Source organism: Peromyscus eremicus, chromosome 16_21 (genome assembly GCF_949786415.1).
Source record: "Peromyscus eremicus chromosome 16_21, PerEre_H2_v1, whole genome shotgun sequence".
Taxonomy (NCBI): Eukaryota; Metazoa; Chordata; class Mammalia; order Rodentia; family Cricetidae; genus Peromyscus; species Peromyscus eremicus.
Window position 1 is genome coordinate 1,731,205 of NC_081432.1, and position 72,089 is coordinate 1,803,293.

The window sequence follows — 72,089 nt, forward strand, 5'->3', positions numbered from 1 at the left end:
CCCCCCAGCACAGCCAAGAGCAGATCATCCCAAACATCTGGTGACCATGCTCGTGGTCAGTCCATCCCCTTATGCAGCCCTGGTGTGTAAAGCAGGCTCAGATCTCACTAGGAAGCTTTTGTGGGCTCCCACAGTGTGTGCTTATAATCCAAGCACTTGGGAGGCTGGGGCAGGAGAACCCTTACAATTTAGAAGCAATCCTGGGGTACCTAGTGAAACCTCTTCTCAAAAAAAGAAGACAAAAATAACAGCAGCAATAAACTCATCAGGTTGCTCAATTCTTCCTATTCCAGGACAGCTGGAAATGACAGGCTGAACCTGCGACCCAGGCCTGACCTGAGAAGGACAGGGTCAGGGAGGGACAGGGAAGCTTCCCAGCTGCCTGTCCTTGTGTTCTGAGGGTAGCTGGAGAGGGGGTCAGGCTGTGCCTTGTGATGGTAGAGGTCAGATCCATCTGTTGTTAGAAATTCCTTTACTTTGTCAAGGAGCACCCCTCCAGTACCTATGTAGCATACACTAGGCTTTGTTTGCATGTGAGTTTGTATATATGTAAGTGTATATGTGCGAGTGTATGTAAGAATGTATGTATGTGTGTGTTGGCACACTTGAGTGCCTTGACACATAAACAGAGATCAGAGGACAACCTGTAGGAATCCGTCCTCTCTTTCAACCGTGTGGATTGGGGGTTTCCTGAGGACTGAACTCATCAGGCTTGGTGTGAGCTGCCCTCATCCCTTATCCACTGAGCATCTCAATGTCCCATTAACCAATTCTTTGGTCATTACAGGCAAAGCTGCTCTGAACATTGAGAGCTGAGGATTCCCTACAAATGCATCTTAATGTCCATCAAGAACATAAGTAGGGCTGGGTGGAGCACGCCTTTAATCCCAGAACTGGGAGGCAGAGGCAGGCAGATCTCTGTGAGTTCGAGGCCAACCTGGGCTACAGAGTGAGTTCCAGGAAAGGCACAAAGCTACACAGAGAAACCCTATCTCAAAAAAACAAAACAAAACAAAACAAAAAAAAAGGGAACGTAAGTAGGTGATCGGTGTGTACGGAACATGCATGCTTAGCTTCTTGTTTTTAATTTTTAAAATTTATTTTACATACCAACCACAGTTTCCCTCCCTTATCTCCTCCTGTCCCCCCACCCCACATCCACTCCTCTTCCATCTCCATTCAGAAAGGGTCAGGCCTCCCATGGGAGTCAACAAAGCATGACATATCAAGTTGAGGCAGGACCAAGCTCCTCCGCCCTGCATCAAGGCTGAGTGAGGCATCCCACCATAGGGAATAGGTTCCAAAGAGCATGCTCAGCTTCTTAAAGCACATGCTCACTGCACAAAGCATTGAGTTTCAGGGTAACATCATTGCAGACCACAGCTTTGACTCCCCTCTGCTGTTGCCCTCTCTCCCTCTCTCTCTCTCTCTCTCTCTCTCTCTCTCTCTCTCTCTCTCTCTCTCTCTCTCTCTCTCTCTCCTTTTTTTGTTTTTTGTTTTTTGTTTTTTTGAGACAGGGTTTCTCTGTGTAGCTTTGCGCCTTTCCTGGATCTCGCTCTGTAGACCAGGCTGGCCTTGAACTGTTGCCCTCTCTTATCTCTCTCCCTCCCCTTACTCCTTTCATACCCTTGATCGTCTGTCTCCTTGTGTGTTCATGGTCCCACAACTGAACAAATGAGACAGAGATTCAGTGTTCATCTAAATCCAGCTTTCATGTGCTCTCCAGCTCCGTTCTTATTGCAAGTGACATCATTTCATTTTTCTTTATGGTTGAATAACACTCCATTGTGTGTGTAAATATATGCACACATACACATATATAAATGTACCGCATTTCTTTATCTGTTCATACATTGATGGGCATCGAGGCTGTTTCCCATGACTTGGCTGTTGTGACTAGAGCCTCAGTAAACATGGGTGTGAAGTTCTCTCTATTGTTTGTCCGGATGCTACTGGAAGGATCCCAGGAGTGGTACAAACTGGGTCATGATAGGATTTGAGGCAGGGAACTGAGAACAGCAGCCAGGACTTAGTGCATTGGTCTGGCTTGAGGTCTGGGAGTTTTAGTTTTCTGAGGTGCCTCCATGTTGATTTCCATAGTAGCTGCACTAATTTATATTCCCTCCAGCAGTGTATGGTTCTTGTCCACTGTCCTCACCTGTGTTTGTTCTTTGTTTTATTTCTTTTTAAAAGATGAGCCGGGCGGTGGTGGCGCACGCCTTTAATCCCAGCACTCAGGAGGCAGAGGCAGGCGGATCTCTGTGAGTTCCAAGCCAGCCTGGTCTACAGAGAGAGTTCCAGGACAGCTAGAATGGTTACACAGAGAAACTCTGTCTCAAAAAACCAAAAAAAAAAAAAAAATGTACTGATTTAGTGTGTGTGTGTGTGTGTGTGTGTGTGTGTGTGTGTGTGTGTGTAGAGAGACAGAGACAGAGAGACAGAGAGACAGAGGGATTTCTCCTTCTACAATGTGGGGGTCCTGGGGATTGAACTTGGGTCATCAGGCTCGGCAGCCAGAGCCTTTACCTGCTGAGCCATCTGACTGTTGTGTATGATGTGCACACGTGTGTGCACCACAGCGCACATATGGAGGGCGGCTTCCAGGACTGGGTTCCTTACCTGCTGAGTCCTTTTGCCAGCTCCTTACTTGCCTTCTTCTCCTTTTTAAAGATTTATTTATTTTATTTTATGTGTATGAATGTTCCTTGTCTGCATGTATAAATGTGCACCACGTATATACCTGGTGCTCTCGGAGGTCAGAAGAGGGGGTCAGATTCCCAGGAACTAGAGTTTCAGATGGTTGTGAGCCATCATGTGGCTGAGGGAATCAAACCTGTGGCCTCTGGAAGAGCAGCCAGTGCTCTTAACCTGTGAGCCATCTCTCCAGCCCTCTTGTCTTATTATTATTATTATTATTATTATTATTATTATTATTTTAAGGTTTATTTATTATGTATACAGAGATCTCATTACAGATGGTTGTGAGCCACCATGTGGTTGCTGGGAATTGAACTCAGGACCTTTGGAAGAACAGTCAGTGCTCTTAACCTGTGAGCCATCTCTCCAGCCCTCTTGTCTTATTATTCTATGTGAGTTATTGTCTATTTAGCTCCTTTCCCATTTAATTAATTAAAAATATTTATGCGTATGTGTTTGTGTGCCTACACTGGTGAACGCCACATGTGTGAGTGTGCCTGTGGAGACCAGAAGAAGGCTTCAGATCTCCTTGAGTTGGAGTTACAAGAAGTTGTGAGCACCTGATGTAGGTGCCGGGAACTGAACTCTGGTCCTTTAAAAGAACAGGAGCCTCTCCCAGCTGCTGAGCCATTTCTCCAGTCCTAAATTAATTTTTCTGGCAGTGTTTGGAATTGAACCTAGTGCCTCACACATGCTGGGAAGTGCTCTACCAATGAACTATAGACCCAGCCCCCCCTTTTTTTCCTGAGATAGGGTCTTCCTATATAGCTCAGCTTGGCCTGGAACTGCTGTGGGATGTTCTGTATGGCAAATGTGTTGCTGATTAGTCAATAAATAAAGCACTGATTGGCCATTGGCTAGGCAGGAAGTGTAGGCAGGACAAGGAGGAGAATAAAGCTGGGAAGTGGAAGGCTGAGGGAGAGAGACACTGCCAGCCACCACGATGACAAACAGCATGGGAAGATACCGGTAAGCCACAAGCCATGTGGCAAGGTATAGATTAATGGAAATGGATTAATTTAAGCTGTAAGAACAGTTAGCAAGAAACTTGCCACGGCCATACAGTTTGTAACCAATATAAGTCTCTGTGTTTACTTGGTCGGGTCTGAACGGCTGTGGGACTGGCAGGTGAAAGAGATTTGTCCTGACTGTGGGCCAGGCAGGAAAACTCTAGCAACAAATGGCACCCAACATGGGGCAAGAGTTTCCACCTAAAAACTGAGAAAAAGATTCTAAAACGGAGCTAAAAACAGTTCCTAATTGTCTCTCTCAAATGAGCGGCAGCTGCTGGTTTGAGCTACTGGTGGGTTCCTAGCGTGCGTGCTCGACCTGCAGTTTGGCGGGAATGAGGTCTCTGCAAGTGGCACATTAAGCTGTGTGGTGGATTTAGCCTTTACTAGTACAAAACAAAACAAAAAAAAAAAAAAAAGAGGTTTCTGGGCTACATGCTGCTTGGATAAAAGCATAGACCCACGATAGCTCCCAGAGCTGGCGGTAAATGTACCGCCATGTTGGGAAGCTGAGGTGGGCGGAGCCAGCAGCCACAGCTGCTGCAGTTTAAAGCGATAGATTCACAGTAAGACAGATTCAGATGTAATAGTTTACAATGTGTGTAAAAATGTACGTAGGCTTGAAAGAGAGAAAAAGGAATATATACAGTTATATAAAGAAATAAATAGTTTTTAAAAATAAAGTCTTTAAAGAGACAGTAAAGGTAGTATAAAAAATAAGCCACGTAAAAATGGATATTACACAGAGAATCTGGATTGTGTTGTCTTTGGAATTTTTAACTGCAGAAAAACATTTGATTGTAAAAGGTGTTGAGTTAAACCAATATGCATATTTTAAAGATATCTTGACTTCAAAATTTGAATATAAGGATATGTTGCTTTGGAAAGGAGACTCTGCTTTTGTTCCCACAGAAAGCCAAAGGCTATGGATTTGTTCCAGATTAAGATACATCAGGTTTGACCAGCCAAGACCCCCTGAAGGTCTCCGATGACACCATGGCCCAGATGATCCAACATCCAGAATGGTTTGAAGGCATCTGGCTCAGATGATACAGCCTCATGGACTATTCCATAATTCTAAAATTTTCTTTGTATCCCCATAGGATACAGCGCCCCCCTCCAGCAGAAAGTAGTAAGAGAAGCTACGCCCAAATTCCCAAATTATATGTAATTTTACTTTGTTAAGGTTAAAACCTTCCTTTTTGAAAAAAAAAAAGGGGGGGGGGAAGTGCTGTGGGATGTTCTGTATGGCAAATGTGTTGCTGATTAGTCAATAAATAAAGCACTGATTGGCCATTGGCTAGGCAGGAAGTGTAGGCAGGACAAGGAGGAGAATAAAGCTGGGAAGTGGAAGGCTGAGGGAGAGAGACACTGCCAGCCACCACGATGACAAACAGCATGGGAAGATACCGGTAAGCCACAAGCCATGTGGCAAGGTATAGATTAATGGAAATGGATTAATTTAAGCTGTAAGAACAGTTAGCAAGAAACTTGCCACGGCCATACAGTTTGTAACCAATATAAGTCTCTGTGTTTACTTGGTCGGGTCTGAACGGCTGTGGGACTGGCAGGTGAAAGAGATTTGTCCTGACTGTGGGCCAGGCAGGAAAACTCTAGTAACAAGAAAAAGACAGAGAAAGATTTGCTTTCACAGTGCCTACTTATAATAATTCTCAACCGGTTAAAAGATTTCAATGGAGGGTCCTCCCACAGGGAATGTTGAATAGCCCAACTCTGTGCCAATATTTTGTACAACAGCCATTGGAAGTGATACGTAAAAAATTTCCTAAATCTATAATTTATCATTATATGGATGATATTTTACTAGCTGATTCAAATGCAGATACTTTAGAAAGAATGTTTGAAGAAGTAAAGAAAATTTTGCCTTGCTGGGGATTACAAATTGCTCCTGAAAAGATACAAAGAAGAGATTCTATTAATTATTTAGGATATAAAATAGAGCTACAAAAAATTAGACCCCAAAAGGTGCAAATTAGGAGAGATAGACTACAGACTCTTAATGACTTTCAAAGATTATTTGGAGATATTTCTCATCTACGAACTATTGTTGGGGTAAAAAATGATGAACTGCATAATTTGTTCAAAACCTTAGAAGGTGACAAGGACTTAAATAGTCCAAGAGAATTATCACCTGAAGCTGAGACAGAATTGGCCTTGGTAGAAAAGAAAGTACATGAAGGGCACGTGGATCATATTGATCCAAAGCTGGATTGCATTTTGGTTATTTTACCTTCTAGGCATTCTCCTACAGGAATATTAATGCAGAGGGAAGATATTATATTAGAATGGATATTTTTACCAAATAAACCAAATAAAAACTTAAAAAGGTATGTGGAAAAAATCTCTGACTTGATTTGGAAAGGAAAATTGAGACTTCGTCAATTAGCAGGAATAGACCCAACAGAAATTGTCGTACCTTTAACTAAGGAGGACATTGAAAAATTATGGACAGAAAGTGAACCTTGGCAAAGAGCTTGCAGTAATTTTTTGGGAGAAATTAACAGCAAATATCCCAAAAGCGATAGAATTGATCTTATAAAGAGAGCTGATTGGATCTTGCCTCGAATTGTACGGGAAAAGCCCATATCTGGAGTTTGTACATTTTATACAGATGCCAACAAACAAGGAAAGGCAGGTTACAAATCAGAAAATTTAAGTAAAGTGGTTCAAAGTCCTTATAATTCAGTTCAAAAATCAGAATTGTATACTATTCTGTTGGTATTAATGGATTTTTCAGAACCTCTCAACATAGTAACTGACTCTCAGTATGCTGAAAGAGTAGTATTACATATTGAGACTGCAGAATTTATCCCTGATGCTTCAGAATTAACTTCACTATTTATTCAATTACAAGATACAATCAGGAAAAGGTGTCATCCTTTATATATAACTCATATCTGATCCCATACTGGTCTGCCAGGCCCTCTAGCACAAGGCAATGATGAGATTGATAAATTATTGATAGAAATGTGCTGGAGGCCTCAGAATTTCATAAAAAATATCATGTCAATCGTAAAGGTTTAAAAAAAGATTTTTCCATAACCTGGCAACAAGCCAAAGAAATAGTAAAGAAATGTCCTACTTGTTCTTTCTACAATCAAACGCCATTACCAGCAGGATGTAACCCAAAGGGTACTCAAAGGAATGAAATCTGGCAGATGGACGTGTTTCACTTTGCAGAATTTGGAAAACTGAAATATGTACACCACACTATCGATACTTATTCAGGATTTCAGTGGGCAACTGCTTTGAGTTCTGAAAAAGCTGATTCTGTAATCACTCATTTGCTAGAAGTTATGGCCATCATGGGTATACCTGCACAAATCAAAACTGATAATGCTCCATCATATGTCTCTGTTAAAATGAAACAGTTTTTTGCTTATTACAATATAAAGCATATTACAGGCATACCACATAATCCTACAGGTCAAGCAGTTATAGAAAGATCAAACAGAACTCTAAAGGATATGCTAAATAAACAGAAAGGGGTAACAAAAACCCCCAAAAACAGACTGCATAATGCTCTATTAACTTTGAATTTTCTTAATGCCAATGAGAAAGGAACAACAGCTGCAGAGAGACATTGGATAATAGAAAAAACTACAGAATTAAATCAGCCTATATATTTTAAGGATGTGCTGACCTCAGAATGGAAACCAGGGTATGTGTTACATTGGGGATGAGGTTTTGCTTTTGTTTCTACAGGAGAAGATAAGTTGTGGGTACCATCAAAATTGATAAAGGTTCGATTTGAACAAGAGAAACCTCTTAATTAGAGGAGGTGATAGCTCATCAACCAACATGGACATCCAATTTAAACTAACTTATACCAGTAACACATGTCTTTTCATTTAATCAGATAATAACTTGCCAAAAAGGAACATCCCCAAAATTAGTCTTGGGGAAAGGTTTTTGTTTTTGTCTTTTAGGAGAATGAAGGTTAAGGAATCTGAAGAACACTGGACAAATAAGACAACTGAAGAAAAGGGACAAATCATCTATCCCAGGAAGCAGAGTGAAATGGCATATGGGTATATATTATCTAAAAAATTTTATGTCTTCCTAAATGTTTGTTTCTGCTTTTCTCTAAAGATTTAACACTATTGGTCTTCTAATAGTCCCAGTTCAATTAAAATTTAAAGCTGACTTTGGAGTTGGAGAATGGCTCTCTCCTTCTTTAAACTCAAGCATGTTGTTAAAAGGAAAATGCAAACTCCCTGTAACATGCCAGAATAAAAGAGCCATCTTCTGCTATGAGACAGGAGAAAAGCCAAATTAATTAAGGGACTATTCTATTACTAATCTCAACTCTTTGATTCTATTCTGATTCTTTAAACTTTTCTTAAAGTATAAATTTTATATCAAAACTTACAAGATTAATATATATAGATATATAGATATATATATACATTTTAAACTTTGTTAAGATATGAATGGTCATATAGAGTACTAATTAATTCTAGAAAAAAGGCTTCAATTAGCTGCATATATATGTCTTTGTGTTCGAGTCTCTTATCAGTTTTCTGCAGGAATTCACGGCCAGGCCTAACATCAACTGAAGCCTCCAGGAAGAAGTTGGGGCCCCACAACAACAACAATTCCACGTGGACAATAATAACATCACTAAGCTGACAAACATCATCTACAGATCAGCTTTGAACTACAAGGTGCTCAGAGCAATTTTGAGATGACTAGATGAGATGATCCAGTCTCAAAGACTACTTGAATAAGGACTTGAGATAAACCCTGAACTTTGGCATTATACACAGAATGGATAATGAAGGATATAGTTACCTTTCCTAGAACTTGACAATTAACCTAAAATTTTTCTTTCAGGATAAAGATAACTTCGCCCATACCCAGCAGGAAGCAATTTTAAGAATACGATGCCCACATTCCCAAAGAGGTGGTGTGGGGCGGGTGGTTTTTTGGTCTTTTTTAATGGGTTTTGGGTCTGGGATAATTTTCATTGTTTAGGGGTGTTGGTTACAAGTTGTTGTCAAGGGTTAGGAAAAAGACTAAGCAGATTAGATTTAAGGTTCTTATTTTAAAAAAAAAAAAAGAGAGAAAGAAAGAAGAAGAAAAAGACAATTACTAGTTTTAAATACCTTACATTGGATTGGATTGTTTTATATTGTATACAAATTATATATATTGAAATTGATATTGTTAGAAAATGCTATATGTGTATTTCTAATTGTACTTATATCGTTCATTTAACAATGCAATTTTCTGATCCTCGAATGTTATTATTACCAACTATTAGGATATAAAGAAATGAAAGTTAGTAGTTAGACATTACAATAGAACTTGTAGTCATATTAGATATATTTTAAAAATTGAGCAGATATATTTTAGACAGGTCATCTTCAAACCCTTCAGAGAACTACAGAATATGGCATTTAAAATGTTTTAATAACTTAGAAAATTTTTCTTTTTTGTTATGACTATGAGACATGTCGGCTCCTGGCAGTACCAATCTACTTCAGAGAAAATATGGGCATTGAAAAAACTGCGTATGGAGTTAGCTTTCATTGTGGCAAAAGTTAGCCACTGGACAACAAAGTATCCTCGAATCAACTGCTGACAAAATGGACAGACAGGACATGAAACAAAGGACTACTGATTCTTGCCTAAACAAGTGTGGTTATGGCTTTATCAAAAGGCATCTTCTGAGGCCAGGACAATATGGCACCATCCCTGACGTGGCCTTCGCAACTCGGAAAAGGTACAGTGTCCTTTTCTTCGAAGGCAGCTGAACAGGCAGTGGGCCGATGGCTTCTGATGTTCTATGGAACAGCAGCTGAAACAGTTATTCTTTTTTTTTTTTTTTTTTTTTTGGTTTTTTGAGACAGGGTTTCTCTGTAGCTTTGCGCCTTTTCCTGGAACTCACTTGGTAGTCCAGGCTGGCCTCGAACTCACAGAGATCCGCCTGGCTCTGCCTCCCGAGTGCTGGGATTAAAGGCGTGCACCACCACCACCCGGCGAAACAGTTATTCTTTTTTTTTTTTTTTTTTTTTTTTTTTTTTGATTTTTCGAGACAGGGTTTCTCTGTGTAGCTTTGCGCCTTTCCTGGGACTCACTTGGTAGTCCAGGCTGGCCTCGAACTCACAGAGATCTGCCTGGCTCTGCCTCCCGAGTGCTGGGATTAAAGGCGTGCGCCACCACCGCCCGGCGAAACAGTTATTCTTAAAGAGTAACTAAGCTCATGCCTCTCAATAGTAGACTGGCATTTGATAGAGAGATGTGGAGAAGAACGGGATGCTGAAATGAAGCCATATGTACACAGTGAAGAAGAATGGACAGCTGAATTAAAAAACCATCAACAATTTCCAGAATTTAAAATCCTGAATCATGACATGACACTAGTGGAATTCAGGTGTTTCTGGTACATGAACTGCTCTCACCCAATGTGAGGTTGAACTGTTGACCTTGTGTACATCCTACTTCACAAATGAGTCTGTCAGATATGCTAAGCCTATAGACTGAAGATGATGCCCCAGCATTGCGGAGAAACCTCAGGTGACTGTCCAGGCAGCTGGCTGCTTCTGTCAACTCACAAATTTTTTGGAAGTTGCTTACATGCACTTTCTGTTTTTATTTTTGTTAGCTAATATTATTTCCTTTTTGGGTCTCTGAGGGAGTTGAAGATTAGTTAGTTATAGTTGAAGGTTAGTTAGTTGTAGTTAAAGATTAATTAGGATAAAAAGTAAATTAGGCCGGGTGGTGGTGGCGCATGCCTTTAATCCCAGCACTCGGGAGGCAGAGCCAGGCGGATCTCTGTGAGTTCGAGGCCAGCCTGGACTACCAAGTGAGTCTCAGGAAAGGCGCAAAGCTACACAGAGAAACCCTGTCTCGAAAAACCAAAAAAAAAAAAAAAAAAAAAAAAGTAAATTAGATACATTTTGGACTTAACAAAATAGGATAATGAAATTATTATCTCTGAATTTGTCAAATACAAATGGACTAGACATTGTTTAGACATTTATTATTTGTATATATTGTATATAGTTATTGTACTTTTGTATATAGTTTTTCTTTTGTTATAACCTTTTTCCTTTTTTTTCCTTTTTATTAAAATAGAAAAGGGGAAATGTGGTGGTATTTTACTTGTACTGAAATGTGATTTTAATTGTATGTTAATAAATAAAGTTGCCTGGGGGTCAGAGTTTTAGAGCCATAGCAAGTGCGTGGCGGTGGTGGTGCACGCCTTTAAGGACCTGGAGGGTGGTACATACAGGCAGTGACAAGGCAGTCACATGTTTAGGTTTACAACCAATGAGAAGGCAGAACAGCTAGACTATTACAGACATACACACAGGAAGTAGGCCCCTTTTTTCGGAGAGCTCTCTTGGCTGAAGCAGGATAGCTGAAGCAGGAAGGGTAAGGCTCTTAGTTCTGACCTCTTGGCTTTCTTCTCTGAATCGGCTCTGTGTTTCTTATTTAATAAGACGGTTGGTTACATCTACATTTGGCGCCCAACGTGGGGCACGAACCCACGACCCTGAGATTAAGAGTCTCATGCTCTACCGACTATCTAGAGAAAATGGCTCTATCTAGAGAAAATGGCTTTGAACTTATGGCAATCTTCCTGCCTCTGCTTCCCAGGTGCTGGGGTTACAGGTATGTGCTCCACACTCAGCTTATCTATTTGCTTCTGTATTTATTTATTTGAAACAGCATCTGCCTATGTTGCTCAGGCTGGCCTTGGTGCTGTATTAGTCAGGATTCTCTAGAGGAAAGGACTTATAGAGTGAATATCTATCTAGCTGTCTGTCTATCTATCTATCTATCTATCTTTTTTTTTTTTTTGGGGGGGGGGTTTTCGAGACAGGGTTTCTCTGTGTAGCTTTGCGCCTTTCCTGGAACTCGCTTTGGAGACCAGGCTGGCCTCAAACTCACAGAGATCCGCCTGCCTCTGCCTCCCGAGTGCTGGGATTAAAGGGGTGCGCCACCACCGCCCGGCCTATCTATCTATCTTATAGTGTTTATTAGAATGGCTTACACGCTGTGGGCCAGCTAGTCCAACAACCACTGTCTACCAAAGGAAGTTTCGAGAATCTAGTAGTTGCTCAGTCCTAGAGGCTGAATGTCTCAGCTGGTCTTCAGTATACACTGGAATCCTGAAGAAGTAGGCTCTTGATGTTTTTGTTTTGTGACAGGGTTTCTCTGCGTAGTCCTGGCTGTCCAGGAACTCACTCTGTAGACCAGGTTGACCTTGAACTTACAAAGATCTGCCTGCCTCTGTCTCCTGAGTGCTGGGGTTAAAGGCTTGCGCCACTGCTGCCGGGCTGCATGTGATTCTTAAGTGCACAGCGTTTCCTGGTGTGATAGTGTCAGCCACAGACTCCCTCCCTTCCTCTTTCCTCCCCCAGCCAAACAGCCACAGTTTCCACTTCTCCCAGCACGGACTGGTTTCACCCGGAAGGTCTCTCTTTCTTTCTCTTTCTTTTTTCTCATTTTTTCTTTTCTCTTTCTTTCTTTCTTTTTTTGACAGTGTCTTGCTGTGTCGATCCAGTTGGCCTTAATATCACAGAGATCTGCCTGTCTCTGCCTCCGAAGTATTGGGATTAATCTTTTCTTTTTTGAGGGGCTAGGAGGGAGGGTTGAGACAAGGTTTCCTATGTAGCTCAGGATGGCCTTGAACTCATAATCCTTTTGCCTCAGCCTCCCAAGCTTGAAAGGTCTCTAATAATGGTGTCTGTCCTGGGAACTGCCAGCCTTCCGATCTCTCTCTCGGAGGAGGCGCTGACGCCTCCCAGCAGTCGTCACTGGGAGGGTGGTGAGAAAAGCGTGGGTTCCTGGGTGCCGGTAAGCCAACCTCACAGCAGGCTCCAAAGTGCTTCCAAACTCCAGTGAAGTGGGTGGGACAGTTCTCAGGAACCAAAAGTCAGGGATTCAGCCTTTGTTTCTGACGTTTACTGAATATTAAACAAACCACATAGTTGCCAACCTTGGCCACCAAATCTGTAAGCTGAGAACAGTCGTACCCACATAAGTGGGGCTTAGTCACGTGCACAACCCCTTGCACTCAAGAGGCATCAGGAGGCCCCGGAGTTCAGTGTCAGCCTCGGAGTTTGAGGCCAGGCTGGTCTATACAACAAGTTCCAGGACAGCCAGAATGGCACAGGGAAACCCTGCCTCAAACTGATAAGTAAATCACAAACAGAGAAAGGAAGAGAGGAGGAGGGAAGAAGGATCCACAGAGTTTAAGAGGGAGAAGCAGGGAGGTCAGTAAGAGCAAAGCAACCACCAGCCAAGAACTATCCTATTTAGGGTTTATCCGAACTACAGGCAGGTATCATGTGTCATCCTGGGGCAGCAAAAACCAAGCTTGGCTATCAGCTTGTGGTTACCTGCTTCCCAGGCTCCTACTCATCAGACTTCAGGTCCACCTGGAGGGTTAGGAGCGCTTCCTGGATAATTGGGAGTCAGCCAGAGCAGGGTTCAGGAAAGGGAAAGGGGGAGCACTGGGCTGGGGGGCAACAGAAGCCCCATGGAAGAGGTGAGGGGCATCAGGAAAGGCTGCAGAGGACTCGGATCCTGCCACAGACTTTAGGACCCAGAGCCTGCTGCAGACCCTAGGTTCAGGATCTGCTATAAACTCTAGGACCCAGGGACTGCTGTGGACTCGGGACCTGCTGCAGACTCCAGTATGTTTGGATGTTGTTCTTCCTATAGATGGGCTAGCAGAGACCTGGGATGCCATAATCAAGAAGATAACATGTTCAGATGTTAGCTAAATCACCCTGTCTGCAGTGTGTACAGTGCGGGGATCTCTGAATTGGGCTGAATGTCCCACCCAGGGAATGCGAATGGGTAAGATAGAGAATGGAGAATGTCCTAGCCTGAGTTTACCGAATCTGCTGCCGGCCGGGTGTCACTTCACGTGGGCTGCTCTGTCCTGCCTGTCCTTCCTTTCTTCTCCAACCTCACTTTATCTCTCCAGGGTCTCATGTATCCCAGGCTGGGCTTGAACTCATTGTATAGGTTGAGGATGAATGTGAGCTCCTGATCTCCCTGCCTCCACCTTTCATGTGGAGAGATGGGTATCACCATATCAGACAATGTTTGTGGGTTTGTTAGTTTTGAGACAGGATCTCACTATTTAGCCCAGGCTGGTCTGGAAGCAGCATTTCTTCAGTTATACTTGGTACTGGGATTATAGGTGTGTGCCATCATGCTTGGATAACTTATTGAGTTATCCTTCATACTGTTTCCCATATAACTGTATTAGTCAGACATGATGACATTCACCTTCCCTTCTGCCTGGAAGTCTGAGGAGGGAGAAAACCCCTTGAGCCCTCAAGCTGGAGACCAGCGTGGGTAACCCCATCTCAAAATAAACACAAAAATGAAAATGTACTAATTCTAATTCTTTCTTTCTCTCTTTCTTTCTTCCTTCCTTTTTTTTTTTTTTTTTTTTTTTTTTTAATTCTGGCTGGCTTAGGAACTCACAGAGATCTCTGGGCTCTGTCTGCGGAGTACTAGGATCAAAGGCATATGCCACCAAGCCTGGTACAACAGGTGTTTTGTTTTTTTTTAATCATCCCTCTGTGTGTGTGTGTGTGTGTGTGTGTGTGTGTGTGTGTGAGAGAGAGAGAGAGAGAGAGAGAGAGAGAGAGAGAGAGAGAGAGATGCCAGAGGCCAGAGGTTGATATTAAGTGCCTTTTCCCATCACTTTCCACCTTATTTTTTGAGACAGGATCTGTCACGGAATCTGGAGCTCACTGATTTATCTAGACTGACTGGCCAATGAACTTCAGGGATCCCCCTGTCTCAGCCTCCCCAGCACTGAGGTCATAGATATGTACTGTTACATCTGGCTTTTTATGTGGATGCTGGGATCCGAACTCAGGTCATGCTTGTGTGGCGAGCACTGTACTGACTGAACCATCTCTCCAGCCCAAGCTGGCTTTCAATTCATGATTCTCCTGTCTCCATGCACATATTGGTATGTGCCACTACCGTTGGCTCATTCTGACCATTTGGTAACACCTCTCAGCTGCAGAGCTGGCCACAGACAGGCTCTCTCTTCACACAGAACAGGCTGCCTGGCCCAGGAGTAGCCTCCATGCCTTCTCCTGCCTCCTTAAGTCCAGCTTCTCTGAGGAAGGTACTCACAGGCAGGACTCTGCACTGCCATCCACTTCAGGCTATGAAAGCTCTCACGCAGATGACGTCACTCCAGCCTTGCAACGATAGCTCCTGTGGGGAGGGCATGATTACTCATATTTGAAAAAATATTATCAAAAGAGGTGTAGTGATTTGTCAAAGGTCAGACCCTGGTGGCAGAGCTCTTCAGACTTACACCTTCTGACTCTGCGTCCAGTGCTCAGCCTTACAACATTAATCAGCTGACGCAGCAGCCTTGACCTCCACACACTTCAAGGGCCAGAGCTCTTTCCCCAACTGCTTGGCCGCCTAGGAAAAACGCCTTCCTGGGCTTAGTGAGAGAGGGAGAAATTCACAGAAGTAAGGCGTTGGCATCAATTTCCTTTTGTTGAGCAATGGTTTCCGCCATCTGGGTGGGTGACGTCAGCTGTCTGGATTTCAGCCAAGGTTCTGTGGTTCAGGAGCCCAGGAAACAGACTTCCGGCTAGCAGGGCTCTGACCTGGAGGAGAGGCCTCTCAACTTGCAAAGACAGGCAGAAATCATCACTCCAAGGAAGGTTTCACTGCAGGAAATCGGGTTCAATGGCCAAGGGGAGTTTGCAGGGGGGTCCTGGATGAGGGGGCAGGAACCTTTAGCAAGAAAGGAGCATTTCTTCATCACAGAAGATTTTTGTGACTAATAGACTCAAGTAAATTGGGAGTGGATGGGAGTGGATGAGAGTGGATAGGAGGAAAGGTAAGCAAAGCTAAGGACATCGGAAAAAGACACACACACACACACACTGAAGGTAAACACAGGCCAAGAATAGAAGGCTGATCCCGACCCTGGGAAGCTTTGCAGGAACACCAAATCCTCAACAGAGCTGAGCTGGGCTCCTGGAATTTCAAAAGTGCACCTCTTAGAAAGACACTAAACAATAAATACATTAATTAAGCAGAAAGCTAAGCTATAGCTTTCAAGCTGGTCCCAGGCCTGGTTCCTGAACCGGCTTCCTCACCCTGGCCCCTTCTAATTTCATCTCCTTCGGTCCTCACAGTGATGGTAGGAGGGAAGAAACATTTAGTTACTTTTTTTCTTTCTTTCTTGAGACAAAGAGTTACTCTGTAGCCAATGCTGGCCTCTAGCTTACAACAATGCTCCTGCCTCTGCTTCCCAAGAGGTAGCACTACAGGTGTCAATCGTCATTCCAGCCTATGGTTTTGTTTTGTTTTTTGCTGTTGTTTGTTTTTTCCAGACAAGGTTTCTCCGTAGCTTTGGAGCCTGTCCTAGAACTTACTCTGTAGACCAGGCTGGCCTCGAACTCACAGTGACACCTATCTCTGCCTCCCGAGTGCTGGGATTAAAGGTGTGTGCCACCACCACCCGGCCCAGCCTATGTTTTTTAATGTAGTAAAGCATAGATAAGGATAAGTGGCTTTAAGTCTGTTCTCACTGTGTGCAACCCTCAGCAGACCCCCTTTTGAGCTATGACAGCTCCCCGCCCAGGACCCTGAACATGCTAGACCAGAGCTCTATCACTGAGAGAGCTCTATCATCTTTTTTTTATTCAAAAATTATTTTTATTTTATATGTATGGATGTCTTGCCTGAATATGTGTGTGCACAACACGTGTGCCTGGTACCCAGGAAGGTCAAAGAGGGTCTCAGATACCCTGGTATTACAGATGGCTGTGAGCTGCTATAATAGGTGCTGGGATTTGAACTCTGATCCTCTAGAAGAGCAGCCCCTGCTTATAACCACTAAGCCATCTCTCCAGCACTGCCTTTTTAACTCTTTATTTTGAAGTAGAATCTCATTAAATTGTCCCTGGCAGGCCTTAGACTTGCAAGCCTCCTGCCTCAGCCTCCCAGGTGCTGGAATGATTGCTGTATGTCATTGCAACAGACAATTTGCTCTTTTGTTTATTTGTGGATTTTTTTTAAAGATTTCTTTTATTTTTATTTATATGTATGTATATGTCTCTCTGTGTATATGTTCACATGTATGCAAATGCCATAAGAGGCCAGAAGGAGGCATCTGATCCCTTGGAGCTGCTGATCATTTTAAGCTGTTCAGTGTGGATCCTGGGAACTGAACTCAGGTCCCCTGAAAAAAGGCAGGAGTTGTTAACTATTGAGCCATCTTTCCAGTCCCCAGTTTGCCTTTTTAGAGGTTAAATGAAAATTTAAAAATATTCAGAGTAATATAGCTATCGCCACGGTTGATTTTAGAACATTTTTATTCTCCACAAAAGACCATATACAGAGCTGAGTGTGGTGGCACATGACTGCAATCTCAGCACTTGGGAAGCTGAGGCAGGGGGATTGTTCTGAGTTGGAGGCCATCCTGAACCACATAAACAAAAAGACCTTATACAGAGTCACAGGCAGTTTTCACAAGTCTTCCTCTCCAGTCCCAGGCAACCCCCTTTGTCTCTACAGATCTGTGTATTCGGGGTGTTTCCAGGTTCATCCTTGTTAGAGTGTACAACCTTTCTCCTTCCTGCTCAACAAGCTCACGGTGTGGCTCTACCTCATCTTCATCCATCCATCCCTTCTGGCCATTTACTGTGGGTGATGGTTCATCTTCACGGTCGGCTTGACTGGATTAAAATGATCCTGGGAACACACCTCTGAGTGTGTCTGTGATGGCATTTCCAGGAAGGGCTAAGTGAGGAGGGATACACCTTGAAAAAGTGGGCCATCTCTTTTGCTGGTTCTGGACTGAAAGAAGAGAAATTGAGCAGAACATTGGAATTCCTGGGCTTCCTGACTACAGACAGATACAACATGACCAACCACCTCACGCCCCTGCCACCTGCCTTCCCCACGTTGGTGGACTGTATGACGTCCACATTTTAGCTACCTTGAAGAACACTGCTCTGGGCGTTCTCACAGACTGAGTGAAATGCTTTTGTTTCTCTTGGGAGGAGGAGTGACATTTCTAGGTCATCTTGGGTCAGCCAGTGACAGAACAAATATAGGGTGTTGGAAGCTCAGCGAAGTAAAACAACCCCGTGGGCCAGGTAGCTGGAGAGTGTCCCATATGCCCAAATGGGTCTGCCTTTCTCTGGAGATAAGGTCTACATAGCCCAGGTTGGCCTCAAACTCCTTATGTAGCTGAAGATGACTTTGAACTCCTGATCCTCCTGCCTCTACTTCCCAGGTGCTGGCATTCAGATGTGCACCGCCATGCTCACTTTATGTGGTACTGGGGACTGAACCCAGGGCTTCCCGGCATTCTAATTGCACCCTCTACCTACTGAGCCCCAGCCTCAGTCCCCATTCACTTTGATTAAAAGCTCTTTATACATCTAAGGTTTCTGATGCTTTCTTAGGTAACCAAAAACTCTTTGCCACAAGGCTCCAGATCTCCTCCCAACTCTGTCTTCTGTCTCTTGATGTACCAGGGCAGAGATTCTCTCTTGGTGAGCCACAAGACTCCTGTCCTTTCTGACTCCTCCGCCCCCACCCCAGCCTGTGAGACAAAGCTTTGGCTTCCTTGTATGGTGTTCTGTTGCTGGAAGGTGGTTCTGGGTGTGTGACCAGAGCTGCAATGTACTACATAGTATTCCATAAATCTCTGTGCTTGTTGCCCATGACCAGCCTTGGTTTGATACTGTGGCATTCAGAGTATGCAGACAGCTTTGTGTGCTCTGCCTGGTAGGAGTCCAGGCCTTGGGTGAGCCAACACCCTGCTTCTGCTGTGGCATGGTGTCCCTTTTTGGACATAGTTTCTCATTCTGTGTATCATCTCCGAGAGGAGTGAAGCCAGGCCACATCAACCACAGCTGTAAAAAGTCTAAGCTGGGCCTGGTGGCATATGCCTGTAATTTCAGCACCGGGGAGGTGAGTGCGTTTGTGTGTGTGTGTGTGTGTGTGTGTGTACTGGTGGAGGTCAGAGGTCAGCTCAGATGTTCCTCAAGAGTGAGACAGGGTCTCTCACTGGGACCAGGGCTCACAGATTAGGAGAAGCTGCCTGGCCAGCAGCCCAAGGGATCCTTCTGTCTCTGTCTTCCAGGAGCTGGGATTCAAGGCGCGTGTTTCTCACTCCTGGCTGGGCTGTTTATGTGGGTGCTGGGGATGGAACTGTGGTCCTCATGCCTGTGTGGCAAGCACGTTACTGCATGCATCAGCTCCCCAGCCCGAAGTTCACAGAGCAGGGCATGGCGACCTCCTCCCCCCTTCACTTCCAGGGGTGTGTTACTTCTTCTGTCAGGAGGGAGCCCGCTCAGACCAGCTGGTGAGAGGATGTGTTTATACCATAGGTAACCTCTATGAATCAGGGGTCTCCATCTCCCCCACAAGGTGATTTACCAGCACAACGTGAGGTTTTCTCTGGGACTGTAAAAACCCCGGCAGAGCCTTGACCCTTTGGCCCAGATGAGTACTGAGGAGGACAAGGCCCACACCTGGTGGTCACACACAGCTGGTTGCAGACCACACTAGGATAGACACATCTGTTAGGAAGGGTGTGTGTGCACAGGAGAGCGAAGGAGGCTGTAAAACACAGGCTATTTACCCAGGAACAAAGCGCCAGGGTTTAGTCATGGGGACTTCCTGGGGAGGCACTGAACTGTGTCATTAAGGTCTGTCTTTCAAAAGAGAAGAGCTATTCTAGGAACTACTAGAAAGGTGGTTTGTATTGGGGGGTGAAGGGGACCCGCACAGCACAGGGAGGGGTGACCTCCTCTTCTGAGGAGTGACTGTGGACTTCCAGCCTGAGGTCTTGATGCGGGAGCAGTTTGTAAATCAGAGTCTCTACCCAAGGATCCTTTCTGCCTGCCAGATGGTGCCCCTGCAGTGACAGAGGCTACAGGCTGTGTGGAGAGCAGAACCCCCCAAGCTCTGAACCTGCTGTGGGTTGTCAGAACTTGGGGACTGCAGGAGGACAAATCCTGGGTCGGTTTAGATCTTGGGCAGGGAGCATCTCTGTGTGAGGGCGAGCCAGGCTGTAGCTGTGACAGGGCTCCAGAGGTTTTCTTGACCTTTGTTTGCTTTAATTAAAAAAAAAAAAAAAAAAAAAAAAAAAAAAAAAGCCGGGTGAGGTGGTGCACACCTTTAATCCCAGTCTCAGGAGGCAGAGATAGGAGGATCTATGTGAGTTTTAGGCCAGCCTGGTCTACAGAACTTGAAAAAACAAAATAAATAAATAAAAAATTTAAAAAGCCAGCACTCCACGAGATGGTATCTCTGTGTAGTTTTGGAGCCTGTCCTGGAACTCGCTCTGTAGACCAGGCTGGCCTCGGACTCACAGAGATCAGCCTTCCTCTGCCTCCCGAGTGCTGGGATTAAAGGCGTGCGCCACCACCGCCCTGCTGAGTATATAACATGTAAATGTTCTCTTTATTTACTGTTTGTGTGTGAGTGGGTGTGGGTGCCACAGCACACATAGAGGGGTTGGAGGGCAGCTTCTAGGAATTGGTTCTTCTCTTTTATCATGTGGGACCCAGGGATTGAACTTGGGTCGTCTGACTTGGCAGCAGGCACTTCTGCCTTGTGAGTGGCCCTTGCTTTTGTTTTGAGACAGGGTCTCACTGTGCAGCCCCAGCTGCCGTGGAACTTCTGGACAGTTCTCCTCTCTGTCTTCTGAGTGCTGAGGTCACATGTGTGCCGCCACGCCTCTCTCTCTATGCACTGCAGCTCTGCAAGCACCTGGAACACCTGAGGAGCACGTTCCTCAGGAAGGAAATGGAAAGTGAAGGATTAAACAATAGGTAAGCTGGTGACGTGGTCCACAGGTCACCCCTTTTGTCTTCAGCCCAGGCTTGGCAGGAACTGCTGTTCCTTGCTCCTGGCAGACTCTCCCAGTCATCATGCCCCCACCACCACCCCATCGCCCCATGGACTAGGGTAGATGTTGACATGAGGAGCTCCCAGCCCTGCCGGTTTCCACGCTCTCCTTCCCAGATGTGTGACCTCTGGACGTAGCATATACAGAAGAGCCACCGCTGACTCCAGGTCACCCACACACAGTAGGACTTAGAGCGGGGTGCAGTCACCCATTGCAGGGTTGCTGACTCGATGGTGTTCAGGTGGTCCCGGGGGTGCCAGAGCTGTGAGGCTGATGTGACATTTGGGATTCATTGGTTCTGTCTGCAGGCCAGCACGGTCCCTGGGCAGAGGTGGGCAGGGACAGACCTCTCTGGGGAGGAAAGCGTGCTGTGCCTCTCTGTGTTAATCTTCTCTATCGGGCAGAAGCCGATAAGGAGCCTGGTATCTCACACTCCACCCCTGCACCACCCCCACACCCGTCCTATCTGCTCACCCAGCCGAGGCTGACTAAGATTTTCTTGGGTGCCAGGTGCTACATGAGACACTGAAGAGGGCAGTGAACAGTGTGCTATTGTATTGACCTTCGGAGGTCACAGGACAGCGAAAGACTTTAAACTCAAAACTGATGTGCAGAACGTGCTGCGGAGGAGAGTGCAGGGTCTGTGAGGAGGCTCCAAGTTTTGTTTTAGTGACAAGCAATGACATTGAAGATGATATGACCCAGGCAACTCGAGGAGTGAGGGCCCAAGCTCCTAAGGTCTCCTATGTTCAGCTGAAGGATGAGGGAATCTAAGTAAAGTGTGTCTATGAGTGTGTGTGGTCGTGTGTGGACTGTGTGGATTTGTGAGTGTGTTTGTGTGTGGGTGTGACTGTGTATCTTTGTATGAATGCTGTGTGTATAAGTATATAATGTGTGGTAGTTAAATTTATTTTAGATTTATATGTGTGTAAGTGTTTCCCTGTAGGTATATAGGAGAGATACATTCATGCCGTGCCAGATGAGGCCAGAAGAGGGTGTCAGATCCCTGGACCTCGAGTTATAAATGCTTGTGAGTTACCTTGTGGGTGCTGGGAATGGAACCCTGGTCCTCTGGGAGAGCAATGGGTACTCTTTTTTTCAAGTTTTTTTATTTTTAATTTATTTTATTTTATTTTATTTTAAAATTTTAATAGACAGGGTCTCTCTATGTAGCCCTGGAACTCGCTCTGTAGATCAGGCTGGCTTCAAACTCACAGAGATCCACCTGCCTCTGCCTCCCAAGTACTGGGACTGAAGGTGTACACCACTGTGCCCAGTGCAATGAATGCACTTAACAGCCAAGCCATCTGTTTGGACCCCAGGTGCCCTGTGGTGTGTGTGTGTGTGTGTGTGTGTGTGTGTGTGTGTGATTTCCCCCCGGGGCTCCCCCCCCCCCCCCCCCCCCGTGTGCTGTAGTTAAACGTTCCCCTTCCCCGATCAAGCGCCTCTTCACAAACCCTTTGTGTTCTTTGTGGCCCCTGTGTGATGAGAGTGAGTAAGGAGAGTAAGGAGACACAGTTCACTAGAATAACTCACCCAGCAACCTCTGACACAGACTCTTTATAGGATTTGACCAGGAGCTGCCAATTACTGTGGAATGTCTCCCTTCTCAAGCCTCTGCTATCTCTAAATGCTGTTTCCCGTGATTGTGAAAGGAAGAGACAATGTATAGAACTGGGGATATGGCTCAGTGGCTGAGCGCCTGTCTATTGTGAGCCCTGGGGCATAGTGTTCAGAATATTATGGTCAGTAATTACAGCCACTATTATTTATCTTCATCAAATTTGTATGCCAAAGGACTTTGGTAGTACAAGGAAAGACATACATATGATAAATCTGGATGACACTAAACAGAGTACACTAAATAAATCAAGAAAGAAGGGAGCAGCGGCCATGTGCATAGCTAATAAGAGAAGTACTCTGGGGAAATGAGTCTAGAGTCTGCTACTGAGGTGGGCTGTGTGCTCAGGAGGTTAACCGCCTTTAGACCCTCAACCCCACCGTGTGTGTGTGTGTGTGTGTGTGTGACACAGGCTGGCCTTGAACCCACTATGTAGGCAAGACTTGTCTTGGCCTCTTGGTCCTGCGGCCTGCACCTCCCAAGTGCTGGGTGATAGGCATGTTCTATCATGTGGCTCGAATTCTAATTGGTCTTAATAATAAAAACCCAGAGTCAGATGTTAGGGTAAAAGCTGAAAGATCAGAGAAGCAGAGCAGCCAGCCACTAGAAAGACTTCCTACTTCTAGGAATCCTCAGACTGTAAAGGCCCGAGCTGCTCCCTCCTGCTGCCTTTATTCCTCTCTCCACCCAGCCATATCACTTCCTGTCTCCACCTCCCGAGTTAGAGGACTAAAGGCATGTGCCTCCCAAGTATTGGGATCAAAGGTATGAGATCCCAAGTGCTGGGATTAAAGGTGTGTGCCTCCACTGCCTGGCTCTGTTTCTCTTTTAGACTGACTCAATCTCATGTAGCCCAGAGTGGCCTTGAACTTCTGATCTTCCTGCTTCTTCCAAATTCTGGGATTAAAGGTGTGTGCCACCACTGCCTGGCCTCTATGGTTAACTAGTGGCTAGCTCCACACTCTGATCTCTAGGCAAGCTTTATTTGTTAGAAATATCACAAAGAAAATATCACCACACTTTCAAGCCCACTTTCTTGTCCCAATCTCACCAACAGGATACCTTTGTTCAGAGAGTTCAGACTCCTCCAGCCCTGAAGTCTATTTTTACGCTTTTGGATGCTAGGTCCTGAAATGCAAGAGAGGTTGGTGCCTACTGTCACAAGCCATACTTCAGGAGGAAAAGCTGACCCAGGCTCGACCTTCATACAATCCTGGGAGAGCGCTGCAGCTCTCCAGGTTTTCTGGTTTTTCCCCTAATTGTGTTTATGCTGTTTCCTGTTTGTGTTTCCTGACCACATGTTAACCGTGAGTTGTCCTTCACTCGAGTTTTACAACTTACTCTGAGGCATGTTTGCGCTGAGTAGAAACGTTTGCTGAAGGAGTTTCTCAAATTTCTTTCCAAATATCCAATTTATCATGGAATGATGGAGTGGGGCTTCCATCGAGATCAAAATGTCCATCTTTAGTTTACCCTAATTCGTGACTCCTGAGAGCTGTCCCCTTCTCTGGTCTCCTTGTGCTCTAATCAGTGTTAGCAACGGCTGTGTTGACACAAAACTCTGCTCTTGTTCTTGGAGATAGTTTACTCTAGGCCAAAGACAAGTGGCCGGGGGCCCAGGATATGGGTTCAGCTGATGAGAAATGGCATATTCTATATGGTTATCAACTTCCATAGTCACAGAACAAAAGAAAGGCATTTCAGGAACACATTGGTGGACACCTGGCAGGCAAGTTGGGGAATCTCTGCTGCTATGAGTGATCTTAGAAGCCAAGGACTATCTGATGGCGTGCTTAGCTTTAGGCTTGGCTGTACCTAGTGGTTTATTTACTAAATTTAAACATTCTGGAAGATTTACCTGCTAGCCACAAGATGTTCGGCCAGATATAGAAGTAGGTAGTTAATGGCTTTAAGGATACTAAAGACAGACCAAGATAAATTCGGCTCTGAGTCTGCAACATTCCAGCTCCCTAGAGACTCTGTGTTCTGGTCAGTCAGTCAGGCCACAGGGTCTCCAGACAGATGCAGCTTCTTCAGAGAACTCAGGCCACAAGCTCTTGGGGTGGGGAGGGGACAGGGCAAGGTGTAGGTTCCACAAAGAAGCTAAGTATTTTTTTAAAGGCTTATTTATTTTATTTTTTACTTTATGAGTGTTTTGCCTCCATGTATATCTGTGTATTATGCATGCACCTGGTGCCCACAGAAGCCAAAAGAGGGCTGGAATGAAACACTATATAGGTGCTGGGAACCACACCCGGGTCCTCTGCAGAAGCAGCCATGCTCTTAAGAATGGGGCCATGTCTCCAGTCATGGAAGCAAAGGCTTTGGAAAGTTGTTTCTCAGCTGAGCATGGGGCTGCAGGCCTGTATATTACTAGCACAGAAAAGCTGAGATGGGAAGATTGAGTTGAAGTTCAGTCTAGGGTACACGATGAGACACTATCAAAAGAAAAAGAAAAAAAAAGAGCCAGGTTTGGCGTCACACGAATTTCGTCCCAGAAGGCATGGATATCTAGTACAGTAAGTATGTGACTCTGAAAACTTGACATTTCCTTTTGCTTCAATGGTCTGTGAAGACCTCCTATTGTAATTCAGGGAGGAACAGAACTTCCTGTCTGGGTATGGTTGAGAGATTAGGCCTTTCAGTTCCTCACAGCAGATGTTCCGGTCTCCTCCGTGTGGGGTCACAGGTGCTCAGCACTGTACTTGACCCTGTTGATTCACTGACTCCAGGAAGTAATCCTAGATATGATTGCTTGTGGCTACTAGGTAAGAATGTTGCTAACTACAGAAGCAGGTCGTGTGTGTGTGTGTGTGTGTGTGTGTGTGTGTGTGTGTGTGTGTGTGAAGGTCAGAGGACAGCTTGCAGGAGTTGGTTCTCTTATTCCAGTGGGTCTCTCAGATCAAACCTGGGGTGTGGGGCTTGGAAACCTTTATCCTCTGAACCTGGGCTGGCAGATCTCTTGTTCTTGAAGGTTTCAAATGGATGGTGTGAAGGATCTAGCCTAGCACATGTCATGTAGTAAGAACTAGAAATGAATTACATTGAGGCAGAGAGAGAGAGAGAGAGAGAGAGAGAGAGAGAGAGAGAGAGAGAGAGAGAGATTGAGATTCTTACAGCCCAAGTTGACCTCTATGTGATATTTTTTTACTTCGTATTTAAAAAAGATTTATTAGCCAGGCAGTGGTGGCACACACCTTTAATCCCAGCACTCCGGGAGGGAGAGGCAGGCGGATCTCTGTGAGTTCGAGACTAGCCTGGTCTACAGAATGAGTTCCAAAAGCTGCCTTGAAAAATAAAACAACAGCCAGGCGGTGGTGGTGCACGCCTTTAATCCCAGTACTCGGAGGCAGAGGCCCGCGGATCTCTGTGAGTTCGAGGCCAGCCTGGGCTACAGAGTGAGTTCCAGGACAGGCTCCAAAGCTACACTGAGAAACCCTGTCTTGAAAAACAAAACAAAACAACAACAACAAAACCCAAACAAACAAACCAACAAAAAGATTTATTTGCATGTGTGTGAATGTTTTGGCTGCCAATATGTATGTGCACTCTTTGCTGCTCCCATAGGCCCAAAGACAGTGCCAGATTCCCTGGGCCTAGAGTTACAGACAGTTGTGAGTGCTGGGAACTGAATTTGGGTTCTCTGCTAGAGCCCGCCAGCGCTCTTGACCACTGAACCACCTCTCCAGCCCTCTTACACCATAATATTTGTCATTCTGTTTATCTCACCCTCTTCTGATCCCCCGAACTAAGGCACTTCCTCTTCATATACATCAGCTTGACCAGCTTCCTCTTCATATAATAACTGACGAGGGAGAACTGCCCAGTGCAGGAGCAAGCTGGGAAATTCTTGTGGCCTTGGGCAGAGAAGCTGTAACTATTACTTTTTACAGAAGCTGCAGATAAGCTTATGAGAGAAGCCACTTAAGAATCTGCAGTAGTGGGACTGGGGAGAGAGATGGCTCAGTGGTTAAGAGCGCTTGACTGCTCTTCCAGAGGCCCTGAGTTCAATTCCCAGTAACCACACGTGACTCACAACCATCTGTAATGGGGTCAGATTCTTTCTTCTGGTGTGCATGGAGACAGAGCACTCATATACTTAAAATAAATGAATAAATAAATTATAAAAAATAAGACTCTATAAAATAAGACACAGGGGGAGGTAAGAACTGATTTCTAGGTTTTATGACTGAGGAACGTTCGTGTCCTGGACAAGGTTTATCTGTTCAAAATGGAGTCCCCAGCCACATATGGCTGCAATCCTGGATACTCAGGAAGCTGAGGCAGGAGGATTAGTTGAGGCCAGCCTAGGAAACAAGACAGAATTGCCAGTAGTGCTGCACACCTTTAATCCCAGCAGGCAGATCGTTGTGAGCTCCAGGCCATTGTGGTCTAAATAGTGAGACCTTGATTACCATCCCCACCCTCCCGAGAGAGAGAGAGAGAGAGAGAGAGAGAGAGAGAGAGAGAGAGAGAGAGAGAGAGAGAGGTGAGAAGAGCCAAGGGAGGCATACATACCATAGTTTACAGTTACTCCAGAGGGGACAAAACTGGTGGTAATATTGATAGTATTTAGCACCTTTTGTTTGGTTTGGGGTAGGTTTTTTGTTTGTTTTTTGAGAGTCTCATGCAATCCAGTTTGGCCTCTTATTCACGGTGTAGCTCGGGATGATCTTGAACTCCTGATTTTCCTGCCTCTACTTCCTGAGTATTGGGGTTAGTAATGCTTGGCACCAACCCTAGTTTATTCTGCTCTGGACAATCAAACCCAGGTCTTTGGGCAAGCTAAGGAACTCCTCTACCGACTGAGCAACAACCCCAGTCTTCTTTGTATCTTAAGACAGGATCTCACTTTGTAGTCCATGCTGGCCTTGAACTCTTGGCGATTCTCCTGTCTCAGGCTCCTGTAATGCTGGGATTGTAGGTGTAGGCTGCCATACCAGTTCCAGTTTTCTTTTGTCCTGTGCTGCTTCCTAGTCTGAATTCTGCCAACCCTGTCTCTAAGGTGCCAGGCAACATAGTCCCCTGTCCACAGATCTCTTGGTCAGTTGAAAACTACATCTAGAGGCAGGAGCAGTCTGGGGCTTGGTGTTTTCTTTCCTGAGACTCCTTAACTGCGTCATGCATGCTGGTTCACAATCACCAATGGATCTGTGATGTCACTAGGGCCTTCAAGATGGTGACATTGGCATTCTGTCACTTCTCTTTTCACTTGTAAGATGTGTCACGTCTGTAAGTGAAATTACTTCATTTTCTACATGATCTCTTCCTGCAGGCAGGCAGGATTCATGCTGAATTTACCAGTTTTTAAAAACAAGTATATGTATTTTCCATCTGTCATTCCCCCAGAAAGTGACCCAGCTGTTGCTCTCCTAGAAAATGTCCCAGCTGTTATTTATGTTTACCATTCGAGAGAAGCCATGAGGCACGACAAAACCCACTATGAGAGTTTATTAAGGGAACAGAGAGGGGGTGTGCATAGGCCTGTGGAATGACCATGCAGGAAGAGAGGGGAGGAATGGGTGGAACCTGCTTTTATAGGTGCCCCCTCCCCACGCATATGGGCTTACTTAGCTATGCCACACATGCGCATAGATTATGTGACCACAGAAGGCCCTAGGATGACTAAGCATCTTGCCTGGCTACTGGACAGCACACACGCAGTCATGTAGCTGAGGGAGTGGGGACGCAGTCATGTAGCTGAGGGAGTGGCTAGGAATTCTTTTTTTTCTAATTTTTCAAGACAGAGTTTCTCTGTGTAACAGTCCTAGCTGTCCTGGAACTTACTGTGTAGACCATGCTTACAGAGATCTGCCTGTCTCTGCCTCCCAAGTGCTGGGATTAAAGGCTTGTGCCACCACCACCCGCCAGCTAGGAATTCTAACACCAGCTTCCAAACATACCAGCATATTTAGTATCTTCAGTAGTTACACACAATTTAGCCCCACACTCAAGCTGCTCTCAAACTCCAAAGCTCATGGGAATCAGCTTCCTGAGAATATAGGCAGACCCCACAGATATGGGTCCTCACCAGTTTTGTTTTGAAGACAAGATCTCATTTTGTAGCTGTGAGTGGCCTGGAACTTGCTGGGTAGATCAGGCTAGCTTTGAACTTGAACTTGCAGAGATCTACTTGCCTCCAACTCAGAGTGCTGGGATTAAAGAAGTATACTACCACATCTAGCCTTTGCCAGAGATTTGGTTTTTTTAAGACAGAGTTTCCCTGTGAAGCTTTTGGTTCCTGTCCTGGAACTCACTCTGTAGACCAGGCTGGCCTCGAACTCACAGAGATCCACCTGCCTCTGCCTCTTGAGTGCTGAGATAAAAGGCGTGCGCCACTACTGAGATTTTTTTTTTTTAATTTTAGAACCTCTTTATTTTTTTATTTTTATTTTATTTATTTATTTATTATGTATACAGTGTTCTGATGCACATATCCCTGCAGGCCAGAAGAGGGCGCCAGATCTCATTACAGATGGTTGTGAGCCACCATGTGGTTGCTGGGAATTGAACTCAGGACCTTTGGAAGAGCAAGCAGTGCTCTTAACCTCTGAGCCATCTCTCCAGCCCCCTGAGACTTTTTTTAAGTGCTTTCCTAGAAGTAATATTGCTTTAAAAGGATATGTATGTGTATGTAGCTCTGCAAACTATTGCTGCTGACAGACAGACACACACACACACACACACACACACACACACACTGAAAAAAAATTTTGGTGATTTTTTGAGATAGGTTCTCACTGTGTAGTTCTGTCTGTCCTGGATCAGGCTGGCCTCTAACTCACAGAGATCAGCCTGCCTCTGTCTCTACCTTCTGAGTGCTAGGATTAAAGGTGTGTACCACCACATCTGGTAAAAAATTTTTTATGCCAGGCCAGTGAGATAACTCAGCAGATGAAGGCACCTGCTACCAGGCACAAACACCTGAGCTCCATGTCTGGGGTCTCACACGGTGGAAGGAGAGAACCGATTCCTGCAGGTTATCCTTTGACCCCCACACCCATCATAATATGCATTCCCCTCCCCCAATAAATACATGAAACAGTTTATGTAGTCAAATTCATCAGGGCTACAGTTATAGCTTAGTGGTAGATCACTTGTCTACTGAATGAGAGGGCCTTGGTTGATTCCCCACAACAAAACAATTGGATAAAACAAGTGTCTCAGACCTGACCTTCAACCATGGCTGTGAAAACCCCCACTCCAAGCTGTAGAGGAATCCACTTCTTATCTACAGTGTAGAGAACAAACCATTCGGATCCGACCATTTTGTTCACTACAATGAACTAATTAAACTTTATCCTTTTCCATCAGAGTCCCGAGTTTGACTTATGGCCCTTCCCCGCCCCACTCAGCTTCAGTTTTCCTGGACAAGATCTCCTTGTCCTGGCTGGGCTGAAACTGGACTTGGGTCAAAATCAACAGGAGTCTGGTTCCCTGCACTGGGCTCCTAGTTGCTGTCTGTTTTCCTTTCCTGGACTCTGGGTTTTCCCTTTAGTGTTTTTCCAGCCGTTCAAAGGTGTTCTGACCTTCAGGGCTTGAGGAGGAGGGCACTGAAGGTCACGCTGGGGGTGACTCACGCTGGGGTGGCTCCTGAAGCCCAGAGGTCTCTGCAGTGAGTTGGAGTTGGGGGATTTCTAGGAGAAGGAGACTTAAAGTCTCTCTCTCTCTCTCTGTCTCTCTCTGTCTCTCTCTCTGTCTGTCTCTCTCTCTCATGGCTTTCAAGCTGGCCACAAACTTGGTATGTAGCTGAGGTGACCTTTAACTCCTGATTCTCCTGCCTCTCCACCCCTTGGGTGCTGGGATCACAGGCATGAACCATCACACCCATTTTACATGGTTCCAGGGATTGAACCCAGGGTCTTCTGTATGCTAGATGAGCACTCTACCAAATGAGCCATATACATCAAAACCAGGCATAGTGATGCTTACCTCTAATCTCAGCATTGGGGAGGTAGAGGCAGGAGGATCAAAGTCATTCAGCTACATAGCAAGGATGAAGCCAGCCTGCAATATGTGAGACCTTGTCTCAACAAGACAAACAACTAACCAACATTAGTAAATAATCTATTCTTGTCTGTTGGCTGCCTAGGGTTATTTCCAGAAAGCTATAAAAGTGCAGAGATAAAGCCACACAATTGGTTTGGGTCTGTAGGACATGAAATTCCAGGCCATGTTGGAACTCCCACAGCAGCCTGTGTTCCCATCCAGTCTTCCGTCTACTGACTAACCTCACTCTGATGACTGTGTAGATGGGCTCAGCTCAGATGCAGGCACTGACTCAGTGGTCACCACCCTGGGCTACAGGGACCCACAGCCAAGGAGGGGCTCCCAGTAGACATCTTTATTCCGTTGCCAGCATGGTGCCTGGAACACTGTGGCATTCTGCACGTATCTGTTGGGTGACTGAACAAAAGAGTGGGGGAGGATTGTTGGTTAGAGATAAAGGTGGTATTGCAGAGGTTTGGGTGAAGGCTGTGATATGTGGCTAAATCCATGGCCCTGAAGGTGCTCACCAGGCACCTTGGCCACTGATTGCCCAGAAATGATTCACTGACTTACCATCTCGACCTTGATAAACAGCCTGGACTGTGCTCACATTAAGCTGCTCAGGAGACTGGGCACTCTTCTAGCATCGTTGCTGTAGTAAAAGGCCCTTACAAAGGGAAACTTAGGGGAAGAGGGTTTATTTTAGCTAAACACTTCAGGTTACTGTCTATCATTGTGGGGAAGTCAAGGCAAGAACGTCAAACGTCACATGTCGACAGCTAGGAAATGCGAATGCGTGCGTGCGTGCACGCTAATGTGGTTGCTTGTTGTGCTCAGCACTCTCCCCTCACTCACATGTAATCCAGAAATCTCTGCCTAGGGAATGGAGTCACCCACAGTTCCCTGGTTCTTCCCACGTCACTTAAGACAGTCCCACACAGGTCAGCCCAAGGCAGACAATCCCTCACTGAGACTTCTTTTAGGTGATTCTAGGCTGTGCCAGGGTGACAGTTACAGCCAGTCATCATAGGTTTGTATTCAGGACGGGATGCCATAGATTCACTTTCTGCTTCTTATCTCTTACCAGACAGATTTCTGAACACTTAGTCTCACTGGTCTGGGCTGATGTGCGAGTCTTCCTCTGTCCTGTGTATCTCAACGTTTCCACCCCATTGTCTAACCTCTGTCCATCATCCCAAACTAGAAACTGTGGACATGTGAAAGACTTTATTAGGAGTCTTTTAAAAAATATTCATTTTATTCATTTTGCGTGTCTTTTAAAAGCTATTTTGGCCGGGCGGTGGTGGTGCACGCCTTTAATCCCAGCATTCAGGAGGCAGAGCCAGGGGGATCTCTGTGAGTTCGAGGCCAGCCTGGGCTACCAAGTGAGTTCCAGGAGAGGCGCAAAGCTACATAGAGAAACCCTGTCTTGAAAAACCAAAAAAAAAAAAAAAGCTATTTTGGCTGGGTGGGGGTGGCACATGCCTTTGATCCCAGAACTGGGAAGGCAGAGGCAGGAGGATCTGAGATAGAGGCTAGCCTGGTCTACAGATTGAATTCCAGGACTACACAGAGAAAACCTGTCTAAAAAAACCAAAACAACAACAAGATTTATTTTAATTTTAATTTTATTATTTTATTTGTTGGTTTTATGAGACAGGGCTTCTTTGTGTAGCTCTGGCTGTCCTGAAACTTGCTCTGTAGATCAGGTTGGCCTCGAACTCACAGAGATCCACCTGCCTCTGCCTCCCGAGTGCTGGGATTAAAGGTTCTGTGCATGGGTGTTTTGCCTGCATGTTATGTCTGTGCGCCATGTTCATGAGGTGCCCCGGAAGCGAGAAGCAGGCATCCGATCCCCTGGAATTGAGTTTCAGACAGTTGAGTCACCATGTGGTACTGAGGATTGAACCCAGGTCCTCTGGGAGAGCAGTCAGTGCTGTTAACTGTGGAGTCATCTCTCCAGCTCCTCGTTATATTTTTAAATTTGTGTGCAGCATGCATGTGCGTTTATGTGTGTGTGTGTGTGTGACTCAGCAGGCCTTGCTTTTTCCCCATTCACTCTGCCTTGCTAAAAACTGTAAATTACATTCCTAAAGCTAACCACCAAGGTCTATTCCCTTATTTGGCCTCTTCCTCCTGAGGCTGACTACCAAGCTCCAGCTATCAAAGTCCTGAAGTCCAGTAATCAAAAGGCCCTTTTGGGTGCCCTAATTAACATGCCCAAACAGAATTAAACACCTCATCCTAACATGGGATTTCCCCTTTTATCTTTATAAACCGCCATTTGCCTTCCGGCCACTTTGTCTCCTCTCCGTCCAGCGGCAGTCCTTTGTCCTTCCGGGACAACTATCTCTTCCTTCTCTCCCTTGTTCCTTCCCCTTCTCCCTCGTCCTCTATCTCCTGTCTTTGTCTCTTATGCCCTGCCCTTTGTCCCTCTGGGGCAAATAAATCTCCTTTGTGCTAAGAACTTGGTCTTGAGGTGTCTTGTGCCAAATACTTGTTCTTTCAAGTGACACCTCACAAAAGCTGGGGACCTAGAGCACACTGCCCAGCCCATAGGCAGTTCAACAAGTTAGAAAGTGCCCTTTCCAAGTGACTCAGTTGTTTAAACCTCTTTTAGATAGCTCTGCTGGTTTCTGTTTCTTCCTTCTTCTAGGCAGCTGGTCAGATCTCAAGAGTCATCTTTGCAGCTTGCCTTAAGGAAGGGCACTCAGCTTTTATTGTTTAATTTCGAAGGGAGGGACCTAATGAATCTGGTCAATTTCAGGGACTTCCGGAAGCTGTCTTGTGTTGTTTACCTCCCTGTTTAAAGAGCCTCCCGGAAGTAGAGAATGTTTCCATCTCAGGGGAAACTTATACAACAGACATTCAGAGAGGCACCCCAGCTGGGGAGCAGGGAGGCAGGGAGAGCTTTTAGGAGCACCCACAGGGGAGGAAGGAAGCAGAGGGTACTTACACTTGGGAGAACCTGAGTGCTACCCAGCTATAATGCAGCTGTGCAGGGAGGGGAACGTACTCTGATACCAGGAGATGCCACAGCCCCTACTTTATACCAGGAAACCCTAGTGTGTCCCATTGATGGGAGATTACCTCAAGAATTATCAGTGGTCACCAAAGCCACCGAAGCTAGTCTTCCAAATTTGTTGTCTTGTTCCCAGGAATAAGGAAACAGAGCAAGCAGAGAGAGGTAGAGTTGTGGAGGGACAGTGAGGAGACTCTCAAGTGGGAGGGGCTCTAAGGGAAGAACGCTGATGTGCTGTTCTGCCTGATGGGCTCTTAGAGGGTCTTACACCAGGAACTGGATGGAGGCTGAGGTGATTTTTATGGAGACAGGTCACTTTTGAGCACATCGCAGGCTGAGCTAGTAAGTGGTCCACACACCTTACACATGTCCCAACTAGGAAAGTAATCATGTCGGGTGTTCCAATCAGAGGAGAGTTCATAGGTGCTGCTGGAGGGCTCGCAATCCACCACGTCAGTCACCGCCTAAGGGAAACTAGCGTCTCACAGTGATTACATGAATGACGGCAGAGCAGGTCTGAGAGGCCTCCGCTGAGCACGATGAAGATAAAGTGTGTGAAAGAGTAGTTGAGAATTGTCCACAGAGGTGTATCCCAGGCAGAGATCATCCTATAGACCATTGTCTCTGACATGAAATTCTGCTGTTTCTCCCATAAAGTAGGGGCAATGCCATCTCCTGGTATCAAAGTAAGTGCCGCACCCCCATAATTTTGGTTTTTGCAGACAGGGTTTCTTTGTGTAGCCTTGATTGACCTAGAACTCGCTCTGTAGACCAGGCTGTTCTCAGAGTCACAGAGATCTGCCTGCCCTTGCCTCCCAGTGCTGGAATTAAAGGTGTGCGCCACCACCGCCCTGCACAGCTGCCCTTCTTAATTGGATTATTCATGGTTCAAGCTTTACTGCAGTTGAGTTGGCCGCCAGCCCAGTGTCAGCTTGTACTACAAGGGGAGGTGAGAGGAAAAAGAAGAGGTGAATGGATGTACTTCCTGGGCCAGGGTCCTGGACTTTCTGCAGCAGGAACCAAGTCAGGACCTGAGTTTCTTGACTGTGGAAAGGCATCCAAAGGTTGAGACTCTTCTGGGATTCCCTGTACCATCTGGAGGCAATGTTTCCCTCCAGGTATCTGCACCCCTCAGAATTTTTCCCTTTTACCTTCTTCTCCAGCTGCTTCTCCTCACTCCTCCCAAATACTTTCAATCAATATCATCAACATTTTTCTTTCCATATTTTTCTTCTTTTTTCATACCAACATCTTTATCCCTTCCCTCCCCCATCTCTCTCCAGGATTCCACTATGTAGTCGAGGCTGGCCTTAAACTGAAGAGAGGTCCTCCAGCCCCATGAGCCTCCTGAGTATTAGGATCACAGACACATGCCACCATGCCCAGCTTTCCTTTTGGGGTATTGCCTTTTTTCACACTCTCACCCAGGTCCTTGCTTTTCTTTGCAACAGCTTATTTTTTTAATGTATTTTATTTTTATTTATGTATATGTATGTGCACACGCATGCAGGTCCTGGAAGAGGTCAGAAGAGGGTGTTGGATCCCCTGGAGCTGGAGCTACCGACAGTCATGTGCTGGGAATTGAACTTGGGTTCTCTGCAAGAGAAGTACACACTCTTAACCCCTGAACCATCTCTCCAGCCCTTTTCAACAGCAGAGCTTGATGGTGGCTGGGAGGTGAAGAGCACTGGCTACTCTTCCAGAGGACCCAGGTTCAGTCCCCAGCACTCACATGGTGGCTCACCACTGTTTGTAACTCCAGTGCCAGGGGACCTGACACCTTCTCTTTCTGGCCTCCACAGGCATTGCAAGGAAGACGCACACCGCCATACATGCAGAGGAAGCACCCACACACATAAACAAAATAACAACGACAACAGATCTAACAGAAACCGTCCAGGATTCTGGTTGGTTTTCCTCAGGAGCCCAGCTGGGCCGGTGGTCCCTCAGGTCAGGTCTGCCTGTGTGCACTACCACATGAGGGAAATTTGAATTAGCTCTTAGCTCAAGCAGTTTTTTCTTTTTCTTTTTTTCCTCTAGAAGATAAAGTTCATTTTGTACCCATCTCCCATTTCTTTTTTTCTTTTTTTTTTAAAGATTTATTTATTTATTTATTGTGTATACAGTGCTCTGTCTGCATGTGTCCCTGCAGGCCAGAAGAGGGCACCAGATCTCATTACAGGTGGTTGGGAGCCACCATATGGTTGCTGGGAATTGAACCACAGTTCTCTGGAAGAGCAGCCAGTGCTCTTAACCACTGAGCCATCTCTCCAGCCCCAAAGGTCTTTTTTTTTTTTTTTTAAAGATTCATCTCCTATTTCTTTATCCAAAGGTGGGCAAACAGAGAGTTGGCGAAGACCCCTTATACAAAGATGCAGCCCTGGATGTCTGGAAACTCCAGGTGCAGTGAGAGGCCCTGTGTCAAAATATAAGATGAAGAAGTGATTGAGGAAGACACCTGACAGTGACCTCTGGCCTCCATACACACACACACACACACACACACACACACACACACACACACACACGTATGCCCACAATCAGGGACACATACACACACCACAGACATACACAAAGGAAGGGGGAATGGATGCAGGATCTGCTCTCCTCTCCAGCCCCCTCCCCCAAGGCTCCCTTCCCTGCTCCAGGAACACAGGCAGCTAACTCTCACAGGGTCTAGGTTTTGCTGTTTATTTACTAACTTTTGGGGGGTGGTCACATAAACTTCCTTCAACTCTGCCAAACTTTGGTTACTTAACTCCAGGTTTCCTGTTTATTTGTTGAGTTTCCAAGATGTAATTTGCATATAATTCAGGAATTGTGTGGAGTAAGAGTCCCCTGCAGTTACCAACTGGCCTTATTTTTAGGAATGACAATTGTTACTGAAACATTTGGAGGCTTTGGAAAGGCTCCCTGCTGTGTGTGAGCCTGTGTGTGTGTGTGTGTGTGTGTGTGTGTGTGTGTGTGTGTGTGTGTGAGAGCCTGTGTGTGTGTGTGAGCCTGTGTGTGTGAGCCTGTGTGTGTGAGCCCGTGTGTGTGTGTGTGTGTGTGTGTGTGTGCCAGTGTGTGTGTGTGTGTGTGTGTGTGTGTGTGTGTGAGCCTGTGTGTGAGCCTGTGTGTGTGTGTGAGTGTGTGTGAGCCTGTGTGTGTGTGCCTGTGTGTGAGCCTGTGTGTGTGTGTGTGAGTGTGTGTGAGCCTGTGTGTGTGTGTGTGCCTGTGTGTGAGCCTGTGTGTGTGTGTGTGCCAGTGTGTGTGTGTGTGTGTGTGTGAGTGTGTGTGAGCCTGTGTGTGTGTGTGTGTGCCCGCACATCACAGGAAGGGCAGAGGGAGGGGAGGACTCTCCACATCCCTTCCTCTTCTTTTCCAAACCGGTGTCCCTAACTGAAAATGCTTTCCTGTTTCAAATAACCAGGTCACCGGGAGGGTTGGATTGGTGCCATCCTGCCCATGAACTCCAACAGAGTCTGGTAGGCGGGGCTGAACGCCAGCCTGGATGCCAGCCTGGACTCAGCTTCTCGGTCAGGTCATGGGCTGCCTGCCCAGAGGAAGGGAGAAGCCCCTCTTCCTAACTCACACAAAAGCATGAAAGGGGCTCCTTGTTGTCAGGCTTGTGTGTGTCTGCCAGCTGCCTGTGCCAGCAGGAACACTCTCCGTGTGTGTGTGTGTGTGTGTGTGTGTGTGTGTGTGTGTGTGTGTAATAAACTGAGGACACACATGCTCTGTCTTTCTTTGAGACAGAAGCACTCTGCTCAGGATCTGTCTCCTCAGTGAGATGGTCAGCTCCCCTGGGCACTGCCTGGACTAGTGAGGGGCACTGGGAACATTCCAGCAGGCTCCAGCTCACATACAGATTGTTTCTGCAGGTGTCTGCCCTTGGTCTCTTCATTTTAATTTTGTCTGGGATGTGACATTTTCTGATGCTGGTGGCAACTTTTGGAGCCCTGTGTACCTGGATCATGCCTGGTGACCTGATGTCTTAGGACTGAAGGAAACAAATCTGTCTTAAAATACTATCCGAACAGGGCTTGGGAACCTCGCTTGGGGGTAGAGTACTGGTCTACCAAGCATGAGACCCTAGGTTCAATCTTCTCTACAGAAAACCAAAAACACAGGGTGTTATTCTGAGGAAATGGTTCAGTGGTTAAGGGCACATACTGCTGCTGTTGCAGAGGACCCAAGTTCAATCCTTAGCACCCACATGGGGTAGCTTAAAACCACCTGTCACTCCAGCTCCAGGGGACCTGGCACCTCTGACCTCTACACACTCTTTTTTTTTTTCAAGACAGGGTTTCTCTGTGTAACCCTGGCTGTTCTGGAACTCGCTCTGTAGACCAGGCTGGCCTCAAACTCTCTGATATCCACCTGCCTCTGCCTCCTGAGTGCTAGGATTAAAGGTGTATGCCACTACTGCCCAGCTACAAACACACTTGCTAAGACACACACACACACACACACACACACACACACACACACACACACAATTACAAATAACAAAAATAAATCCTCAAAACCAAACAGCCTAGTGTAGGCTATGGTGGCTCATGTCTGTAATTTCAGTATTCGAGAATGGAGGCGGGAGGCTTAGAAGTCCAAGATCACCCTGGGCTATATAGTAACTTTTAGGATGGCCTGGGCTATGTAAAACCCTGTTTCCCAAAAGCAAGCAAGCCGGGCAGTGGTGGCACACGCCTTTAACCCCAGCACTTGGGAGGCAGAAGCAGGCAGATGTCCGAGTTTGAGGCCAACCTGGTCTACAAAGTGAGTTCCAGGACAGCAAAGACTAAACAGAGAAACTCTGTGTTGGGAAAAAAAAAAAAAGAAAAAGAAAAAGAAAAAGAAAAAAGCAAACAAAAAAACCCCAACAGCAACAAACCAAAAGTAATATGCAGCAGCTCAGTTGGAAAAGCACATTCTTCTATAAGGAAGAACAAACCCCCCAACACAAACAACTGGTTAAGAGCACTTACTGCTCTTGCAGAGGACCTGGGTTTGGTTCCCAGCACTGATGTTGTATTTTTACAACCATCTGTAACTCCAGTTCCAAGGGATCTAGCGCCCTCTTCTGGCCTCCAGGTGCACACACGTATATGCAGGCAAAACACTCACACATAAAAAATTAAAACACAAAAGGTAGGGCTAGTGAGATGACTAATCAGAGCGCTAACTGCACAAGCCTGATGACCGTAGTTTGAACATCAGAACCCACGTCTTACTGTTCTGTTGCTGTGAGGAGACCATGACCACAGCAGCTGTTATAAAGGAAATATTTAACTGGGGCTGGCTTACAGTTCAGAGGTTTAGTCCATTATCAGCATGGTGGGAAGCATGGTGGCATGCAGGCAGACAGTGCTGAAGAGGAGCCAAGAGTCCTGCATCTGGATCGGCAGGCAGAGGAAGAGTGAGTGAGCTTCTGAAACCTCAAAGCCCACCTCCAGCGACACACTTCCTCTAATAAGGCCACATCTACTCCTACAAGGCCACATATCCTAATCCTTTCAAATAATGCCACTCCCTGTGACCCTATGGGGGACATTTTCATTCAAACCACCACACCACATAAGGGTGGGAGAACTAACTCCACAAAGTTGTCTCCGACCGCTACACAAGCATCATGATGCATGTGTTCACCCCCATCATAAATACACACATTACCGTCATTGAAATAAAGTTACAAAAACAACAAAAGCCCTACCATAAAAATAAAAACCATATAAGGAAAGTAGATAATAGATAGTATAGTGGCAAAAAAGGGGAGAAAAGTTATCAGTTATTTAATATCATTTTTAATTTATAACAGCTTCGTAGATGTACATATATAATACATTATGATCATGTTCACCCCTTTTACCCTCTCTTATCTCCTCCCTCCTCCCACTGAGCCCCTCCTTCCCAGTCCTCCTCTTTTCATGTCTTGTGTGTGCACCTGCACATGTGAGTGTGTTCATGATCACGACGACCATACCATGTCCAGAATACCGAGTCTCATGGCATCCTTCCTGGTCCTCCAGTTCTTACCGCGCTCACATCCCCTCTCTCACTGTCTCTTTTAGGGCACACCACCCAACAATCCCTTATTCTCAGCACTTGGCTTAGTTATGAGTCTCTGCTTTTACTGTTGCCCACTGCTGTAAAGACTCCTCTGATTCAAGCTGAGTGTAGCAAGCTTTTTTGTTGGCTGCCAGTTCACAAATAATGACACAGAAACTTATTAATTATGAAAGCTCAGCCTTAGCTTAGGCTTGTCCCACCAGCTCTTATAACTTAAATTAACCCATTCATATTAATCTACATTTTGTCTCATGGCTTTTTATCTTTCTTTCATTCTGTATGTCCGACTCCCCCAATGTCTCGTTGGTGTCTCATGTGTACCTAGATTCATCTTCTACTTCCTCTTTCTCTGCCCGGAAGTCCTGCCTATACCTCCTGCCCAGCTATTGGCTGTTCAGCTCTTTATTAAACCACTCACAGCAGTGTATCTTCACACAGTGTACAAAAATCCCAACAGCTGAGAGCTGAACTAGTCTGTTAGAATATACGTAACTATTTAGAAGGCAGTTTTACTACATGGCCATTTAGCAAAACATCTGTCGTACATCTTCCCCTGTTGCCTAATGCCTCCCCAACCATAGGGTTTCACCCAGGTTTACAGTAATAGGTGTTTGTTTCCTCTTGTGGAATCCGAGTAGAGCGTGGTTGGTTACTCCCAGAACAGTCACTATTGCCCTAGTAACATCTTGCCCAGTAGGTCTGTCCTGTGGTGTGTGAAGTCCACAGCTAGGAAAGAGCGTGGGTGAGTTTTCTTCCCGGAAATATGCACAGCTCCTTCGGGTGCTGAGAACGCGCACAGCTCCTTCGGGTGCTGAGAACCCTGGCCAGCAGGAAGCGGTTTCCAGCTCAGTTCCGGCATCATTTCTCTGTGTCTCGTATTCAGAGTGGGAGGCGTCTTCAGCAATATAGTCTTACTGTCTAGTTCTGATGGGCAAGCAAGAGCAGCAGCCACATCCTCAATTGTTTTAGGGGCCTTTGGGGGCTCCCTGGTCAACAACCCATAGAAAAGCATCCCACACCTAGAAGTGGGATTTTTGACTTAAAATCCTATAGCCATGGGAGCATCAGGCACCTATGTTGGGTGTCCCTGTTCAAGCTCCTTTATTTATTTACTTATACATTCCAGTCAGCTTATAAAGCAGTAGGTCTCTATATGGCTTCTTCAGACACCCTTCCCCCAACTCCACCTTTCTCTCACCCCGATCCCATTCCAGGTTACAGCTTTCCACCCGGTACCCCCATCTACAAGTCACCCATGTTACCTAATAGGTCTCACAGCAGAGCTCACGGTCTGGCACATCTGATTCAGTCCCAACCATTGTGTTCCCTCGGGGATAGTCATTAGAACCCTGGTACCCCCAATCAAGGGTCGTTGTGTTGAACGTGGTTTGCAAATGTGTGGACCCTAGAAAGAGCTCGGGCTCGGTGTTATGGTTGAGTCCCTGCTGCATTGTCTCATGACCCGAGGCGGTGAAACAACCCACTCTTTCCCTATCACTCATCAGCTGACACCCACAGGAATGGAACAAGCCAGCGCCCGTGGCTGCTCTGCTGAGGGAGGCTTGCTGGGTTTCGCTGCCTCCGCCTCCGCCTCCTCATCCTCCTCTCTGAGTTGTTTCTCAGCAGCCTTCTCCATCTTCTCGCCTGGCAGCTCATCTTGATGTACTCTGGCCGAGAGCCCAATGCCACCTCTCCTGCCTCGCCATGACATCGCTGTCTCTCCTGGAAATGCTCACTTCCTCAGGCCTCTTGTACCTGAGCTGGTCCAGAAGTGGAAGTTATCCCCGCAGTATGACTCCTGAGAGTGGAGTGGCCATCTTGTACTCACAGTGCACAAAAAGGTGTGAAGACATCAAGTAGCAGACTGGGCTTCCGGTGACTCCTTCCCGGAGCTCTACCAGCCCTGGTTTTCCTACTCCATCTTTCTTTCATGCACCCAAACTGTCTCTGAACTCACTATGTACCCAACTGGAACTCCTGACCCTCCTGCCTCCACCTCTAAGTGCTGGGATTACAGTCCTGTGCTATCTATCACATCTGGCTTCGCATTGTGTTTTTGTTACTCAAAAGAAGTCAAGTATGAGAGGGCTGGAGATGATGCATTTATCTAATTATTCTTTATCAACAAAAATGTGGGAGTCAGATACCTGGGTAAGAACCAGATAATACCTCTGAATGATCAGAGAAGTGGAGAAGTGACCACCTTCTATTTCTGTTCCTCCATCCAAACTGGCTGAGACCTTCTCTAGGCCCTGCCCTACTACTTCCTGTCTCTCTATCCCCAGTCCTCCAAAACCTCTAGGGTTAATTTTGGTCAGCTAGTAGCTAGCTCTGCCCTCTGATTCAGAGCAAACTTTATTGTCAGAATGTGATCAAAATATCACACAACAGGAGAGACTGTGTGGCAGTTAAGAACACTTGTTGCTCTTGAAGAGGATTAAGTTCCATTCCCAACACCTGCATGGTGGCTCAGAACCTGTAACTGGAGTTCCGGGGGCGTCCATTGCCCTCCTATGGCCTTCACAGGTGCTGTGTGCGTGTGGTGCAGGCAAAACACTTATAAAAAATAAATCTAAAAAAATCAGGTATAATCATAACTATCCCCCTTTTGTCTGTGTAAGTTTGCTTAGAGCAGAAGTGAGTGGAGGTAGAGTTGGGGGTACAGAGTCTGATCAGTCAGAGGGTGTTCCCCCAAATTACTTCCCAGGTACAAAATACACTTGTACAAACGCACATGAGAGAGGCCCACACTGCTTCCTTCTCTCTCAAGCCCTGCACCTTCTCACAGGGAAATCACACAGCATTGTGGTGTTTTTGTCTTTATGAATTGGGGGATTGTAGCCATAAGTTTCTCCAATCCCGCCCGGCCCCCGTGGACCCACAACCGCTCATAAAATAATCACTCAGAGGCTTAATATTAATTGTAAATTATATGGCCTACGGCTCAAGCTTCTTTCTAGCTAGCTCTTATAACTTAACCCATTTCTGTTAATCTATAAGCTGCCACGTGGCGGTGGCGTTACCGGTCTGCTGGCATCTTACTGCTCCTTAGGCAGCGCTGGTGTCTCCCCCCACTCTTCTTTCTCCTCTCACTATCTCTCTAGGATTTTCCTCCCCGGCTCCATCCTGCCCTGCCATAGGCCAATGCAGCTTTATTTATTAACCAATCAGAGCAACCCATATTCACAGCCTACAGAAAGACATTTCACAGCAGAGGATTTAACTCCTTCATAGCATAACTCTAGCTCTGTGCACACATGGTAGTGTACACCTGCAACCCCAGCACTTGGAAAGACCAGGCAGGAGGAATGCTTCAAGTCTGAGTCCAGACTAAACTCCACTGTGAGACCCCATCTCGAAACAAAACAAAACCAACGAGCCCACCAAACAAACAAAAAACCAAACCCTATATTCTCTTACTAATATCTCTGTTACCATCCATTCAGGGTTCTTTCTATTCAAAAATTTTAGAGTCTGTCCTGGTTAGTTTTTTGTCAACTTGACACAAGCTAAGGTCATCTGGAAAGAGGATCCCCAATTGAGAACCTCAGTCAGATTGCTTATAGGCAATCCTACAGGGTGTTTTCTTGATTGATGATTGATGTAGAAAGGCCCAGCCCACTGTGTGTGTTGCCATCCTGGGAAGGCAGTCCTGAGTTGTATAATAAAACGTGCTATGCAGACCATGGGGAGCAAGCCAGTAAGCAGCGTTCCTCCGTGGTATCTGCTCCAGTTCCTGCCTCCAGGTTCCTGACTTGGCTTCCCTCAGTGGACTGTGATTTGGGATCTGTAAGCCAAATAAATCCTCTCCTTTCCAAATTGCTTTTATTCACAGCAATGGAAAGCAAACTAAGACAAGTTCTTTCCAAAGAAAGGAGAGCTCTGCTGCCAACTTCACCTCCGGAGGCCATGGAGACAGGAAGATTCCTCGCCTCCTGGGTCTTCACTGCCTACATTTATGAACAAAGGCCTACGGGAGAGGTAGCCTAAAGCACACACTGCACCCAGTAGAGTGTTTTTCCTGGGTGACAGCACTCAGGAGGCAGAGCCAGGCAGATCTCTGTGAGTTTGAGGCCAGCCTGGTCTACAGAGTGAGCTCCAGGACAGGCACTAAAACTACACAGAGAAACTCTGTTTCAAAAACCAATAAAACAAAACAAAACAAAAAAACCAATCACAGTGAAACATTTTCACACAGTGTAAAGGAATATTCCACAACATTATCCATGATGTTTTTGCTATACATGATATTTTAGCTCTTGGTGGATTTCTCCAGGGGGTGAGCTTCTCTGCTATTTGATGTGGTCTTCATCTAAGAGCTCAGAGGGAAGACAGAGGACTCTGCATTGTGACCTGCGTCATCACTGTACACAGTCAAGAATCACATTTCATCATGGCTGCTACTGGGAAGTTTCTATTTTCCTTGTGAATCATCATGAGAGCCATTATCAGATAATGAGGGACAAAGAGGGAAGAGAGAGGGATTCATTGCAAAGTACACTTAGGGAACTCATAAATGTTCTTTGTATATCATTTTTCTTTTCTGTTAATTAAAAACAATCAGAATCGGGTATGGTAGGTGGAGACAGGAACTTGGGGCTAGCCTTAGCTACATAGCAAGTCCTAGGTCAGGCAGGACTACATGAGACTGTCTTAAAAAAAAAATCAGCCTGTAGTTTGGCTCTTGCCAAGGAGTCTGTGTATCAGCCTGCTTGCTGCTTTGATGAAATGATCATTTGATAAATCGTCCCTTTCTTCCTTTTTTCTTTGTTGAGACGGGGTGTCCTGCTAAGGGTGGCCCTGAACTTTTGGTTGATCTTCCTGCCGATCACAGTGTGTACTACCACCCTCGTGGTTTGTGATAGACAGGTATCACACACGAGACCAGCCCACCTGCCTCCCCAGCCCCTACCATCCATCACCAGAGCTGGGTGCCTGACTGGTTAAGAACACTGAGCACCTGCCCTAGCTGACGGTGTCTGTGTAGGTGGAAAAAGGCCAACACCATTATGGGTGAGTTTTAATTTTTTTTTCAGTAAGTTTTTATAGTTGAATAGCTGCTACGATCTGAGAAAGGGTGGCAGAGGTTGGAGAAGAAACGCAAATCTGATCTGTAATCTTTCCCTTGAGCCATGGTTTGTCTTCTTTACAATTCGCATTTGCCCATAAGTTCTGCTTGGTTGTTTTTGTTGTTGTTTGTTTTGTTTTTAAGAGATCCACATATATGCCGGATCCAATATATAGGTCACCCACAGCGATGTAGCGACTTCAAGACTACCATGGCTACAAAAGACCCTGCACCAATTTCTTTCTTTTCTTTTCTTTTTTTTTTTTTTAAAGAGAGACAGGGTCTCTCTTCGAAGCCCTGGCTGGCCTGGACCTCACTACGTAGGCCCGACAGGCCTCAAGCTCACAGAGAACCCACCTCTGCCTCCCAAGTGCTGGGATTAAAGGTGTTGTGCCAACACCTGCCCGCCTCAAAATAAAAATAATTTAGAAGCCTTGGAGATGACGCCACTGAAGTAAGAGAGTCAGGGCCTCACTCCTTTTCTCAACCCCGGTCGGCAAAGCCAATGTAGAACGTTGGTTTCTCTACCTTCGTTATTACAACATGATAAAAACCGTGTATTGAAATTCACAGTTTGCCCTGTTTGGTTTGTAACGGCAACATGCAAAGTATAGTTTGAAACACAATTAGAAGCTAATTGAAACACAAAGGTTGATTGTGTATTTTTTAAAAGTGTACACCCCCATGTCTGATAGCAGTCTCTTTTTGGTGGGCATTGTCCTTCTTAGGGAGCTAGTAGAGATGGGTTCTTGGGGCCACCAACACCACCCTACCCATGATGATGGTGAAACAAGGGACAATAAGAGACTGAGTCTGAGCTGTGGCCTTTCAGGGGTCAGGGGACAGCCATTTGGCCTTTCCTGATGTTTCCTTGTAATGATATGTTTTCCTGGCTTTGAAGAAGTAAATGCTGATTTGTGAGAGGTCTACATGGGTAGCCTCTAGGAGCTGAGCAGCCAGCGAGAAAATAGGGTCTTAGAATCCACAGCCGCAGTCAGAATGAACTTGGAAAACACAAGCTCTGGACAGACTCGGCATCAGCTGGGTTTGGTGGTTCACAAGAGTAATCTCAGGATTTGGGAGATGGGGGCAAGTAAGGGTTCAAGGCCAGCCATAGCTACACAGTAAGAGTGAGGCCAGCCTGGGCTACATGAGACCCTCCAAAAAAAAAAAAAAAAGAACTCAGCCTCATTGATTTTAGCCTGTGATACCCAGAACATGAACCTTGTCACACTGTACACAAATGTGTCATCCTCAGAACCTCATGAGGCAACCAGTGAGATGTCACATCATATCTCGAAGCAAACAAACCAAATACTATGTTAATAATCCCCCGCCGCTGACCTTGTCCCTCCCTAACCTCCCAGGGTATTTCCATTGTTCAGAATTTAGCTTTGGCTCTAAGAAAAGTTCCTCACTATGGTTTTCTGTTTATTTTGTAATTTCCTGATGATATTCTTCCAATAGCTTTTGCAACTGGCCATTCTTCCCTCTCTCAACAAAGTGCCACCATTATCTCCTGCTTATTTCTATTTCTCCTTGATCTGTTCTTAGGATCTCACCTCAGGAGTCCTTCCGTTCCCTGGAAACCCACATCATTCTGGCAGTGGCTTTCTGGAGCTCTAGTTGCTGGTCTGTGCTTGTGTTCGCCTTAGGCCCCACCAGCCTCTAAAGCGGGGACCATGCCCCTCCCTATACACCAGCCTCTAAAGTGGGGACCATGCCCCTCCCTATACACCAGCCTCTAAAGTGGGGACCATGCCCCTCCCTATACACCAGCCTCTAAAGCGGGGACCATGCCCCTCCCTATACACCAGCCTCTAAAGCGGGGACCATGCCCCTCCCTATACACCAGCCTCTAAAGTGGGGACCATGCCCCTCCCTATACACCAGCCTCTAAAGTGGGGACCATGCCCCTCCCCATACACCAGCCTCTAAAGTGGGGACCATGCCCCTCCCTATACACCAGCCTCTAAAGCGGGGACCATGCCCCTCCCCCTCCACCAGCCTCTAAAGTGGGGACCATGCCCCTCCCCATACACCAGCCTCTAAAGTGGGGACCATGCCCCTCCCCATACACTAGCCTCTAAAGTGGGGACCATGCCCCTCCCTATACACCAGCCTCTAAAGCAGGGACCATGCCCCTCCCCCTCCACCAGCCTCTAAAGTGGGGACCATGCCCCTCCCCCCAGCCTCTAAAGTGGGGACCATGCCCCCACACCAGCCTCTAAAGCGGGGGCCATGCCCCTACACTAGCCTCTAAAGTGGGGACCATGCCACTCCCCCTTCACCAGCCTCTAAAGTGTGGACCAGCCCCCTCCCTCACCAGCCCCCCCCCAAAGCCGGAACTATGCCCCCACCTCCACCCAACACAGGCCTCTAAGGCAGGGACTATGCATCTCCGCACCGGACCGTGCTTGGCCTTGCCCGCGATTACTCATTAAATTCAATTAAAATTTTTCAATTTAGGGAGAGGTGATAGATATATACCAAGTATAATGAACTAAATAACTTGGAGATACTATCCCTTGAGGCACACCTCTTGTATCAAGCAGGTCTAGGCCTGGGGATGAAAGGTGTGGCTAAGACCCACCTGCTCAAGGGACTCTCTTTTAGAGGAGCTATAAAACAAACCACTGCCTTTCATCACCTGTAATGAGGAAATTCTGAATAACTTTCCTAGGGACCCATTGAGTCAGAGCTCACACCTAGTTGGGCAAGGAGTGGGTGTGGCCAGGTGACTGTTTTCTTGGCCTCTGCACCCAAACATCCAACTATTTATGGACCAGTGAGGGAAATCCCCCATATTCAGAACCCTGATACCCTCTAGGTTCTCTCTTACACAAGCAGGGACAGGCGGGCTAGATGCCTGAGCCAGAGGCTCCAAGGATCTTCTCAGTTCTCACACTGGAAGGGAGTCAGCTGGCCTCTCTCAGGGAGATACAGAATTCACTGTCCTGCTGGCCTGGGCCTGGAGACCCCACCGCCAGTTAGACAGGAGGAAGCCTGGAGAGAGGGTGGGCTGCAGAGACGCTGGGTGGTTGACAGTGCTTTCTGCTCTTGCAGAAGACCTGAGCTGGTTTCCCAGCTGTGGGGAGCTGGGCAGTCTTTTCCGGCTTCCACCAGCCCTACATAAACCCACGAGCAAACACTTAAGAAAGTAAAAGTTTTTTAAGAAAATTTTAAAATGTGTGTATGTACACACATGTGAGTATAGTTGCCCATGGAGGCCAAAGGCATCAGATATCCCTGGAACTGGAGTTACAGATGGTTGTCCGCTGCTGGACATGGATGCTGGGAACCAAAACCTTTAGAATAAAAAAAGCAATACATCTTCTTCACCACTGAGCCATCTCTCTAGCTCCAAGAGGTGTTTTGTTTTGAGAGAGATAGAGAGGGAGTGGAGGAAAGGAAGAGAGAAGCAGGGAGGGGAATGGGAAGCTTGGAAGGGCTGCAGAACAGATATGAAAGTCATTGTGTAAATGGGAATTCACTATGGCAGTTGGAGATGTCTCGGTGGGAGGGCAGATAATGGACTGAGGATGGAGCCCAGCACTTAGGTGTGTGGAAAACAAGATGCTTGTGGAACCCAGGAAGGCACCTCTGGGAAATTCAAAAGGTTAGAGAAAGTGAATGTGGAGAGAGAGAGAGAGAGAGAGAGAGAGAGAGAGAGAGAGAGAGAGAGAGAAAGAGAGAGCGGCCATGAGCCCCAGTGGACTGCAGTCGTTTGTGATATACAGTAAGCTTCAAAAGCACTGTTGTTTTGGCAGTAAGGGAAAGGGATGGGATGACGAAATAAAGTGGGGTTAAGGGTGGATTTGAGGTGTGCCAGGGAGGAAAGAGGAGTACTCAGAGTGTGACAGACACAGGGATGCGCCACTGAATCTCCGTGGAGGACCAAGAGGAGTCAGTGACTATCTCCAGCTGTCGGCTCTTTTAGCTCCCTGGGGTTGCACAGCTTCCTGGCCCCTCTCCCTGCTCACAGCTCTTCTGGGTTGAGGGCTGGGAAGGGCTGCAGAGTCCTGCTCCAATCTCTCTGCAGCCTGAGGCTCTCTGGGTCTGCATCCTTTTGAGATGCAGGTTGAGGGAAAGGGTAAAAGCAAAACAAACAAACAAAACAAATCCTGGGTTTGTTTTACTTTTTGTTTTTTGTTTTGGTTTTGGGTTTTTCTGTGCAGCCCTGGCTGTCCTGGAACTCACTCTGTAGACCAGGCTGGCCTTGAACTCAAGAGATCCGCCTGCCTCTCGAGTACTGGGATTAAAGGCATGTGCCACCACCACCCGGCTCTATTTTGTTTTTTAAGATTAGGAAGGAGCCAACTCAGAGGAAGAGGAAATGGATGGCTTTTAAGACCCAGGAAGCCGGGCGGTGGTGGCACACGCCTTTAATCCCAGCACTCGGGAAGCAGAGCCAGGCAGATCTCTGTGAGTTCGAGGCCAGCCTGGTCTACAGAGTGAGTTCCAGGAAAGGCACAAAGCTACACAGAGAAACTCTGTCTCGAAAAACAAACAAACAAACAAACAAACAAACAAACAAACAAACAAAAAAGACCCAGGAAATGGCTGAGAATGGGCAGATGGCTCTGTGGGTGATGTGTTTCCAATGATCATGAGAACATGGGTCATGAACTCCAGACTCCTAGCATCTGTGTGAAGGCTGCACCTATCACCCCTGCACTGTGGATGTGAGGATGGGCACATCTTGAGAGCTTGCTGGACAATCTACACCGAGAGACTCTGCCCCCAAAACACAAGGTGGAGGGCTGGTGGGGAGGCTCACTGGATAAAGGCATTTGCTTCCAAGCCTGATGGCCTGAGTTGGATCCCTAGGACCTACATGTTCGAAGCAGAGAACCCACTCCTGTGACTTATCCTCTGGCCTCCTTACACATGCACACTCACACCGAAAAATCAATAAAAGGTAACAAAACAAAACACGGTGGAGAGTGATGGAGACACCGACCGTGAACCTCTGGCGTGCATTTGCGGGCTTGTTTACACACACACACACACACTCACACTCACACAAGTCTGGGAAAAGTAATTAGTCTGGAACAAGAGAGACTCCCTGAGGTTTAGGCTGAAGACTCCGATGAATCTAATGTGGTTTGGGAGTCATCAGAGAGACCTGATGTCTTCGGTTGCTCATCCAACGACCTGCCCGATGTCTTCGGTTGCTCATCCAACAACCCCGGCTTCTTTCCTGTTGCTGTGATAAAAATACCCCACAAAAGCAGCTTGGGAGAAAGGTTTATTTGTTCACAGTTCCAGGTTGCAGTCCATCATGGCAGGGAAGTCACAGAGGGAGGCGCTTGAGAGGAGCGGTCACATCCACAACCAGGAAGAGAGACCGCCCAGGATCTCCTGCTTAGGGAGTGGTGTGGCCCATAATCATAATCAGATCATCTCTCACAAACATGCTTACCAGCCAGCCTGATCTAAACAATCCCCCGTTTGAGCTCTCTTCCCAGGTGACTCGGATAGTGTCCAGCTGTCAGCTAATGCTGACCGCCACAGGATGATCCACCCTTTCGGAGGTGAAGCAGGGGTCTTTGGGGTGAAGGTGGGAAGAGTGCTCTCTGTCTCATTCTGGGTGAAGCTTTAGCACTGGTGACAACAGATGAGAGACTGTAAAGCCAGCACACAAGCCCTGGGGAGGGGAGACTCATCTCCCTCCTGTTGGGATGGGAGAATCCAATCACTTTCTCCACACTGCCCTCCACGCATGTGCAGAGTGTATCTACGGGATGTGCCCAGGCTTGGTAGCCCATACCTGTAATCCCAGCACTCGGCAAGTAGAGGCAGACAATCAGGAGTTCATCTTAGCTACATAGTGAGTCTGAGGCTAGCCTGGGCTACCTGAGACCCTTGTCTCAAACAAACAAACAAACAAACAAACAAACAAACAAAAGGACAAGACCGAGGTGGGAATATCTTCTCCTCCACTCAGCCACTGAATTCATCCCAGTTCCTGCTGGCTGTAGCTTCCTTACCCATTTCTCCATTTGCTTCATAGGGGTGGAATTGGGGTGTCAGGCAAAGTGTGTTGGTTAGTTTTTTGTCAACTTGACACAAACAGGGGTCATCTTGGAAGAGGGAACCTCCTTGAGAAAATGACCCCACCAGATTGGCCCGTGGGCAAAGCCTGTGTTGAACTTTCCAGCCCACGGGAGCAGTGCCACCCTGGGCAGGAGGTCCCGAGTCGTATAAAAAAGCCGGCTGAACAAGCCATGGGGAGCAAGTCAGTAAGCAGTGTTCCTGCCTGGTCTCGGCCTCAGTTTCTGTCTCCAGGCTCCTGCCCTGACATCTAAACCGAGACTTCGGACCCTAACGAAGGGTGGAGCCCTTGCTCTCCCACACTGCCCCATTCTATCCATCTGGAGGCCCTGAAGAGGGCGGAAATAACGCTGGTGTGGTTTGTCCTCGATGAGCTCCTTGCGCCCCCTGGTGGCCGCATGTTTTGATTTGGTAGCGTGTTGCCCAGGGTGTGGTCCTGAACATTGTGCTCCTCATGCGCCTCAGTCTCCCCAGCGCTGGGACAACAGGTGCATGCCTACATGCCCCAACGCATTTTGCTGTCAGGATTCACAGGACACCCTTTTGGGTCTAATTGGAAGGTTCCACAGTCACTCTGAGGCCGCCGACCTGTGGTTCTGATCGTCGTCTATTTTCTGTCTGTTGTACAGGATGGTCCTCTGAGACAAGCAGCTGCCGTCTTGGGGAGTTCAGCTGTTGCCCTTTGCAGAGCTTGTGTATTGCCTATGGAGGGTGGGGTCAGGAGTATCCTGACCTGAGTATCCAGCTGAGTACCTGAGTATCCAGCTGCTTTAATTGCTCATGGCCTGAGTGGAGGCCAGGGAAAACTGGGGGCCGGGGATCCATTTTGCGGCTGGCTATGGAGAAGCCTTCATTCCCCGATGTTGCAGGAGGAGCACCCACACTCCTGTAAGCAACCCCTCACCTGTGCCCTGTCGGGGAGCTCATTGTTCTCCCCCCGGAGCGAACCTTGGTGGAACTGTGTTTGTCATTGGGACCTGAGAAGAGGGTTAGCCCTTGGGAAGTCGGGGCTCTGCTCCCCAGTCTCCCGACTCTTCACCTCAGAGATTGCTGGTGCTGACTCGTGACCCATGGTGAATTCTGGTTTGGGTACTTGTTTAGAACAACTGTGGAGATCTTTCCCGGGGTTGTGCTGCAGTCCCCAATATCAATGGCCCTTGACTGTTTTCTAGTCAGAGACCACGCTTCCCTCGGGAACCTGGAGGGGCTCAAGACTGCTCAGTCTCTTACCTGAAGACAGTAAATCATGGAGTGTGAGGAAAAGCCTCTCTCTTTTTTCTTTAAAAGAAAATCTATATTTATGATGTGCATGTGTTTGTCTCTGTGTGGAAATACACTGAGTGCTGGAGGAGGACTCCACAGGAAGCCATGGGACCCTGGAGCTGGAGTTACGGGCAGTTCTGAGCTGCTGCTGTGGGTGCTGGAAACTGATCTGGTTCTCTGAAAGGGCAGCAGGTGCTCTTAAACGCTGAGCCGTCTCTCCGGCCCCCTTCTTTTTAAAATCAGGGTCTCATGTAGCTCAGGATATAGCTTAGGTCAGCGGTTCTCATCCTTCCTGATGCTGCGACCCTTTAATACAGTTCCTCACGTGTGGTGACCCCCAACCATAAAACTATTTTTTGAGTGCTACTTCATAACTGTAATGTTGCTACTGTTATGAATCTTAATGTAAATATATGTGTTTTCCAGTGGTCTTAGGTGACCCCTATGAAAAGGTCGATTGACGCCAAAGGGGTCGTGACCCACAAGTTGAGAAGCACTGGCTTAGATGATCTTGAACTCTAGATTTTCCTGCCTCCACATGCTGGGATTGCAGGTGTGGGCGGTGGTGTCTGGTTTACGCAGCACTAGGGATGGAAGCCAGGGCTCCGTGCATGTGAGGTAAGCGCTCCACCGTCTATGGTAGGTCCCAGCCTCTTGTCATAGCCAAGGTCGTTCGTGTCTAGACCAAGCTTTCTCACTTTTCCCACTCGGGGATCTAGACAGGAACACAGCTAACGCCTTGAACACTTCCTGATGTGGGGAGTGCCAGATGCTGACGGGAAAGGGAGGGGTTCTAAAACAACACATTAGTACTTTCCACTGTTGAAAGGGCCCTGCTCAACCAGGGAAAGCCAATGTACGGTCTAATTTATCGTGGCCGCCAGAGGGCAGCACCGAGTCAAGGAGGAGCGAAGAGAGGCCAGAGACCAAGGAAACCCGGCGGAGATTGCTGACCGCCGCCGCCGGGGAAGCGCATCCCACCAGCGTGGTTTTCTGTCCGTCACAGTACAGTGGCGAGGGTTTGAAATCCTTTCCTTGGTGGGCTTTATGGTGCATGCCTGTGATCCTGGCAGCCCGGAGACCGAGGGTGGCCCCAAGTTAGAGTCCAAAGTGAATTCCAGACAATTTGTGTCCAGTTTGGGCAATTTAGCAGACCCTGTCTCAAAAAATAAAAAGTGAAAAAAAAAAAAAAAAAAGGGCTGGAGAACCGACGCAGTGGTTAAGAGCATGTGCTGTTCTTTCAGAGGACTCGAGTTTGGTTCCCAGCACCCTCCCATCCAACTCCTCACAAATCACCTGTAACTCCAGCTCTAGGGGCATTTGATGCCCCTGGCCTCCACGGGCCCCTGCACTCTCATGCTCAGACACGTGCACACACACATAATTAAAAATAATAAATTATTTTAAAAGCGAAGTTAAAGGGGCTGGAGAGCCAGGGGTGGTGGTGCACACCTTTGATCCCAGCACTTGGGAGAAAAAGACAGGTGGGTGTCTGAGCTGGAGGGCAGTCTGGTCTACATAGCAAGTTCCGGGCCTGCCAGATCTGTGTACATAGAGAAATCCGATCTCAAAACAAAAGCGGGGTGGATGGGATGAGGAGGGTGTGTGTGTGCTGGACTGGAGATAAAGCTGAGCGGTAGAACAACCATTGTTTAGCATGAATTAGGCTGTAGGTTCAAACCTCCAACATTGCTACAAGATGTTATTAGGGGCCAGGAAGGCGGCTCAGCAGGTAAAGGCACTTGCCACTAAGTCGGATGATCTGAGTTCAATCTCCAGAACCCACAGGGTGGAAAGAGAGAACTGACTCCTGAACATTGTCCTCTGATCTCCATACTTGAGCTGGAGTTACAGGTGGTTGTGAGCCATCAGACATGGGTGCTGGGAATGGAGCTTGTGTCCTCAGGAAGAACAGCATAAGTGCCATCTCTTCAGCCCCTAAAACATTTTCTTAATTAAAAAGCTTTTAAAAGGTCAGGCGGTGGTGGCGCACACCTTTAATCCCAGCAGAAGCAGGCGAATCTCTGAGTTCAAGGCCAGCCTGGTCTACAGTGAGTTCCAGAACAGGCTCCAAAAGCTACACAGAGAAGCCCTGCCTCAAAACAAACAAACAAACAAACAACAAAAACCAAAAAAACCAAACAAAGAAACAAAACCAAAAAAAATTTTTTAATTAAAATTAAATAACAAAGAAATCCTTCTCTAAGACCGTTTTCTAAGACCCTTGCTGCTCAAGTATAAAAGTCCCCTGGGAGGAAGATGGAGGGCGAGCTGTCTTTGATGGCTGTGAATGTTTCCAGTGAGCTGACTGGAGCCCTTTGGCCCTACTTGGCTAGGAATTGTGGGGAGGCAGGGAGAAGGAAGTTCTTCCAGAACTGACAATCCTGACTTAGAACCTATTGCTCCAGGCTTTAGCCAGAACCTGTGGCTGCAAGCCCTCGGGCCAGAGGCTGCTCTGCGCTTTAGCCCCCGACACTTGGCAGCTTTCATAATCCTCTGCTTCCAGATGCGGCTGCTGCTGCTGCTGCGACTTTTGCTTTAAATTTTTCTAAACCGGGTTTCCCTGTGTAGCCCTGGCTGTTTTGGGGCTCGCTCTGTAGCCCAGGCTGGCCTCGAACTCAGAGATTCGCCTGCCTCTGCCTCCTGAGTCCTGGGATTAAAGGCGTGCGCCACCAGGAGCTGGTGCTGAAACTCTTTGAGGTGTGGGGCCTCCGCTCTACAGGAGCAGGAGTTGCAGCTCTGGAGGCTGAGCGCCGGGACCCCCAGTCCTCAGCAGCCTCGACAGCAGCGGCGTATTTATAACCACCGGGCCTCAGGACTGGGACCCACAATCCTTTCAGCTTCTCAGCTGCTCTCCCAGTGAGCAGGCCCCAGTTTCTCTTCTCAGGCACCGCTTTCTCCAGCCTCACCCTCACCGTCTCTTCTCCCATGGCCTCTCAGCCCTCATTGCCAGGCTGCTCACCCCGGGCTGTTGTAGAAGTCGCCATCCCTGCTGCGGCCCCGCTGCTGCCGCTGCCACCAGGGGGGCATCTCCTCACTGACCCAAGAACTTTGGGTCTGGTGACCCGAAGGCAGTTTATCTGGCTGCTTGTCCATAGACCTTCAGTTAAGGTAAGGGGACACCAGAGAAAGGACCCAACAGCTGTCATGCGGGGAGTCAACTCACCCCAGCATCTTAGCATATTTAAAGGGAAAATAAGGTCTGTCACTAATCCCGACAGTGCTTAAAAAAATCACATTTCCCCAACTATTTCTTTTTGTGTGTGGAGGCCAAAGGACCAGTGAGCTCTTACCTTTACTACGTGGGCTCCAGGGACTGAACGCAGATTATCAGGCTTGCGGCATGTACCTTTACCCCGAGCCATCTGGATGGCCCTCAAGAGCTCTTCAACAGTGTCTAAATTGCCTTGAGAAGGCTTAGCTTCTTCTCTAGTGCCCTCGGCATAGGAGAGTCCCTAATCTGTCCTAACTAGCTCCCTCCCTTGCTGTGAACTTTTCTCTACTAAATCTTGAATCCAGGGAAGAGGGCAATGTACCACATCCTGTGAAAAGTGGGGGTCTAAGGGTGAGTGGAATTGACCCGGGTGTCAGCCGGCCCCTTCTGGTTACGCACGGACACAGCTTAGCCCATGTCAGGTGTGGGTTACATCAAGAAGGGGACTGAAGAAAGACAGCCAGAGGTTCTGTGTCTCCATGTGGGGCTGAGGGTGTAGCTCTGCTGGTGGAGTCCTTGTTTGTCCTTCACGACACTCTGGGTTTGAACCACAAAAGCAGGGTAAGTGACTCGTACCTACAGCCTTAGCTCTCAGACATGGAGGCAGGAAGAGCAGAAGTTCAAGGCCATCCTTGGCTACCTGGCAAGTTGAGACCCTGTCTAAAAATAATAAAAAAAAGAGTTCTTGCCTTTCTCAGCTCTTCCTTCAGTTCTGGGGAGCCCACCAGAGATGGCCTCTTAGACACAGTTTAAAGTCAATTAAAGTCTTCATTCCAGCCGGCTGGGACTACACCAGGCATTCAGGGACCTAGGTGTGGCCCGAGTGTCCATAACACAAGGTTTTTGAAGGTAGAAACCACGTCCTGGCATCTCACTCAGAAGCTTTGGGGAGGGGTGCGGGGGCAGAGCAACTTCCAGGTAAGCAGGCGGTTTAACAGAAGCCAAGGTGAGTTAGCGAGAACATCTTGATCTCGGGTTCCTAGAAAAGGGTTGGGTAATTTTCCACGGGATTCTCCATCAAGGAGATCAAATTCCAGTTAAATCTGAAACGGCCTCAGCAAGAAGGACAGATGGAGGAACCCCTGCCCTGCTTTGTCCTGCCACACTTTCCCTCCCCCCCCTTCCTCCTTCCTTGTTCTTAGGTAGATATTGAACCCAGGGCTTCACACATCCGAGGCCTGTGCTCTACCACTGAACCATGTTCCCCACATTCAAACTTTCTGATTTTGTTTTTCAGCCCCACAAAGACAAGCTGGAAACCCAGCAGAGGCTGTTTGGAGCTCAGAGGGAATACCTGTTGTGTACAGGTGTGGATGGAGACACAGCTCTTGGAGACAGAATTTGATTTAAATTGTTGATTGTGATGGACAAGTCAAAATGGCTAATGTAGCATCTTGGTCCAGGGCCATAAGAAAGAAGACGTTGAGGTTGGGCTTTATCTTGACTCTCAGCAGGAAGGGACAAAGTAGATCCCAGTGTATGGGGCCTCATTCCTTCCCCCATGGCCCTTAATTTTCCCTGTCTTATTTTTTTAATTTTACATGGGTGTACCATTTGCATAAGGGTGCTTCATGGCAGGGATGTCTGTGTGCTGCTTGCATGGGCCCTCGAGACCGGAAGAGGGCTTCGTTTTCTCTTAGACATCCTGCTACCTCCTGTAGAACAAGAATCCTGCTGTTGCCCTGACTCTTTCCTTTCTGTGGACCACACTTTCTCCATGTCATGATGGCCACCTATCAGCCTCTGGTCATGGGACCCGAGCTGTGTGCTTATGTGAGAGCCCTGTGAAAGCATGTGACTTCACAGTCAATCCCAAAGGGTCACCTTAGGCCATGTGCAAACAGTTCCCTGAACCACAGGGGGACAGAGCTGTCAAAAGCCACTCCCCAGGAGGGAGGGCTAAGGGGCAGACATCGTTCAGTAGGTTGCTACCTGGCTCTGAGCTTTATTTCAGTGAGATTTGGAAACAGCAGCCATGGTGGCAGTGAAGTTTCCTCAAGGTGTCTGTGGAGTGCTGCCACCAAGGGAGGGACCGGTTGGCTGGCAGGGAGAGGCGGCCAGGGGTGTGGAAGGGCCCATCCAGCCGCCAGCTCTGGACAGTGCGGCGGTCACTCACAGAGAGCACTGCAGGGTGTTTCTGATAAAAACTTACCTAAAACTCAACACAAGACTCACAATTCCAGAGTTGGGTGTGGAAGGACATGCCCGAGACCCCAGCCCCAGGAAAATGGAGACCCATAAAGAGATAGAGGCCCACCTGGAAGATACTGTTTCAAAACAAGACACAAAATCACCCCACACTAGAATTAGTAATTTTTTCCCACTTATTTGTGTCTGGGCTGGGGCACCACTGTTTGCGGGCCTCGGAGGTCAGAGGACCACTTTTGGGAGTTAGTTCTCTATTTCCTCCACGTGGACCCTCAGGGTCACCAGGCCTGGCGGTAAGTGCCTCTATCAGCCGAGCCACCCGATAGCCCAGATGACAGTCCTAACTGGACTGTACTCACCAGTGCTCAGCACTGCTCATCTGCTCAGTCCCCCGATAATCATCTCTCCCAAACTGTTCATTGAATACTCTTCAGTCCCGCTGTGTTTTCAGGTTTTGTTTTTTGGGTTGTCTCACTGTGTAGCTCTGGGCCCAGAGGTGTGCACCATTGATTTTCTATGGCACCTCTCTGCCTGGTTTTTTATGCCAGTCACTTGTTTTGAAATGAACATAATGTCCTAGTTACCTTTTCCAGGTGACTAAAGTCTTTCCAGCCATTCTTTTCTTTTGTCCCCGATGCCGCGTCCGCCTCTGGCCTTCACATTCGGCTGGCGGCTATTAGTCGCTACTTTCTGCCTACATTGCAAGACCAGTTTCCAGGTTCTCCCCTTTCCTCTGCTCTCCTGTTCCTCCACTCTGTCTCCTGACGGTGCAGTTGCTGCCCAGGGGCAGGTGTCCTGGAGGGTTCCTATGGCAACTGGGGTTCCTGGCCTGGAATGACAGTGACTCAGAGAGCTGGAGGCCAAGGGACAGGAGGCCCAGGTGCGGCTGGATCGCCTGTTGGAATCCATGGTCCTCCCCAGGCCCCCGTCCCAGGCAAAGTTAGCAAGGAGTTACTTGTAATTTTTCTTTTCTGAAGATAGTGAAAGAGAAACAGGGAGAGGCAAATCCTGGCTCCTGATCGATGTGTCTATTTTTGAGACAGGGTCTCGTATATCCCAGGCTGGTCTCCAACTCACTTTGTAGCCTAAGGTGACCTTGAACTTCTGATTCTCCTGTTTCCACTTCCCTGGTGCTGGGATGACAGGAGCGCGGCCTCTGCCCACTTTGTGTGGTGCTGGGAATTGAACTCGTTGTTAGGTTTTCGCCACAGGCCTCTTTACTTGCTGAGCCATCTCACCAGCCCCAGCTGGGCTGGCTTTTGTTTGCTTTTAAAAAAGATTATTTATTTTTTATATATATCTGAGTGTTTTGCTTGCATGCATGCCTATGCACTATGTGCATGCATGCCTATGCACTATGTGCATGCATTACCTTTGAAAGGAAGGCAGAAGCCCCTGGAACTGGAGTTTTAGACAGCTGTGAGCTGCCATGTGGGTGCTAGGGATGGAACACAGGTTCTCTGGAAGAGCAGGCAATGTTCTTCACTCACTGGCCCATCTCTCTCCAGCACTGCCATTCTCCCCCCCCCTCCCCTTTTATCTTCTTTTCTTTTTTGAGACAGGTCTCACTGTGTTTCTCTGGCTATCCTGGAACTCCCTATAACCCGGCTGGCTTCACACTCACAGAGATCTGCCTACCTCTCTCTCTCTCCTGAGAATGTGCATTAAAGGTATGTACCTGACCTGAGCATAGGATTTTAAGGTGTCTTCTTCAATATTGTGTCTCTCACTGCTCTCTGTCTTGGTAACTGCTGGGCTAACTGCTCTGGCTTACTGGCATCATCTACTCTGCACATGTTAATTACTGTAGCTTTTAGCTGTGCATTCAGGAGGCACGTAACAGCCTCTGATGACATTGGAATCACTCTCCAGGATCCAGTGGGAGGCCTGGACACAGTGACTGAAATTGAGGACTGAGGAAGATGTCTAACCTGGAGAACAAATTGAGGAGCTGTGATCTGCAGGGTTGTGCAACAGTCCCTGGGAGTCCCTGGATGTCACATGTGATGGGGACATTTCCTCCCTCAGAAACTAAATGCTAGGCATGGAAACCAGGGTGCCCCCAGGGCACTGTGTAGCTGGGTTCTAAAAGCCGGGTGAGTAAATTGACCAATGTTGCAAATCCTCTTTGACCTAGTCAATGATTGCTTCCAGACAGAGGCTGAACACAAGACCTACCCCAGCTGGATGCCTTTCCTGATGCGCAGGGAGTATTTCCCAGTGGCACAGTCAAGATGCTCTGGACAGGACCCTGCATAGGCAGTGGGCCCTCCTTTCCAATATAAGCAGGCTTCTCTTAGCCATGGGAAACACATTCTAAGATCCTCAAGTGTAAACAAAAGTTCCTGAAAAGAAGCTATGTCTAGCTGTAAACAAAAGGCTCCTGGAAGGAGTTTCTGTGTTTGCAGAGACTGATGGACTAGTTGGAATTTCAGTACTGTAGAGAGAATGGAATTTTGTAGGTTCAGAAGCTAATTACTTTAATTCGGGATAGTTTTAGCCTCCTAGAACAGCCATGCCTTGACCCACTCTGTAGCTGAACTAATACCTCGTGATAATAAACAAAAACCTCTTAGAATGGCCGGGCAGTGGTGGCGCACGCCTTTAATCCCAGCACTCGGGAGGCAGAGCCAGGTGGATCTCTGTGAGTTCGAGGCCAGCCTGGGCTACCAAGTGAGTTCCAGGAAAAGGCGCAAAAGCTACACAGAGAAACCCTGTCTTGAAAAACCAAACCAAACCAAAACAAAACAAAACAAAAACCTCTTAGAAGCTATTGCCTCAGCAGAACACCAGTTTTCACCAATCCAAGAGCTTTCCTGTTTCCATGTATCTGCCTCTCTGGTGAACCCACCAACATATTTTAAACTTGTCTTGATGTATGACTTTCTTTGTGAATGAAAAAAGAAAAAGGCAGGACATGACTGCTCCTAGGTATGGTGGAGGAGAAGGTTTGTTGTAGATAAAAGGGAGAGTCCAGAGTGGACATGACCCTGAGCCAGGCCGTGTGAGGAGAGGGAAGAGCCAGGAGAGTAAAGGGTACACAAAAATGCCAAGTAACCAAAATGGCTGATTAGATACTTTAGGGGTAGGGCAGCCCAGCCCTGGGCTGGAGAGTTCCTGGTAGGGGGTGAGATATGCCAGCCATACCCTATAACAGATAGAGACTGAGGGATGCTGGGAGAACCTGGCAGCCAGGTCTACTTTGATAAGTTAAATAAATCTCAGCCATTTATTCCAGGGTTTGAGACCTAACAATGTTCTGTAAAACTATAAAGATGTTGGAACATGGAATCTGGGGTAACATAAGTATGTGTTCCTGGGCAATCGCCACTCATAATGGCTCCAGAATAAACTATCTCTTATTCTCTTTTTGGTGAAATGTGGGAGCCCGTTCTCGGGTTCCTCGTGGCTTTACCCAGCAGGTCCGCATAGAGGATGATTAGGACCACGGGCCTGAGTGCAGGTGTCTGAGATGGTCTGCACTTGGCTGTGCTGGGGGAGGAGGTCTTTTGCTCCACCCCTTGGCGTCTCTATAAAAACCCTGGGGCAGAGACAGTCGGGGCCCGTTGGAATAGGTTCCAGGCCCTCTTGAGGCTATCCTTTATTTTCTATCTGTTTCTCTCCGCGATATTCTCCTCAATAAATCCTTCTATCTAATATTTCCTGCTGCTCGCATTCAAGAAAACTCTGGGGAACTGTGGGGGTGGTTGGGTAAACGCCCCACAGTGAAAGATGTAGTTCGCATGTCTACACAAGAGATGCCTGAAACCCAGACAGTAACAGTCCATAAAGATGCTGCATGTTTGTCTGTCCCATGCAGACGTACCCATGATGACTAATTTTTAACTCTGTGTGTGTGTGTGTGTGTGTGTGTGTGGTGAGTGTAGGTGCTTGGGGAGGTCAGAGGTGTCAGGTCACTTAAAACTGGAGTTATAGGGTTATGGGCTGCTCAGGGTGGGTGCTGGGAACCAAACTCAGGTCTGCAAGAGCAGTATGTGCCTCTTAACTGCTGAGCCGTCTCTCCAGCCCCTGTGTGGTTTGTTTTGTTTTTGTTTTTAAGGAAGGGCTTCATGTTGCCAAGGCTGGCCTTGAGCTCCTCATCTTTCTGTCTCAATCTCTCAAGTTTTGGGGTTACAGGCATGTGTCATCATGCCTATCTTAATTGATTAATTAGGTATAATAAGAGATTAACAACAGCTAATGATAGAATAATTATAATGCTGTGCAATGTAGGACGCCTTTAGAACTATGCATTGTTTGTTTCTGGAATTTCCCACTTAGCATTTTCTAGCCGTGGCTGACGCAGAGTATTTGAAAATGTGGAGACTAAAGGTTTAGATATGGGGCAGCTACTGTAGAGAGAGACAGGCCCTCTGCCTGGCTGAGTCCAGGCTCCCTTTCCAGGACTCTGGTCAGGCAGCTGGGGCGGAGCCCTGTGGGCCGGCTTCTCAAAGTTACTTTAGACAACCCACACGGCCAGACTGTCTCCTGGGCCGCCTGTGCAGTTTTTTCCAGAGGCCGGTTCTTCCTGGAACTGGGTGTCAGCTCAGGACAGAGAATGCCGGGAGTGAAACTTGGCCCTGAAGGGAAGAAAAGCTTTCCAACTGTGCCTGAGATAGCAGATTGCGGAGCTGCATTGGGCGGGGCTTGCAGTTCCTCCAGGACGATGCCACCAGAGGGCGCCCTTTCCACACAAAGGGCACGCTCCTGCTTGTGTAATGCGGCAAATGGCTTTCTTGCGATTACAGTACGAAATCATGATTCAGCTTTCCTAAATGAAGTATTCAATTCAGTCTTCTGCAGCAGCCTGGGTCTGTCATACTTCTGAGTTACACGTGGCTCTAGTTATGTCACGTAACAACCCTTGACGATGTGCTTGGGGGGGTGGGGGAAAGAGTGGTAACTAGCTCTCACACTTTTCAAATGCCATTGGGTCTTCTCATTGGCTGTCAGGGTCACGAGACAGTGGTTGGAGACCTAGCAGAGGGAGGAGAGGTGTGTGGAAGCTGAATCATAAGCCCCAGCTTCTGGATGAATTCTGCCATTCTCCAGAAGGTACCATCAGTGACATTAAGAGATCCAGGGCCAGCAGGGCAGTGGTGGTGCACGCCTGTAATCCAAGCATTTGGGAGGCAAGAGACAGGCGAATATCTGAGTTTGAGGCCAGCCTTGTCTACAGAGTGAGTTCCAGGACAGCCAGGGCTACACAGAAAAACCTTGTCTCGAACCAAACCGAACCAAAACAAAAGGTCCAGGGCCACTGGCAAATTCTCCTTGTTCCTGCCAGGTGTCATAGAGACAAGTGTTATTTGACTTCCTTTTGGGGCCTCCAACCCACAAATAACGACACGGAGATGCATTATTAATTATGAAAGCTTGACCTTTAGCTTAGGTTTGTCTGCAACTAGCTCTTTTTTTTTTTTTTCTTTTTAAGATTTATTTATTATGTATACAGTGTTCTGCCTACATGCCAGAAGAGGGCATCAGATCCCACTATAGATATTTGTGAGGCACCATGTGGCTGCTGGGAATTGAACTCAGGACCTCTGGAAGAGCAGCCAGTGCTCTTAACCTCTAAGCCATCTCTCCAGCCCCCAACTAGCTCTTACAACTTAAATTTAACCTGCTTCAATTAATCTGCATTCTGCCCTGTGGCTTTTTTACCTCTGTAAGTCTAGCTTGGTCCGAATCTCGCTGGTCTCTGTGTGCCTAGATTCATCTCCTCTTCCTCTCTTTCCCCGGGAATCCCGCCCATCCTCTGCTGCCTAGCTATTGGCCATTCAGCTCTTTATTAAACTAATCAGAAGGTTCCTTGGCAGAGACACAACTTTACAGTGTGCAACAGCCAAGGGTGGGGCTGGGGGCAGTGTGGCTCAGGGTCCGTCAGCTGACCTAGCACAGGCGAGCAGAGGAGGTAAGGGGCCGATAGTGAAGTGAGGGCTGTGGAGAGGCCGCGTAAGGGGAACAGGACCCAGGGGACTAGGCTGGCTGTTGTTTAATGGCATAAAGAGCACCATGTAATACATACTCACTCAGCCTCTATATAAAGCACTGCTCACCCCAGCCTGGGTCAAAACACAAGCAAGAAAGGTGCTGGAAGCCATCCAGCAAGTCTGAAGGGATTTCAGGCTTATAGGGCTGAGAAATCCCCTGGATAAGGTTAAGAGAATGGTATGTTTTTCTAGAAAAGTACCATGTTCATACAGTGCTGCCAGATTGTGAGAGGTGGGGGTGGGGCTCTAAATTGGGAGAGAATACAGGAGATGAGGCACTGGGTCCTCTGTGGTGTCTGTGAGGAGGACCTACTGAAGTGTCCTTGATTGTTCTTGAAGGGAGAGACTGGATAGCAGTCAGGAGATGAATGCTATCTTTTGGCTTTTGCCAAAGGTGGGCAGATGTAGGACACAGAAGGTGTGGGTCTCCTCAGCAAGCTGGAGCCAGAGGCACAGCTAATGGTTTTGGGGGCACCCACAGGATGCAATGGGATGCCAGTGACCTGGAGACGTGAGGACCAAAGGACACCCAGCATCCCTGTGTGGGTTGACAGCCCTCACCTAGACACTCTCCTTTTCTTTTTTTGAGACGTATTTATCTTATGTGTATGAATGTTACGCTTGCATGTATATGTGTACCACGTGTGTGCCTGGTGCCCAGGGAGGTCAGAGGAGGTTGTTGGGTACTCTAGACCAGGAGTTACTGATGGTTGTAAACCAGCATGTGGATACTGAGAACTGAACCCAGGTCCTCAGCAAGAGCAACAAGTGCTCTTAACCTCCCAGCCACCTCTCCAGCCCTGCTACTCTCTGCATGTAAATGAGGAGAGAGCTGGAGATGTCTCTGTGAGGAGAGCTCCTGCTGCTCTTCCAGAGGACCTAAGATAGGTTCCTAAACCTACATCAGGGGCTCACACAAGCCATCACACCTGACTGTGCACAACTGCTGAGCCATCTCTCAAGCCCCTTGTCTTGTCTCATATAGTTCAGAATGGCTTTGGACTTTGCATCTTTCCCTACCTTAGCCTCTGTTTCGGGCATGTTCCACCATGCACATACTTAGGCCCTGTGTTTGTGTTTTATTTTAATACCTGTGGAGGCCAGAAAAGGGCATCAGATTTCCTGGAACTGGAGTTATTGGTGGCTGTGAGCCGTCACATGGGTGACATGTCACATGGGAACTAAACTCAGGTCCTTCAGAAGAGCAGCCTGTGCTCTCCAGCTGGGTCATCTCTCCAGCCCCTGTGTTTTTAAGAGTGTGGGAGTGGCCAAGAGCATCACCAGCTATCAGTCAAAGGCCCAAGAGAGATGGTGGTGGTGCCTAGCTCCAAATCAAATCCTTTGGTTGCAGCTGGTGAGTCGTATTTTAATTTCCCTCCCCACCACTTTCTCCCTATTTCTCTCCCACCCCCCACATTCAGCAGGAAGCAGATCACAGCAGCATATTTGATTTCCTGTTTCAGATATGAGGCCTTCTGGGGAAAGAAAGGAACTGGGAGTAGGGTTCTTTTTTGTGTTTGGCACTGTTGCTAGAGTTTTCCTGCCTGGCCCACAGTCAGGACAAATCTCTCTCACCTGCCAGTCCCATAGCCGCTCAGACCCAACCAAGTAAACACAGAGACTTATATTGCTTACAAACTGTATGGCCGTGGCAGGCTTCTTGCTAACTGTTCTTACAGTTTAAATTAATTCATTTCCATAAATCTATACCTTGCCACATGGCTCATGGCTTACCGGCATCTTCACATGCGGCTTGTCATCATGGCGGCTGGCAGTGTCTCTCTGACTCAGCCTTCCACTTCCCAGAATTCTCCTCTCTCCTCATCCCGCCTATACTTCCTGCCTGGCTACTGGCCAATCAGTGTTTTATTTACTAACCAATCAGAGCAACACATTTGACATACAGAACATCCCACAGCATGGCACTTTCCTTGAATTTTTTTTTTTTTTTTTTTTTTTTTTTTTTTTTTTGGATACAGAGTCTTATTATCTAGCCCAGGCTGACCTTGACATCATGATGATCCTCCTGCCTCTGCCTCCTAAGTGTTGATACACCTATACCGTCACACTTGGCTCTTTCTCAGGGCTGGTGGCGCAGAGCGCAGGACACAGGAAGAGTGAGTAGAAGAAACTGTTCACAAAGCTTACAGGGCAATTATGTTGTCAAACTGGTACCTTCCTGAAAGGATTGCGTGGAGCCAGGGAGTGAGTGCAGCTCATGCCTGAAATCTCGGAATTCAGAAGCTGAGGCAGGAGAATTGCTATGAGCTCCAAGCCAGCCTTGGCTACATAGTGAAGCGCTATCCCAAAATAAAAGACTGAAAGAAAATCGGTGTTGCATGAAGCAGGGCACAGAGAGAAATGTCCAGGACAAAGCAAGTGTCACTTCTGGCTTTGCATGTCTGAGGAGGGTCCCGGCCGGGAAGGCCTCCGGGTGCCCCGTGCTCCCTTGGCCAGGCAGGCCATTTTTTCACTCCGTCCGTCTTCAGGCTTGTTTATGGTCCGCATCAGTCTCAGTCTGTTCAGAGCTCATGGTGTTCTTACTGCCAGAATCCCAAGGTCTCCTGATGGCAGGGACTCCTTTGCTTGTCTACATGAGGCTATTTGTGGACTCAGGAGTCCATGCCAGGGCACAGCTCCTCAAGACACTCCCTGTCTCCTGCCCTGGCCTCCCTGAGGTCTTGCTGGACCTTGACCTGGTCTGGGCTGTGGAATTAGGGACAGTCGAGGGATCTCTTGGCTTCCCAGCTCAGGGACTCTTGCTCTCTGGCTGCCCTCTGGGCTCCCTGCATACTTCCCAGTACACAACCCTCCCAAGTCACTCTAGGCTCTAGCAAACAAAAGCCTGCCTGGGGCTTCTGGCCTCCTAGGCGAGGGGAGTCCAAAGTCCTCTCTCTTGGCTTGGGAGTGTGGGATGCAGAGGAGGGGCGGGTAAAGAAAAGCAAAGTATACATTAGCTTCACTCACTCAGGCTCTCAGGAGTCTGTGTTCTCTAGTCAGAAAACTGACTTCCCTTCCGCCTCCGGCCTGGCCACAGCTGCTGATGCTGCTGCTGGGCCTATGGGGTGACCTCAGCTCCAAACCGAAGGTGCACTATGGAGGGTCTTTAGGGCATTCTTTTTTTCTTCATTTTTCTGGACAAAGTCTCATGTAACACAGGCTAACTATGTAGCTCCAGATTACCCTGCACTTTTAACCTTCCTGCCTCCATTTCCCAAGTGATATGATTACAGGTATGGGCCACCATGCTTGACTAGGACAAAATAAAATGTTTTGCAGTTCTGGAGACAGAACTCTGGGCCTCATGCTAAGGAAGAATTCTACTGATTCCATTCCCAGGTCCTGCACTGTTGTGATTTATTTATTTATTTATTCTTCTTTTTCTTCTTCTTCGTCTTTGTCTTCGTCTTCTTTTTTGAGACAGGGTTTCTCTGTGTAGCTCTGGCTGTCCTGGATCTTGCTCTGTAGACCAGGCTGGCCTTGAACTCACAGAGATCCTCCTGCCTCTGCTTCACAAGCGTTGGGGTTAAAGGCGTGCTCCTTTACCGCTTGGCCCTCTTTATTTTTTGATACAGGGTCTCCCTAGGTTCCCCAGGATGATGTTGAACCCCTGGGTTCAAATAATCTTCCTGTCTCGGTTTCCTAAGAGGCTGGGAATACAGGCGTGCACCATAGCACTTGGCCTATGGACAGCTTTAAAATTTTGTTTTATTTTTAGTTATGTTTGTTTGTGCCTGAGCTATGGGTTTGTGTTCACAGAGTTCAGAAGAAGGCCTCACATCTCCCACATATGGAGTAAACACGTTGTGAGCTGCTCTGGCCGTGGGATGCTGGGAAATGCACCCGGGGTTCTGAGTAAGGCCAGTGTGGATCCGTGAGGGAAGAAAAAGTCAGAGAACTCAGAAAGAGTGTGACGAGAGAAAGAGAAAAACGGTGACCGCAGGGGGGAAGAGGGGGAGAGAGAGATGAAAGAAGTGTGAGGGATGGGGCGCTGAGCCCTGCCTGGAGCAGGCTGGCTTTCCTAGTCCCTGGGGGCCGGAGGAGGTGTGCGTGCCCTCCATCTTTCCACCTTCCTTTGTCTGAGCGAGATGTCGGTCTCTGGCTCCTTCCCCATCCCTCTGACGCATGGAGTGTGTGGAATGCTGTGCTCACTTCTCACAAGCAGCTGGAGACTGAGATAACTCCCTCCCTGGAATCTAGAGAATTCGGGGTGCTGTGGAGAGAGAGCTAGCGAGAGGGCCAGAACAGAGAGGGAGCTGGCGTCAAAGCCTCTCTGAGCTGTCAGCGGGACCTGGACAGGATCCATCTCTGAAGGGCCACGGGGCTGGGGGAGGGGTGGACGGCAGTCTTAGAGAAGGGTCCCTGGGATACAAGCATGTATTCATGTTTGCAGGGACCTCTTCCCAAAAAGACAGCAAGTGGGAATGTGGTGCTAAAGCCACATGCTCCCACCATGCTGCGCAGTTGGGAACTGAGGCAGGACACCCAAGAGCTCCCGGAGGACCTTCTTGGCGATTTCTAGTCCCTCATCTCTCAATTGAGGGGGCACCAACGTGCTCCTTATCCTTCAAGGTAGAGATTCAAGGACTGCAGCACCCAGGCCAAGGACCTGTCTCCGAGCGGCAGTGGCTGGGGTGCCTGATGGCAGGGAGCCTGTCTCTGTGGCCTGAGTGGCAGTGTCTAGGTTGCCTGACCCAGCCCACCTGGCCCAGCCTCCGTATTAAGCCGGTCACGGTCACTCCTTCTGGCAAGAGCTTCTCACAAACACCTCCGGTTTGTGATCCACAGCTGTTGCTCAGACTGTCGCCTTGTAACTGGAGACTATGAATGCTGGTCATAAGAAACACTTGTCAGTTGAGGAAGAGAAAGATGCTTGTCCACTGCTGCAGTCTGAATCGGGCATGTCCCGAGGAGGAGCTCATGGGCTTGGTCCCCAGTGTACCAGAATTCAGAAGTGGAGCCTTTAGGGGGTAATTGGACCATGATTTGGTACCTGGCCTCAAATTTGGTACATAGCCAACGATGACTTTGAATTCCTAATCCTCCTGCCTCTACCTATCTTGTCTGACTGTGATTTGGGTTTGTTTTTTTTTTAAAACAGCATCTTGCTATGTAACACATGCTGGGCTGGAATTCACCATACAGGCCAGGAAGTCCTGGCACCCAGGAAGATTTCCTGCCTCAGCTTCTTAGTGGTGGGATACTGGGATGCCCCATTATTGACTTAATTTTTTTTTTTAAACTGTACTAGGGCCTCACAAGTGCTTGGCAGGCTCTCTACCACTGAAGCATATCCCTAGAACTATTTATTTATTTCCTAGAGCTCCTTTTGCCTTTTCTATTTTATTACACTTTTATTTATGTGACACATGCATGTGCACATACACCATAGTGCTCCAGTGAAGTCAGAGGACAACTTTAGGGAGTTAGCTCTTCCTTTCCACTGTGTGGTTCCCAGAGATTGAACTCAGGTCGTAAGGCTTGGTGGCACGCTCCTTTACCCCCAGAGCATCTCTCTGACCCATACTTTTCCTTTTTTAAAGCAGACTTTAGGAAGAGCATTGAGGAAAAGTTCCCAGAGCTGAGTTCAGTTTCTAAATGTTCGTCCTTCAGATGCAGGAGGTGTCTATCCCCTTCTCCCAGTGAAGAAGAATCCCGTCTCCCCAAGGATCAACGTGCCTGGGTGCACATGGCTGAGGATATCGTCATAAGCAAACTTGACTTCCCATGTTTAACCTCATGCTCAACACCCTTGGAGACCACACTGCTGTCAGACAAACCTGAGAAAATGTACCTCAAAGCACACTCCTCAGAGGAGTCTCCCATGGTCACCAAGTTCAGCCTAAGGACACAGACTTGATCACCCAGTCTGATGTGGTTAACCGACATCTGTCTGTCCTCAGTCTCCCACAGGCTTGACTCACTTGAAACAGTGGTGCAATTCAGCAAGGTATCAGCAAGCAGCCAGACAATGGTGGCCCACGCCTTTAATCCCAGTGCTCAGGAGGTAGAGGCAGGAGGATCTCTCAGTTCTAGGCCAGCCTGGTCAACAGAGTGAATGGCCAATAGCTAGTCAGGAAGAGGTTAGGCGGGACTTCCAGAGACAGAGTTCCAGGACAGCCAGGGCTCCACAGAGAAACCCTGTCTCGAAACAACAAGATATCAGGCACCACTGTCTTGATATGTTAGCTGTTGGGCTAACTGAACTTAAGAGCAAACTTCCAGACAAGCAGCTCCTCATCCAAAAATATCAAATCTATGACAGAAAGGATTGTCTCTGATGTTGCCCAATTTTCACCAAATTTAAGCATATAAAGGTCATGACAGGACCTACAACATGGACACTAGATGCTTTAGAGACACATGAAAAAAAAAAATCCACCTCCAGGACCTGTTTTGAGTACATTAGAACAGCATGGAGTTATGGATGATAAAGTCCTGTTTATTCTATTCCCAGCTCTGAAGAGGCTGGGGGCGGGGGGAGGGGGAGTGACCTGGGAGCTCTGTGTGCCCATCAGGTGAAGGAGTCAATTTTCCCCAGTGTGATCTTAATCCAAGGCCTCTTCAGCGGCTCAGCGGCTCCTTATGAGCCCCCTGACGGAGAACTGTAGCAAGCTTTCTTGTCCGACTGACATCCACAAATAATGACCTGGAGACTTATTATTAATTACGAAAACTTGGTCTTTAGCTTGGGCTTGTCTCAACTAGCTCTTTTTTTTTCTGTTTTATGTAAGTGCATTTAAAAAAATTTTATTTTATTTTATAATTTAATTTTACACATCAGCCACGGATTCCCTTGTTCTCCCCCCTCCCACCCACCCCTCCCTCAACTAGCTCTTATAACTTAAATTAACCCATATTTTTAAAATTATGTTCTCCCACATGTTGTTACCTCTCTTCCATCTTGTACCTCTCCTTTCTTCTCCGGGTCTGACTGGCAACTCTGCCTTTTTTCTTCCCCAAGTCCTCTCTGTCTGTGGAAGTCCTGCCTACCTCTTCCTACCTAGCTGTTGGCCATTCAGCTCTTTATTAAACCAATTAGAAGGTGCCTTGGCAAAGATACATCTTTACTGTGTGAACAAATATTCTGCAACAGGGAACCACATGTGTATCTAGAGTTTTCCTGCCTGGCCCACAGTCAGGACAAATCTCTGTCACCCGCCAGTCCCACAGCCGCTCAGACCCAACCAAGTAAACACAGAGACTTATGTTGCTTGCAAACTGTATGGCCGTACCAGGCTTCTTGCTAACTGTTCTTATAGCTTAAATTAATCCATTTCTATAAATCTATACCTTGCCACATGGCTTGTGGCTTATTGGCATCTTTACATGCTGCTTGTCATGGCGGCGGCTGGCAGTGTCTCCCTCCACCTTCCCATTCTCTCAATTCTCCTGTTAGTTCCACCTATACTTCCTGCTTGGCCACTGGCCAATTAGTGTTGTATTTATTGACCAATCAGAGCAATTTGACATACAGACCATCCCACGGCACACATGGCTTTCCATGAGTTGGTGAGTGTCACAACAAGTGAGCAGGAGTCCCAACAATCTTCAAGGTGCTTTGGATGAATTCAATCAAAGGCTGGCTTCTGTGGGATGTCTTTCTGTGTGCTGTGAATATGTGTTGCTCTGATTGGTTGATAAATAAAATGCTGATTGGCCAGTAGCCAGACAGGAAGTATAGGCAGGGTAAGCAGACAGGGAGAATTCTGGGAAGCGGAAGGCTGAGTCAGGAGTCGCCAGCCAGACACAGAGGAAGCAAGATGACAAGGCAGAACTGAGAAAAGGTACCAAGCCATGTGGCTAAACATGGATAAGAATTATGAGTTAATTTAATTGTAAGAGCTAGTCAGTAATAAGCCTGAGCTAATGGCCAAGCAGTTATAATTAATATAAGCTTCTGAGTGATTATTCTATAAGCGGGCCACGGGACAGCGGGGGCTTGGCAGGGCCCGAGAAAACTTCTGACTATAGCTGGCAGAAGGTTTGTCAGTCAAGACTGCTGTCCTGTCCATAACTAGGTGAACTGATCATTTCTGAATCAGTCCTGCTCCGGTCAATGATATTAAATTCAAGAGAGAACTGCCCCAAGCCTGTCACGGAAGTCTGGGGACTGTGCCCACAGGAGACACCACACTGGGGAAAGGGTGGGTCTTTATTTATATAACCCCAAAGGGTGCAATAGGGTTAAAAATCTAAAGTTGGTCATGCTTCAGCTCTTTTTACCAGCCGCATTAGGTGAATCATCACCCGCGGTATTAAATAAAGCAGTCATTTTATCCTTTAATTGATGTGACAAACATGAAGAAAAAAGGCATGTGAGGGAGGATCGCTACACCAGGGGCTGGAAAAACTATGCCAGGCAAAGAACTTACATCAGGATCAGAACCGAAGTACATTACTGTGAGTGACAGAAGGGGAAGCCTGACCACCGGTGTCATGGAGTCTGACAAGATGGCTTCTCCTACGAGCATGCCAAAAGATGCAGATGATGCCCAAAGTCCCAAAGGATACGGGGTCACAGAATGTGAGCCCAGAGTTATAATCAGATGTTGAAGATGGCCTCCTGGTATGTGACTACATTTCTAGATGGCACTAAAATTTATCCGAACTCTGCTAACTACTAGTTTCTCCAAACTACGCTAAGCTACTGTTGATGCAGATGATGTGTGACTGGAAATCCATCGTCGTGCCAACCAGCCTTTCACTTCTCCTCACCCAAGAGGTTTCTTGCTATATTTTGCAAGACAAAGAAATGACAACCCAGCTTACACATTATACAGCATGATGAAAGGATGATTTGACGTAGTTTTATTATTATTATTATTATTATTATTATTATTATTAATATTAATAGGTTTTCTACACACTTTGTTCCTCTGTTTAAATGTTATTAGTTGTTCCTCCAATGCAGCAAGCCATATCAAGCCGGATTGAAAAAGTATAGCAAAAGGTATGTTGAACAAAGCGGCTCCCAGGCGGGTTCACTGGTCTCGGATAATGAGGCCAGAGAAGTCGCACTCCCAAGCCAGGGCAGGAAGGTTTTATAT